This window comes from Sceloporus occidentalis, unplaced genomic scaffold (genome assembly GCF_023333645.1).
Source record: "Sceloporus occidentalis isolate IW3139 unplaced genomic scaffold, rSceOcc1.0.p SCAF_2, whole genome shotgun sequence".
NCBI classification, from domain to species: domain Eukaryota; kingdom Metazoa; phylum Chordata; class Lepidosauria; order Squamata; family Phrynosomatidae; genus Sceloporus; species Sceloporus occidentalis.
This window is the reverse complement of record NW_028316982.1, coordinates 198457370-198528241: the sequence shown is the minus strand read 5'-3', so window position 1 is coordinate 198528241 and position 70872 is coordinate 198457370. Positions and strand designations below refer to the sequence as shown.

General features: G+C 42.0%; 2 protein-coding genes across 4 annotated transcripts; one reads left to right on the top strand and one right to left on the bottom strand.

Annotated features, from left to right (window-relative positions):
• Positions 1-18176: 18176 nt before the first annotated feature.
• WDR4 (WDR4 tRNA N7-guanosine methyltransferase non-catalytic subunit) lies at positions 18177-39100 on the bottom strand. Of its 2 annotated transcripts, none has more exons than XM_089511961.1 (11): positions 38948-39100; positions 37917-37979; positions 37362-37508; positions 35424-35580; positions 32849-32961; positions 30210-30270; positions 28170-28268; positions 27320-27384; positions 25350-25533; positions 22730-22799; positions 18177-20165 (listed from the first exon to the last, which is right to left on the bottom strand). In XM_089511961.1, exons 1-11 carry the CDS (start codon positions 39055-39057, stop codon positions 19984-19986), a joined length of 1251 nt encoding a protein of 416 aa, XP_089368087.1. In that variant the 5' UTR covers positions 39058-39100; the 3' UTR covers positions 18177-19983. The 2 variants fall into 2 exon arrangements, with proteins under 2 accessions (XP_089368087.1, XP_089368086.1); XM_089511960.1 differs by having other exon boundaries at positions 18178-20165; positions 37917-37982.
• Positions 39101-44929: 5829 nt separating this feature from the next.
• On the top strand, positions 44930-60015 carry NDUFV3 (NADH:ubiquinone oxidoreductase subunit V3). 2 transcript variants are annotated; one of them, XM_089511957.1, is made up of 5 exons: positions 44930-45059; positions 47871-47964; positions 54605-55483; positions 58366-58568; positions 59143-60015. In XM_089511957.1, exons 1-4 carry the CDS (start codon positions 44988-44990, stop codon positions 58530-58532), a joined length of 1212 nt encoding a protein of 403 aa, XP_089368083.1. In that variant the 5' UTR covers positions 44930-44987; the 3' UTR covers positions 58533-58568; positions 59143-60015. The 2 variants fall into 2 exon arrangements, with proteins under 2 accessions (XP_089368083.1, XP_089368081.1); XM_089511955.1 differs by having other exon boundaries at positions 58366-60015.
• Positions 60016-70872: the final 10857 nt, after the last annotated feature.

The following is a 70872-nucleotide window of genomic DNA, read 5'->3' as shown; positions in this document are numbered from 1 at the left end:
TTTTGCCCCCAAAGCTTGCAGAAAGCCCCCCAAATATGTGCAAACATATGAAAATAACCTCACACCCCTCCAATAGTTACTCCAGAACCCCATACTACTCCCAAATACCTCAATTTTTCTCTGCAGCCCTTCTCAAAACCCTGTCCTCATTTTGAGAGGGATGCAGAGAAAATGGAGCTATTTGGGTTTCTGAAGGTGGTTGTGGCCCATGTGGCAGATGATTGGAATTTGGGGTCTCCTGGCACAACTGCTCTGCTGGCTGATGTTAGCTAGCAAGAGAGCCAAAAATATAGGGGAGAGAAGGGGTATCAAGAGTCATACCAAAGTAAGACCTTCCCAGGTATACAGCCACTGTGGCAGCAAAAATTTAGAACAGGGCCAGGGTAGTCTTACTTTCTAAGATGTCTGGCTCAGTGGAGTTTGGATTCAACGTACCACCAGCTGGCCTAGTGTTCGCTCACTAGGCTATTGGCCATTTTTGTGAGTTAGGATTGCATCATGCTTAGTATAACCATGGACCTAAAGACCTAGCCACATTTTGATACTTCCATGCTTCTTCTCCTCTTCCCACACTTTTTTTTTCTTTTGGTCACCTACCCTGGTGAAAAGTTCTGGAGAACTAGCTTGCACAATTTTCTTGCATTTTAGTTCATCTTCATGTCGATTTGGGATCTTGTTTTGTACTGATGGAACTACATAACAATCTCTATTTTTATTTTATTATTATTATTATTTTCAGAAAACAGTACGTCTTACATACCCCAGCCAGCACAGTCCATATAAATGAACTTGTTCATCTCCCCAAAGAGCAGGTTTCTGTAAAGCTACTGGATGTTAATAACCTGTTCAAGAACAAGCCATCCCCAAACGTTTTGTAATACCAACAGGGAGCACTCACAACAATAGCACTCACTCTCCTCTTCTGTGAGGATTGCAGTGAAGACTTGAGAAGATGGGCAGGTGGACAGATTATGTCCTTATACCTCCTAAATTAGAACGTATTGGAGCTTTGATCCTGTGAACCTTGGAATTTAATGTTCATGTGACCTTTAAATTTTGAAAGGCCAATTTGCAGCCATAGTAGCCACACAGGGCTGTTGTTGTTATTTGAGCAATACTTCCCAGATAGTTTTTTGTGGGTTTTTTGGGCTATGTGGCCATGTACTAGAAGAGTTTATTGCTGATGTTTTGCCAGCATCTGTGGCTGGCATCTTCAGAGATTCTTTGAAGATGCCAGTCACAGATGCTGGCAAAACGTCAGGAATAAACTCTTCTAGAACATGGCCACATAGCCCCAAAAACTCACAAAAAACTATGGATGCCAGCCATGAAAGCCTTCAACTTCACTTTCTAGATAATTTTTGCCATGAATCTCTTGTATGTTGTGCACCTTTGGAACACCGATAGCAGTTTTGCCATTTATGTATTTTATATGTGTGTGTTTATATATGTGTTTGATTTCTCTGCAGTAAATATTTTTGTTGGGTTTCTTTTAATTTTGGATATTGCCACCACAATAGCCTAAACTATGGCTGGGAATCATGAGACCCTCCAGATATTGGCTGACATCTTGTTAGTGACCTCCATAGGTATAAGTCTAACAGATGGATCAGAATTTTCTATCACTCTTATGCAAGGAACAAACTCTCTCTTAATACTCACATTTTAGCCATTGTATCTGCTTCCTCCACATGGCTATTTATTGACCAGTGCAAGTAGGTTTCTGTTGCTGAATCAACAACACTGATGTCATCCTCCAGGACCTCTAAAGGGGCCATGGAAGATGACAAAAGATGTCTTGTTGTGTGTCCAGCTATAGGAACATAGCTGAATGCTTCTCCACCACTGCTCCCACTACCCTGATTTCCACAGGCCTGCAAATTGATTTGTCATAGCATTGTGGCATGAACATTTGTGGATTAATTCTACTTCCTCAGATAAACAGAGTAGAGTTTTATAGGTTGAGATAAATATAGAATAACCTATGGTTGTGGGTGGAAAATTGACAGTGAGGTCAAAATGAATTTAAATGCAAAACGTACTGACAGTTTCAGACAGAAAATTATGTTATCAACACATAATACTGTCATTCTTATGCTAACTGGTTTTGCTGCCTGGGGATTCTGGGAGCTGCAGTTTAAAAAAAAGAAATAGCAGTTTAAAGTGAAACAACACTATAGAATCTCTCTATATAGCTTCCAATGTAGTTGCAACTAAAAATAGGACATAATTATTGTTAATGACCTGAATTCTGGTGCGGTTTTACCTAAAGTCAGTTTTATCAATTTTAACCTGTAATTGATATTGTTGTTATTTTAGTTGTAAGGTAGGAGATAAAGGGATTGTGTCATTTTTAGTTATGTTTGTGTTATGTATTTTATTTATGTATTTTTATTGTAACCTGCTTAGATCCTTCTGGAGAGGTGGGATATAAATAAAACTTATTATTCTTATTCTTATAAAGTAGACCCATTGATGCAATAGGATTTACCTGTGTGTTGACCTACCATTCAACAATTCATTGAATGGGTCTACTCTTGAGACAAACAGACAGGATTCTCGCCATTATTGTTGTTATTAGGTAGAGCACAGAAAGAAATAAAACCACACTGCATAGTAATGTACTGTTATTACAGAAGGCAATATACAGAAAGAAACATTTTCAAATTTATCTGTAACTAAAAGGCAACTGTGGAGATTTAGAGAATAATAGAAGCTTATTGCAACTGATCTCATTTGCTATGGGCTCCAATTTTCACCATGGCCTCTTGGGACTTGGTTGACCTTTTCCTTAATGGAATGTGCCAAGTGAAAAGGAGTGACACAACTGATGGCTGAATAAATGGCTTAATTGAGGTTTCCTCCATTAGCACTCTTAAACACAGCAGTGTCAACTAGCAATCATCATCTAGTGTATCTAAAATGCATTAAAATCACTCAGAGTGCCACAGCAGCACAAAGGGGCCATTAACATTTTCTCCTTTTTGACTCCCTATGCTGATTTTTAAAGGCATAATAATGTAGCTCTCATAGTATAAGGAGTCTGATTTGTTTTACAAATGAGTAAGCTGATTACTCTAAATTATATCATACAGTTGAGTGGCCTGAGCTGACAATCTGCCAGCTTTTTTGCCTGATTCCTAACCTTACTTGATGAAAAGGTCATAGCTGAGCATTTGTAATGAACAGAGCATCCATCAGGCTATTGACAAACAGAACACCAAATCTCCAAATCTGACCTGTGATTAAATTTTATTAGTTAAAGCCATCATCCTAAACAAACAGTATAGTTCACTAAAACAGTAGGAGTGGCATCCTATTAGTGGCATACACAGATGTAAAGTTGTACTATGCATGCAGAGTGGTTTTATTTTTGGACAACGCACAATGGTTGTATCCAGCTGACAACAGTGTAAAGAGAATTGCACATGTGGGACCACTGTGTATGCAGCAGCACATTAAAGTACATAGAATAACGTGTGACTGCACATTGCCTCTATGCATTGGCTTTGCACAATGCGCACTGTAATTGCACAATGTGTTGTCAACCATGCATATTGACTATAGATCCATATACATTGAACTATATTAGTATACACTATAAGGGATGCATAAGAACCATCATGGTACAGTGGTTTGAACATTGGGCCACGATTCTGGAAACCCAGGTTAGAATCTCCACTGGGTGACTTTGAGCAAGACACATTCTCTCAGCCTTAAAGGAAAGCAAAGGCAAACGTTCCATGAACAAATCTTGCTAAGAAAACCCTCTGATAGGTTTGCCTTAGGGTCTCCATAAGTTGGAAATGACTTGAAGGTGCATAGCAACAACAAAAGTAACTCCACTGGTGGATATTTACCCTATACTGAAGAGATGTAAGTTAAAACAAATGTTTAAAACACTATGGTACAAAAGTTTTAAAAACACTAAACAACCATTCTGATTAAACTTTTTATTCAAAACAATTAAAAGTACTGTATATTCAGTCTCCACTCTGATCCTAGGTGACTTCAATATCCACGTTGACGATTCCAATAACCCTACAACATCTCGCTTTAACTCTCTGCTAGCTTCTTTTGGCCTCCAACCACATTCCAACTCTTCAACTCATTCTCTTGGTCACTGTCTTGACCTAGTTCTTGCTGCAAACTGCGCCATTTCTGACTACCTGGCACTTGACTTTCCACTACCTGATCATCATTTAATCTCCTTTGCTCTTACTTATACTCCTCCTCCTTGCCATACTATTCAACGCCATTTTCGTGATCTTCAATCTGTCGAGTCTAACCATCTTGGTCTGACCCTGGATTCATCTCTCTCTTCCCTAAATCTTGGAGATTCTGCTGATTCAGCTATGTCTTTATTTAACTCCACTCTTTCCTCAACTCTTGACCATTTTGCCCCTGTCTCTGTACGCACTTCTTCCTCTAAGACAGGGGTAGGCAACCTTTTTGAGCCGGGGGCCGGGTTGGTGTCCCTCAGGCGACTGGGGGGCCGAAGCCGGGGGGTGGAGCTTCAACCCTCCGGGGCGGGGCCATGTGCGGGGGGTGGAGCTTCCACCCTCCGGGGCGGGGCCGTGTGCCGGGGGCGGAGCTTCCACCCTCCGGGGCGGGGCTGCGTACCGGGGGCGGAGCCTCCACCCTCCGGGGGCCAGGCCTCCCCACCTTTGCTGGCCCCTGACGGGGCCCCAGGCCCCGTCAGAGACCGGCAAAAAAGCTGGTGGGGGCCACCAGCGCTGGAGGGCCCCCTGGAGGGCCCCAGCGACAGCACCGGGCCTCCCAGAGGCCCCCTGCCGTCCCTCGGAGCCCTCCTGGAGGGCCCCAGGGATGGCAAAGGGCCCTCCAGAGGCCCCCTGCCGCCCTCGGAGCCCTCCTGGAGGGCCCCAGGGACGGCAGCAGGCCCCCCAGAGGCCCCCTGCCGCCCTCGGAGCCCTCCTGGAGGGCCCCAGGGACGGCAGCGGGCCCCCCAGACGCCCCCTGCCGCCCTCGGAGCCCTCCTGGAGGGCCCCAGGGACGGCAGCAGGCCCCCTGCCGCCCTTGGAGCCCTCCTGGAGGGCCCCAGGGACGGCAAAGGGCCCCCCAGAGGCCCCCTGCCGCCCTCGGAGCCCTCCTGGAGGGTCCCAGAGACGGCAAAGGGCCCCCCAGAGGCCCCCTGCCACCCTCGGAGCCCTCCTGGAGGGCCCCAGGGATGGCAGCAGGCCCCCTGCCGCCCTCGGAGCCCTCCTGGAGGGCCCCAGGGACTGCAAAGGGTCCCCCAGAGACCCCCTGCCGCCCTCGGAGCCCTCCTGGAGGGCCCCAGGGACGGCAGCAGGCCCCCTGCCGCCCTCGGAGCCCTCCTGGAGGGTCCCAGAGACGGCAAAGGGCCCCCCAGAGGCCCCCTGCCGCCCTCGGAGCCCTCCTGGAGAGCCCCAGGGACGGCAGCAGGCCCCCTGCCGCCCTCGGAGCCCTCCTGGAGGGCCCCAGGGACGGAAAAGGGTCCCCCAGAGGCCCCCTGCCGCCCTCGGAGCGCTCCTGGAGGGCCCCAGGGACGGCAGCAGGCCCCCTGCCGCCCTCGGAGCCCTCCTGGAGGGCCCCAGGGACGGCAGCGGGCCACCCAGAGGCCCCCTGCCGCCCTCGGAGCCCTCCTGGAGGGCCCCAGGGACGGCAGCAGGCCCCCCAGAGGCCCCCTGCCGCCCTCGGAGCCCTCCTGGAGAGCCCCAGGGACGGCAGCAGGCCCCCTGCCGCCCTCGGAGCCCTCCTGGAGGGCCCCAGGGACGGAAAAGGGTCCCCCAGAGGCCCCCTGCCGCCCTCGGAGCCCTCCTGGAGGGCCCCAGGGACGGCAGCAGGCCCCCTGCCGCCCTCGGAGCCCTCCTGGAGGGCCCCAGGGACGGCAGCGGGCCACCCAGAGGCCCCCTGCCGCCCTCGGAGCCCTCCTGGAGGGCCCCAGGGACGGCAGCGGGCCACCCAGAGGCCCCCTGCCGCCCTCGGAGCCCTCCTGGAGGGCCCCAGGGATGGCAGCGGGCCTCCCAGAGGCCCGCTGCCGCCTTCGGAGCCCTCCTGGAGGGCCCCAGGGACGGCAGCGGGCCTCTCAAAGGCCCGCCGCCGCTGCCGCCGCGGCTGCCCATCGCGGCTTTTCGCCGCTCTGGGCGCCGCCATTTTGGGCGGCAAAATGGCGGCGAAGTCTCGCGCGACCTCCCCCAAGGTCGCGCGAGATTTCGCCGCCATTTTGGGTGAAAAAATGGCGGCGCCCATAGCCCGAGAGGCCGCTCTGGGCGCCGCCATTTTTTCAGCTAAAATGGCCGCGAAGTCTCGCGCGACCTCGAGGGAGGTCGCGCGAGACTTCGCCGCCATTTTGCCGCCCAAAATGGCGGCGCCCAGAGCGGCGAAACGCCGCGACGGGCGGCCGCCGCGGCGGCGGCGGCGGCGGCAAGGGGAGGCAGGGGCCGGTCGCCAGGCCTCCGCGGGCCGCATCCGGCCCGCGGGCCGGAGGTTGCCGACCCCTGCTCTAAGACTAGGCCTCAGCCCTGGCTTACCCCCAACATTAAGTTTCTCTGGTCCTGCTCTAGAGCAGCTGAACGTCTTTGGAGAAAGTCCAAAGAGTGGGCTGATTTTATCCATTTCAAATTTGTTCTTTCTTCCTTCTCACGCGCCCTCTCTATGGCAAAACAGAATTATTACAAATCATTGATCTCCGCCAATGAGAGGTGCCCGCAGCGTTTGTTCTCCACCTTCAACACTTTGCTTAAACCTCCCTCTCCTCTTGTCTCTTCATCATTCTCTCCTAATGACTTTGCTAATTATTTCATCTCTAAGATTTCCACTATTCGCTCTGAGATAGTCCCCCCCCCCCCCGATTCTTCTTCTGCTCTTAATCTTTTATCGCCCTCGCCTAACAAATTTTCTGTGTTTCCTCCTGCCTCTTTGGATGAACTCTCTACACTTTTGAACTCTTCCAAACCTGCAACCTGTTCTCTTGATCCAATTCCTACTCCTCTTCTAATCTCTATAGCTCCCTCCTTTCTGCCCTTGCTTCTCCATATCTTCAATCTCGCTCTCTCTACAGGCTCCTTCCCTTCAGACTTCAAATATGCTCTCATTTCCCCAATTCTGAAAAAACCTTCTCTTGACCCCTCCTTTTTGTCTAGCTATCGTCCGATTTCTCTTCTTCCTTTTCTTTCTAAGGTTTTGGAACGGGTTGTTTATTCTCGCTGTCTTGAGTCTTGAAGCCAACTCCATCCTCGATCCCTTTCAGTCTGGTTTCCGCCAAAGACATTCTACAGAGACACCTCTCACTAAGATCTCGAATGACCGTTTACAGGTCAAGGCTAATGGCCTTTACTCTGTTCTCATCCTTCTTGATCTGTCTGCAGCCTTTGACACTGTTGATCACTGTCTTCTAGTTGATATACTTTCTGACCTTGGGTTCTCAGACTCTGTTCTCGACTGGTTTAGATCTTACTTGTCTGGTAGATCTTTTGCAGTAGTTGCAGGGGGCCAGACTTCTTCTCCTGTTCCCTTATCTGTTGGAGTTCCCCAGGTCTCTGTTCTGGATCCCCTTCTGTTTTCTCTCTACACACTTTCCTTAGGAAAACTCATTAGCTCTTTTGGTTTTTCCTACCATCTGTATGCCGATGACACCCAGCTGTATCTTTCTGCCCCTGACCTTTCTCCAAGGCTTGAACAGCAAGTTTCGTCTTGCCTCACAGCTGTCTCGCAGTGGATGCGCCATCGGCGTTTGAAGCTCAACATGTCCAAGACGGAGCTTCTTGTCTTTCCTCCTAAGCCCACCCTTCAACACTCCTTTTCTGTCTCTGTGGACAACATTTCTATTCAACCAGTCCAGCAAGCCCGCAGTCTTGGTTTTATCTTTGACTCTTCTCTGTCGTGTATCCCTCAGATCCAGACCACAGCCAAGGCTTGTAGATTCTTTTTGTACAATATTGCCAAAATCCGACCATATCTCTCCGCCTCTACTGCCAAGATCCTGGTCCATGCCCTAGTGATCTCACAACTTGATTACTGTAACGTCCTCCTGGCTGGGCTTCCTCTTTCTCACCTCCATCCTTTAATCTCTGTTCAGCATTCAGCTGCACGCATTATCACTTCCACCCACCGCTCTGACCACATCTCTCCTGTGTTGGCATCCCTTCACTGGCTCCTCCTCCCTTTCCGCATTCAGTATAAGCTCCTGCTGTCGACATTTAAAGCCCTCCATGGACTGGCCCCTCCTTACTTATCAGACCTTCTTTCTCCTCACCTTCCCACCAGGGCCCTCCGTTCTGGTAGTCAAGGTCTGCTGTCTCAGCCCAGGATTTCCTCTGCCCCATCCCAGATTTGCCCCTTTTCACTTGTTGCCCCTCACTCCTGGAACCTTCTTCCCCCACAAGCAAGAGCCATCACTTCTTTAACCAGCTTCAAAACGGAGTTGAAAACCATCCTGTTCAGAGAAGCCTTCCCAGGCATTGCATAATTGTCGCTTACTATTTAATATTCTTTTGGTGCCTGTTTATCAAACCATTTCCTGTATTGCTATGTACTGTATATGCATTATCCTACTTGAGAGTATGTATTTTCCCTGGAAGATTAACCATCCATTATGAAACCAAGCCCTCCCTCCAGTCCATCTGCCTTGGTCCAGGCCTCGGAGGTAGAGAGGAACTGCAGGACCTCTTACCCTTTCCCGCCACCACTCCCTTCTCCTTCTGTGCCATGTCTTTTTAGATTGTAAGCCTGAGGGCAGGGATCCGTCTAACTAAAAAGATTGCACATACAGCGCTGTGTAAATTTACAGCGCTTCATAAATAAAGGTTAATAATAATAATAACAATATATGCATAACAATAACAAAACAAAAAATATCATACACCCATTGAAGATTCTTCTATCCCAACCAGTTGTCCGTATATAGAACTTCATGGTAACCTCCATATAATTATTTTATCAGATGTAAAAATGTATGCAATCCCCTGTCAGTTATCAAATAATAAGTGCAGTGATGATGACTGTCAAATATAGTTGAATCTTAATATATATTTCAGGTGTCAAAAACAGTTTTTGTTCTATTGAGTCTGTTACAACTCTAAGCTACAGGCACAACTCTATGTTTGGAGCTCCCCCAGAGCAAAGTCTCCTCTGGAGGCTGTCTCTTTCAGTGGACACTGGCAGAGTTACTTGGTGCCAGTGCTGGGTAGCTGGATCCAGCTACGCTTTAAATATCCCACAATGCCTCACAGCAACACTAGGTCATGAAGGCTATGAAAAGTTAAAGGAATGGCTAGATCCATTTAGCTAGCAAGACAGGGGCAAGTAGAAAGGGCTTGCAATGCTGTAATGGGCAAGATAGCCAGGCACTGACTCCAGCCATGGCAAGGTTTAAAGAAGCTTTGAAGGCATAGTCTTTAGCACTACTCCTAGAATCTCACATCAAGGCTGTAACTCAGAAATGTTTTTGGGGGGGATCCCCTCATCATGATTGCATGTTAGATTAGTAGAATATTTGCCCCCTTTTTCTTTTCTGCATTAAGGATTTCTTGTAGTGTTCTTTGTTCTCTGCAGAGTCCCTTCCATTTCAGATTTTTTTTAAAATACCTCTCCTCCTCTTTTTGCTTCTTCTGTGCTATGGGATCCATTCACTGTCAAGAATAAGCTCATTATAATATCTCTCCCCATTGCCTTTTACACATTTTTATAGGAACATTTCATTTTCATATTTTGATTTTTATATGAAACATTCAGGAGTGCCATTTAATAGAGAACACATTGTGGAAAGCGTTTTGGTTTCATTTAGGCTGGTGAACACACACTTCTCTTAGAGACAGCCTGCCAAACTTAATGGTATTTACTTTTTGAATAGACATGTATAAAACTGCAGTGTGACTCTGTTGTATGACTACTTTAGGTTTTTTAAAAAGGACAACAATGTATCTCAGCCTCCACCTTGTTTCTGATTTGAAATGCATTAATCTCTCATGGTTTAGGGGGATAGATACATCCAATTCCCAGACCTGGAAGGAAGCTGAAATAATGGTATTAGAAGAGGATTATGCCAATGAATACTGATGTACTCATGAAGAATCAAGCATCACTAGAGTGCTAGAGAAAACAGAATGTGGGGGGATGAATAGCTAAATTGGATTGTGTATATTTTAAGGTGCGCTGACATTTGGCCTGTATACATCACAAACAATGATCTATTAAAGGTCAGTACATCCAAGGAAATACCTGCAACAGAATTTCAGTTGACTGTAAATCATGGTTGTTGATAAGTCTTTAGGGTCAGCAGTTTCAAAGCAGAGAGACAAGTTAAGCATTAGCAACAGATATGCAAGTTCAGTGTAAGGACAGTGAGAAGCAAATTGGCGTCCACAGTGTGTTAGTTGTATATTATGCTTCCTTGTATCTAAACTCATGCCTTCCAACATCTCACAGGTGAAAATTGGGGCATGTGCCACCAAACAGCATCAGGGTGTAATAAAAAAATTGTTACTGAAGAAGGACCCACAAATCAGTCTGGGCTGCAGCAATTAGATTTTGCCAGAGTCTACTAGAAAGAGGCTGATACCATTGCCTCCTCTCTTCTTCCACCTGCTGAGTTGAGTACAAACTACTTTTGCACTTTGATAAACACATCAAAGGAAATTCTATGCTTCGCAGGTTGCCTAAAAGCTATTATAATATAATTAATATATAATATATTTCAACTGTCTTTTCAGGTATTCTTTGCCACATAAACAATCAGCCACAAGATCAGAACTTCTCATTGTCAAAGCAGATATTTACTAAACATGTGCTCACCTGTCTGACTATAATGTTGGGGGCAGAGGAGTAATTTTTGATACTAAATGATATACTTCAATATGTTAGTTTAAGCCATTATTCCCTAGTTCAGCTCCAGTGCTACATGTGAGCCTGGCTGAGGATGAAAGGATTAAGCAGAGGAATGCCATGAGGGATGGGAGGGGAATGGTTTTCTTCCCCCTTGCACTTCATTCAGTTCAGAAAGTACAGCTGGATAGTCTCGTGGGCAAGTGCATGCTTATTAAACCTGTACATATGTGTGATTTGGCTCATATCTCTATATGAACAATAATAGGGTATCAAAAATTGGATTGGATACCAAAAAATTTGAATGGAAGATGGCTGGTTAGTGAAGTGATATGCAAAGCTTCACACGACAGATTGGGACTACCGCACAGCACGGAAGTCAGCACGATGTATGATTTGGCTGTGGGAAGCCGGGTTTTAAATTTCTGCTCAGTCATGGAAATTCTTGAGCATATCACACTCTCTCAGCCTCAGAAGAAGGCAATGCCAAACCCCTTCTGAACAAATTTTGCCAAGAAAGCCCTATGTTAGGGCTGAAGGATGTTAGAGTATTTGGCTAGTACTTATCGCATGATGTTGTGTCTATTACGTTGTTGTTGTTGTTGTTGTTGTGTGCCTTCAAGTTGTTTCTGATTTATGGCGACCCTAAGGTCAAACCTATCACAGGATTTTCTTGGCAAGTTTCATTCAGAGAAGGTTTGCCCTTGCCATCCGCTGAAGATGAGAGAGTGTGACTTTCCCAAGGTCAACCAATAGGTTTCCATGGCTGAGCAGGGATTTGAATTATGGTCTCCTAGCACAGAGCTCAAACCACTACACCACATTGCTTTGCAATTCATTTAATTTGCATTTCAGTTCATTTCATTGATTTATTGCTTTGCATTTCAGTCGCTCCTTCCAATTTCCATTTGTTCTTTAGCACATATTTTTTTACTCATAGGGAAACCTGTTCTGTTCCATTAGTCCCCCTGGTGGGATGGGTTCTCTTCCACAGCAGTAATGATTGATGGCAGTCATGTGGCATGAGAAGGCATGATTCTTCTCCTTTCCCCTCCCTGCTATTCCCAAGCAGGTTGGGGTTGCTTTTACTATGAGGCAGTGAGGTGGCTGCCTCAGGCAACTGACTGGGACATTATCCAATATATGATTGTTCTCCTAAATTGTAGCATGAGGAAGGGGGCAAAATCTTCCTAGGAATTTCTGCCTCACGTGTCCAAGTAACTTGACTGGCTTTGGGTGTTTTGGAATCTGATAGGACAAAAGTCACTATAGACATGTTTTACATCAGTGAAAATGGTTTGGAACGTGGTTGTTTTGTGGATGAAATATTTCAGGTGCAATTTGCTACTTGGCAAAGAGCTTAATACGTTGTGAAAAATTGTCTGTTCAAAGGGCAGTGTGGAACCCAGACTTCATACTGAAACATGGGCTGACCTTTCCAATGTTTTGCCTGGAGCTTTTTAAAAAAATGAATGAACAACAATGCTACTTTGGCTTTTTAAAAGTGGGAGTTTATACCTCCATAGTGGGAGTCAGTGTGACATAGTGGTTTGAGCAATAGATTTCAAATCTGGAGACCAGAGTTCAAATCCCCATTCAGCCATGAACAGGGCACCCACGGGTGACCTTAGACAAGTCATATACTCTCATCCTCAGAAAACCCTGTAATAGTTTCACCTTGGGGTCACCATAAGTCAGAAGCGACTTGGAGACAGAGAACAACATGTCCATAAGTTCAGTATCTATGATTTTATTATCACTGTGAATTCATTCAGGTCCACATAAAATGATAGCCTAATAGTGAGATGGAGATGATAAAGAAGAAAGAATAAAAGAACAGCAACTCTTTTATACTTGTTGAGACAGAATCAGTCTGTTTGTCACACATGATGTGGGAAGTGAAATTACAACCGTATAGAGGTAGCTCTAATAGAAATAGCAGCCACCAGAACTAGAAAAAGCGAGAGATCACTAGAGTGTGACACCAAAGTGAAGCCACAAACTGTCAATACACCTTATTAAATCGGAATTTGCAGGCCCATTATAATATGGTCTTCGATATAACTGTAATCTGGAATTGTTTGGAGAAAAAGCAAAATTGAAAATTAATCTACTTTTACTGAACATTCTGACATGGCACAAGAAGTACCATCTTTTGAGGAACTGTCCTGTTTGTTGGCACAGAATAATAGGTGAGTTTTATCTGGAACACCAACAGGTTTTTGAGCTAAAGCACTGAAGAAATTGCATAATAAAGAAGACAGGGTCATTCCAACATTTTCTTGTATTACTATATATCTTTTGTTTTGCCTGCACCATGGCAAATATAGGTGATGTGTAATAAATATTGGAACAAGAACAAAGGCTACTTGGCAACTTTTCCTATTGTTTTCAAAAAGAAAACACCCATTTGCTGTTGTTTTAATCAACATGTTAAAATCAAGGTTTTATTTACCACCACAGCACTTTGATCACACCCAAATCTCATCTGCTTTTATAAGCTAAAAAGGGTCAGGTACTTAGAAGGAATGTTATAAACTAAGGAGAATCAGGCCAGGTACTTGGAAAGGAGTCTACCAGGAAATAATAGGGATCTTCCAGTAGGGCAAACAAGAACCCTGCCTGAAGTCACTGCCAGCCAGAGCTGACCATACCAGCCCAGATAGACAAATGATCTTATTTAATATAAGGCAGTTTCCTACATTCCTGTATGGCTGGAGCAAATTTTAGGAGACAGCCAGCACGGTGTAGTGGTTTGAGCACTGGACTGACCCTGCAGACCAGGGTTTCAATCCCTGCCTGGCCACAGAAACCCATTGGGTGACCGTGGGTAAGTCACACTCTCTTAGTCTCTTGCATCACCTTTGAGACAAATGTTCAAAACACACTGCAGAAATAATCCAGTTTGGGACAGCTTTAACTGCCCTGGCTCGGTGCCAGGGAATCCTAGAAATTGTTCCTTTAAATTACAATACCATATGCGCAGCCTAAATGTATTTACATGTACATAGTTTCATGTGGTTAAAGTGAAAATTTGGTAACATGTGATGTTTTTTAAAAAAAAAATTAAAAGATTTTTTAATTAAAAAATTTTAAAAATTAAATTTTTAATCCCCCCCCCCCCCAAAAAAAAATCTCCTTTATCAGCCGGCTCACACCATCTTGTCAGCATTTTAAAGGGACTCAGACAAATGTCACAATCCATTTCTGCCCAAAGATAGATGCTTGAGGAACAGTGGTGTCACCCCCCTTAGAGTGTCACCTGGTCCGACCTGCACCCCCATAGTCACTCCCCTGGCTATATGATCCCTTTGCATATTGATCTAGACTAAGATGGCTATGTCTTTGGATTCTCAAGTCTCTTTGGAAGGTTGTGCCAAACCTCTGAACAAATCTTGATAAGAAAACCCAATGATAGGTTTACCTGAGGGTCACCATACGTCAGTAGCAACTTCAAAGCACACAACAGCTTTTTAAAACATGTTAGCTGATTTTCACTATCGACAGCAATAGCACACCCTTTGGCCCTCCAGATGCTTTGGACTACACTTCCATAAACCTTTAGTATTGGCCATGCTTAGTGGGGCTAATGGGGACTGTAGCCCATCAAAATGTGAAGGAAAAAACATTCTCCACCAATTCACTATACTATGGTGGACAAATGGTTAAAAGCTATCTTCGTCATGCTTTCTGAGGATGGCTCACCAATCGACTCAGAAAGATTTCACTTCCAATGTGATGTGTTACAATCAGACTGCTAATGTCTTATTATGATGTTATTGAAATGTTCCTTTTACCTCTGCAGAGAATTACTGATTTCAGTCATAGGAGTGTGACTGGCCTTTCCTGTCTCTTCCACTAATGCCCAAGCCCAGGGGTAGGCAACCTTTTTGAGCCGGGGGCCGGGTTGCTGTCTCTCAGACAACTGGGGGGCCGAAGCCGGGGAGGTAGAGCTTCCACCCCCGGGGGCGGGGCCGCGTGCTGGGGGCGGAGTTCCCACCCATGGGGGCGGAGCTTCCGCCACCGGGGGCGGAGCTTCCACCCCCAGGGGCCAGGCCACCTCCTCTTTGCCGGCCCCTGAGGGGGCCCCAGGCCCTGTCAGAGGCCGGGAAAGAGCCGGCAGGGACCGCCAGCGCTGGAGGCCTCCCCGTCTTTGCCGGCCCCTGATGCCAGAGGCCCGCCGCCGCCGCAGGAGCCCTCCTGAAGGGCCCCAGCGACGGCAACTGGCCTCCCAGGGGCCCGTTGCTGCCACCGGAGCCCTCCTGGAGGGCCCCAGCGAAGGCAACGGGCCTCCCAGGGGCACGCTGCCGTTGCAGGAGCCCTCCTGGAGGGCCCCAGCGATGGCAAATGGCCTCCCAGGGGCACGCTGCCGTCGCAGGAGCCCTCCTAGAGGGCCCCAGCAACGGCAACTGGCCTCCCAGGGGCCCGCTGCCGCTGTCGGAGCCCTCTTGGAGGCCCCAGCGAAGGCAATGGGCCTCCCAGGGGCCCGCTGCCGCCGACAGAGCCCTCCGGGAGGACCCCAGCGAAGGCAACGGGCCTCCCAGGGGCCCGTTGCCTCCGATGGAGTCCTCCTGGAGGGCCCCTGCGATGGCAAAGGGCCTCCCAGAGGCCCCCTGCCGCCGCCGGAGCCCTCCTGGAGGGCCCCAGCGACGGCAAAGGGCCACCCAGAGGCCCCCTGCTGCTGCCGGAGCCCTCCTGGAGGGCCCCAGCGATGGCAAAGGGCCTCCCACAGGCCCCCTGCTGCCACCAGACCCCTCCTGGAGGGCCCCAGCGACGGCAAAGGGCCACCCAGAGGCCCCCTGCCGCCGCCGGAGCCCTCCTGGAGGGCCCCAGCAACGGCAACGGGCCTCCTAGAGGCCCGCCGCCGCTGCCGCCGCAGCCACCCATCGTGGCTTTTCGCCGCTCTGGGCGCCGCCATTTTGGGCGGCAAAATGGAGGTGAGGTCGCGAGAGAGTTCGCCGCCATTTTGGGTGAAAAAATGGCGGCGCCCATAGCCCCAGAGGCTGCTATGGGCGCCGCCATTTTTTCACCCAAAATGGTGGTGCCCAGAGCGGCGGAAAGCCACGGCGGGTGGCCGCGGCGGTGGCAGCAGCAACAGCAGCCAGGGGCCGGTCGCCAGGCCTCCGCTGGCCGCATCCAGCCCGCGGGCCGGAGGTTGCCGACCCCTGCCCAAGCCTTTCCAAAAGCTGTTCCTGAGGATAGGATGATTACAGTGCGGTAGCGAAATCAGAATTTTCTGGGGTTGCTTTGTTCAAGTGGAAGTGCTTTTCTGTACATGCAAGCCATGGAATCCAAACTATTGTGGCTGGACTCTTACTGGTGTCATAGACATGGACTTTTTACTTTTTGACCATTGTACAATGGACTTACCCAGTTCACAGTTGCCTGAGTGGAGTTCCAGAAGTGTAAGCCTTTCACATGAAGCTTTGTATTCTTAGATGTTGTATCGCTATTTGTCAGTGCCTTCATTGTACCACTTAAATCACTGGGAAAGTAAAAGCAGCCACTCTAGATTCTCTGTTGCATAATGGGACAACAAGCACATTGCCAGAAGGGTGGTATAGCACAACCACCATTTAACTACACAAATGTATATTTACACTATACAAGCATAATGGAGTGTCACAGTTTTCTACACAGTTTTCTATATTACCAGATATGGCCCACTATAATATTCAGAGGCACAGATGGCAGTCTTCAGAGTAGGGCTGTATTTAAAAATATATTTATGATGGGACATGTACATTAAGAATGGAAATAATCACTACACATCCCCATTCAGAAAAAAAGGAGACACAAAAGACTGCAGTAACTATGGGATCATATCATTAACGTCCCCTGCAAGCAAGATTATGCTCAAAATTCTGCAGCACAGACTCCCAACAATATATAGAGTTAGAAATCTTAGAAGTCCAAGCAGGATTCAGAAAAGGAAGAAGTACTAGGGACCATATTGCAAACATATGATGGTTAATGGAGCAAACCAAGGAATTCCAGAGGAAAATCAGTGTGTGCTTCATAGACTACAGCAAAGCTGAATAGTTCATGAAAAGCTATGGAATGCTCTTAAAGGCATGGGAGTGTCACTACATTTGATAGCCCTTATGAGAAACCTGTACAAGACGCTACGGTTAGAACAGAATGTGGAGAGACAGAATAGTTCCTAATTTGAAAAGGGGTCAGGCAAGGCTGCATCCTATCATCCTAATAGTTCCTAATTTGAAAAGGGGTCAGACATGGCTGCATCCTATCATCCTACCAGTTTGTACACAGAAAATATCTTACGAAGAGCAGATCTGAACTCAGAAGTAGGAAGAAGGAACATCAACAATCTAAGATATGTAGATAACATCATACTACCAGTGGAAAACATCATAGACTTAGGACAATTATTAATAAGAAAGTGGCTAGTGATGAACATAAAGCAAACAAAAAATAATGACCATGGAGGATCTGCATAAATTTAACCCAGATAATGAGGAAATCAAAATAGTAAGAGATTCCCATACCTAGGATCAAACATTGATCAGAATGGAGACTGAAGCCAAGAAATCAGAAGAAGACTAGGAATGGGAAGGGCATCCATGAAAGAATTAGATAAAATTCTTAAGTCAAAAGATATACAAATGAGTGCAAAAGTTACAATCATTTTTCCGTTCCCCATGTACAGATGTGAGAGTTGGACAGCAAAGAAATGTGATAGAAAGACAGTCAACTCATTTGAGATGTGGCACTGGAGAAAAGTGCTGAGGACAGCCAAAAAGAGAAATAAATGTGTCCTTCAACAGAGTAAACTTGAGGTCTCCCTGGAAGCTAAGATAGCGAAGGAGGTAATGCTAGGGAAGGTGGAGGGCAGTAGAAAGAGAGGAAGACTGCATGCCAGATGGATGGATTCAATCAGGGAAGCCATAGGCTTGAACCTACAAGACCTAAGCAGAGCAGTGGAGGATAGGGTTGGAGATGTCTCATCCACAGGGTCGCCATGAGTTGGGGCTGACTCAGCAGTAGTTAATAACAACAGGTCCATTAAAGTCAGGCTTTCATACATTTACAATCTTATTTCAACACTAGGGATAGGGATCCAGCTAGGATGCCTTATTTTGGATAACAAAACACCATTTGATCTCCTCTTTTAGATAAGCAGCAACATGCACACCTTTAAAAGAGTCATTATGGAAAGGAAGGATATATTAATGATGCGTTAAATTAGGCACATAAACTAGATGAGGGGAAATGTTGGGAGAGGTATTGACAAAAAGCCCAAATTTATTTAATAGTATCAATTTTAATAGTATCCATTACTTTATAACATCTGTTATTATTATTAGCAGAAGGACATTATCTGAAAAATGATCATTTTATTTATTTATTTAGATGCAAAACCCCTGCTGACTGCAGAGTGGGAAAGTACATATTAAATTGGACAAGTTAATTTCTACTCATATTTGAATAGCATCAAAACAGAGGAAAATAACCTCTCTTCTGTAGGAGATCATTCCACTCATAATGCTGATGTGCTTGATCTAAATACACAAGCGATGGAAAATATATGACCCTATAAATATTGTTGAAGTGTAAATCCAATCCCCATTGTCCATGCTGTTTAGGGCTAATAGGAGTTCAAGGCCATCTTTATATTTTATAATTCCCAAGTGAAATGTATTCGGCTTTGGGATAGAAAAGATATGGCTAAAAGGCCACATTTGGGACCTTCTAGCCATTTCTACAGCCCTTACCCCACCTCATGGTATTCTGGGATTATGTGACCAAAATATATAAAGGAACCAGATTAATGACCTAGTTTAAAAGATAAATGGGGTGGGATGTTCCCTTGTTCTTTCCCTTGATTAAACTGAATATAGTTTTTCAAATTCAATTTGAACAGACTCCCTGACGAAAAGCAGCTGCTATAATTGTTACCTGCAAACATCCAAGCCTTATTGAACAATTTTGAAAATAGCTTGAAGTGTAAATGATCAGCAGTACAGGCTTCACAAGATAAGATCTTCATCAGGAACATTCCATCTGAATAAGTGAAGTCTTTTCCCTGACAAAGGTTTGTTGACAGATTTTACTGCAGATTCACAGTATGTTAGAAGCCTTCACTGCTTCTCATGGGAGTGCTGGTTCAAGCTAAATAAATCTTTAGCTTTGTATTTAAAAAATAAAAATAAAAAGGAAAGTTGTCCACATTGGCTGCTTGCAATTTAAAGTATGATTTTAAAAATTAGGAGCATCACAAACATCACTGCCAACCAAACAGACTACTCTGACAAAAGTTGCCACATGGCCTTCCAATAATGTAATTCTATGACTGAGCCACTCCTTCATTTATCTTAAACAAGTATTTTTGCATGGAGAATCTATGATGTAGCAGCTTAAATAGACTACAGAACAGAGATCATGCAGTCTTTTTTTAAAAAAACAACACTCTATTTTATTTTATTTATTGCTGTTTTAGACCAGCTGATAACTAGGATTCTCTGGAGGATGTACAATAAAGATATATTTCTGATTTGTTCTGCAGATACATAACCACATGGGATGGAGAACACCAAGAAGGCTTCATAGACAATTATCTGAGAGTATTTTGGGTTTGATAAAATGTCAGTAGTTTCACCTAAAGGATCATTATGAAATAGCAGTAGAAGCTGATTGGCCAAGTACTTTAGAGTTTGAGAAAGTTATTTTTGGACTACAGCTCCCAGAATCCTAGCCAGCATTTGCCATGCTGCCTGGAGGATTCTGACAGCTGTTGTTCAAAAAAGTAACACTCCCAAGCCCCATACCTAACTCCAGTCACTGATGCCATTGCTTCTTTTCATTCCACAATGTTCTCAATTTCCTTTGTGGACTGGGAAGGACAGACAACAGTTGTCTATCATTGGGTAAGCTTTATCATCAGAGCCAGACTTGATCCAGGAGTATGACATAACACCAGACAAACAAACTAGGAAATCTAGCTGGATTTGGAGGAGAAAGCTCAGCTCATAAGACATAATTATCTTTGCCAAAGTAGGCAAGAGACATATTAATCAGTCTATTTCTTTTTATATTTGCCACATGCCAGGGGGCAAACTCATTTTGGGAAGAGTATTGAGTCAACTCATTCTCAGTGGGTCCCCCCAAAAATTCTGTTCTTAGACTGGCTTCTTCCAAATCATTTTGCATACTTGAGTGTCACAACAATGGTGCTTCTGTTTTGATCTTTTTTGTCTGTCCATTTGATTCATGCTGTGAATCCTGCCTTTTATTCTTTTTCTGCTGCTGAAGTCTCTCTTCTTTCTTTTGTAGGTAAATAGCCATGTTATCAAAAGAAGCCTTGTAGAGATTTTGGTAGCAGCTCTCTTTGCCAACAGAGCCTATGTAAATGGAAAGAGTAAAGATGAGAGAGTTGCTCTGTAGTTCCTGACACAAACTTTAATTTCTAATCAAGGTGATTTTCACCCTCCCTTTAAAACAAAAAAAAAAAGACTTAACTTTTTAAATTCTGCACGTATCCACTTTCAATAAGCCAGTTTGAGTATTAAGAAGGTGCAGAATGATTTGGAAAGAAGGAATCAGGGAACTAAGGGGCTAAACAGACCGGTGTTAAACACTGGCATCCGGACAGAGTGGGGGCATGGTGTCATGGCAGGGGGCATCATAGCGCTCTGTTGGTGCAGTGTTTAGACACACTGCGCCAAAGGAGCAAGGGCGCCTTTTAGCCAGTGCTAAAAGGAGCGGCATTTTAGCCTTTTTAGAGCCGGCAAAGTGCCAGATCAGGGCTGCAATGTGCGGTGGTCTGTTGAGCCCCTCAGATTCTTTTTTTTAAAATAATAATTAAATTGCCTTATTAAACTAGACCAAGAGTCCAGCATTCTGCCTTGAACAGGGACTGGCCACATATTTTTTAGAAGAGCACAGGAAAGGCATGAGATAATTATTATTAAATGTAATAAATAAATAATTCAATGTGTTACTTTAACATCTGTACACTATCTGAGAGCTTTGTTTCAGACAAGCTGTCTCTGATGATAACACTGAATTTTGAGGAGTAATAGCCATTGAGGACAAAAGTTGCATAAATCTTCATATACATCTTGAGGGCATTTAAACAATTCCCTTGGTTCGTGTCATAGAGGTGGGGATTAGGGAAAGCCCTCACACTTGGTAACTGCAGTGAACTGTCTCACAATTGGTGGAACTAGACAGACTGCCTAAGTATAAACCCCACAGTTGTGGGATAATGGTTGGATTTGGTGACTACAGCAGTGAAATAAAGGGTAGAACACTCATATAAAAAGGGGAGGAACCACAGTGATTAGAAGTTCATTGGGAATCAATAAATCACTGTTTATATTAAAGAAGGATGAATTATTTGACAAAGTATTACTGGGGCTTTCTTTTCAGTGAGAGAAGTTGAGACAAATGTGAATATTCAGAAGATGAACACAGAAATACTTTATACCTGTTTGTTAATCCAGAACCTATCTTTAATGTCTGTAAGACTGTACAATTAATTTGTGAGTTTGCTTGGGCTCCCCCACCTTGTAACTTTGTCACAAACAATGTACCTGTCATTCTAGCAGATTCCCTGAACCATGAAGATACATTAATTGTGAGGTATGGTATGCATCACATGATTTAAACTTATCTGGCAAGATTAATTTTCTTTTAAAGTGTCTTTAATTGGTACTTTGCTCAGCCCCTCAGCTGCTCTGTCACTTGAAAAGAGAAACAGATCTGCCTCTGCAGAGAAGACAATCAGCAAACCCACATATCTATTAGCCCTTCCACTTGGCTGGACAACAGTAAGGCTACACTAGACTTTCTGCTCAGTGACAATTTGTTCAAAATAAAGTTTAAATATCCATTGCCATTGTCAGCATGTCATGATAGAAGAGATACTCTGATCCTTAGAAGAAGCACTACTAAAGCTTGAGCAAGGGGAGTGAGCAAATGAGGAAAAAAGACTGTTAACATTTGGCAATAAAATAATGTAGATAACTACCTTTTCTATAGGGGTAATGATACTAATTAAGCATCTGGAACAGGATTCATCATCCAAGCTCCCTTGTGTTAATTAGCTATAGTAATCACTGTAATCTTAATGGCCCCCTTTCCTCAGCTGCTGATACACTTAGAATCTGTGCATAGCATTTTAATTTGTTATCTAAAAAAAACAAAACGATTCCACTGTTTTCTCACATTATTCAGCTCTTCTTTTGTGGTTCAGTTGGATTTTTATCTCACCAGAGCCCAAAGGCTCAGGGCAATATGTAACAAATGGTATCAGAAAAAGTGCTCCTCTTGTACAAAATTATCTAAAATGACAGATTGCAAGCTTTCTACTCTGAGGGAATCATTACCACACTTACATCTGCTTAGCTGCTTTAGCATTTTTTGCAGGAAATTCTGGGACATGATCAAGAATGTACACTTTACCTGTGCAGAGCAATGGTTAGGTTTGTTGGGCTTAGGAGCAAAACCAATAAACTCCAGTGGCGGCAAATTGCAAAATCTGATAGTGGAAGACAAATTGGAAACTTATACACCATTACAGATTTTCCTCAACTCAGAAACCCTTGAAAAGCTTTGTGAAAATTAATAATCCCAACTGTTGAGATATAAATCCCCACCTAAAATCTTGTCTGCTTCCATTCCCCATCAGCCATTTATATATCTCACATGATTGTTCTGAAAGCTTGATGAACTGTGTTTTTGCTCAGCAATTCCAACCTAAGCAGATCTCAGAAATGGGTTAAATGGAATTCTATCCAATTTCTCAATCACATTCTGCCCCCCCCCCAACAAAAAAACAACAACCCTTAATTCTCTTAAAGCAGAACTCTTAAAGATCACCCTTGATGTAAGCTGTGATGTGCACGCTCTCCAAACCCTTGTCACAAAATGTTCCCTTGACTCTCGAACTGAAGACTCTTACCTTTAAAGACTATCCAGTTGTCTTGTATGTACTTCGACATTTTCATCAATCCTTTCTTATTGGTAGCCGGCTGAAAGAGAATATTTACATACATGTATATTGGAGAAAACACCTTATAAAGCAGAACCCTTTTTATAAAGAAAGCCTTTACCAGAAATCATCACTCCATGCATTTTTTGTGTTCGTCTTGTATATTTCCATCTTATCACAAACAAAAGTAATAGCAAAGAAAAGAATAGACATTTTTCTTATGCTTCCAGTGTCTTTTGTTGACTATTGGGTCATGACCTGACCTTGGGCTGATGCATGTTGACCAACGTGCCAAAATAAAATTAAAAAATGTTTCTAAAGTTTTGAATTGGCAGCTTTTGTTTCATGTTATGAGATATATCAGTACAACACTCCCACTAAGAAGTATATGTGTATATTCTAAAATGCAAGTTTTTGGGCTGACTGGCTCAGGATTCCAAGGGTTAGCTGAAAGGGCCTCTGATCAAATTGTATAGCTAGTGCCCATACAGAACTTCAGTTTCTACCATCAACAGGTTTGCTAAGATTACTGATCAAACTATTGGGATCTAACTGAACACCCACCAAGCAAGGTTCTATCTCTGTCCTAGAATCTGGCCCTGCAATTGGTAAACAATGCATTATAGGAAATGTCACTGAAAGAAATGTCATCTTTGGGGCAACATTGATCGGCTCAGTGCCTCTGTGATGGAATACTAAGACATAGCTGTGTTGGTCTGGAAAATAAGTATGTAAAGGGATCTTGTAGCACCTAAGACACTAACTGAAAGAAAGATGCTGTAAGCATGAGCATTTGTAGACTTGAGTTTACCTCCTCAGATGCATGCACGTAAATTCAAGTCTATGAAAGCTCATGCTACCAGCGTCTTTCTTCTGTGATGACTTTCTTAAGTGAGTGCTTACCTGAAACATTACTACCTTTTGTTAAATAAAGTATTTGGTAATGTCTTCCAGGAAATCCATACAGGCACTTTACTTTAAGACTTTTTTTGTTTTAGAGCTTGTCTACACTGGTGAAAAAACACAAAACTGACCCCTAAGCCAGTGTATTGTCACAATGTATGGCTACTTTCAGGGAGATACCATAGTTTTTGGCCCTTAACCCAACTTTGATGGCAAAAAGGGGGATGTGCCAGCCAGGTCGATGTGAACAATGATGTGGCATCATACCAGTTTCAGCCAGTTGCCTATGGTTGCCATCATGGATGGTCTGGGGCATAATGCTCCAGACTGGCCTTGGATTAAGTGACCAATGTAAATGCACCTTGGGGAATTTCCTGAAATCATACTTATTTTCCTATGTAAGATACTAAAAAGGTACAAGTTGTCCCTTGACAAAAATGTCTAGTCATAACCCACTGTAGGGGGTGGTGCTCATCTCAGTGACTAAACCAAAGAGCCAATGTTGTCCAAAGATGACTCTGGTGGTTATGTGGCCAGCAGGACTGCACCGAATACTGTTACCTTCCAACGAAGTGGTACCTATTTATCTACTTGCTAAGATGCTGAAAGGGAACCTAAATTCAAAGGTACTTTGTTCTTTGGGTGTGGTCTACTTAAAGTATCAAGCACTAACACTGTGTCTACCACCTCTTTCTAATCTGGAGGCATCTTGCTGAAATCATTGGCTAGTTTAGGCCTTGCTCCATTTAAGTTGAAATCAACCCATCTGATATTTTGGCCAGAGAATTTCATTCATTCATTTGCATTCTCAAAATCCTGACCTGACATAGAGGATCTTAGTTAGCATGTCTTTCTTTTCTGTGCACTGTTCCAGCCAGGAGTGCCAACATTCTCTAATTTCTCATGTCCAACAGGACCAAGAGGACGTAACTTCCGTCATCTCTGCAATCTATCCTTCAGGCAATACTTTCTCTGCACAGTGAAGCTCCAAAACTGCCTCCTCTCTGGGGGTGTGCATGCACACATGTGGATTAGAAAAAGTATTATAGGGTCTTTACTTTTGAACTTCTTTCTTTCTCTTATCTCTGCTTTCTCTTAGCAACAAGCTTCACAGCACTTCACTCCAGAACCCCCCTGCCTTGCAAGTTTGCTCATCTGAGTATTATTCTAAATAATTCCCCATTCTAAAGCAACAGCATTATGTTAGATACTTGTTTGTATCATTTTTACAAATTATGAAGCTCCTCAATAGTACTTTCCACACCCCAATGCAATTATCATGTGTGTGTGCGTGCACATATACATATATATGAATGTGTATGTGTACATATTGCTGTGTGCTCAGTAAAGTTCTCCTTTTAGAACATTCAGGGCAAATTTGGGTTAATGAGTCCAATTTACCCAACTGGTGCTATTGGCAAGTCCCTTCTAGATAGAACATGTATGAGTTACAAAGTAACAAATATGACACCTCTCTTTTTCCTAGCTTAAGAGTGTTACTAAATACTGATAACCATGTCAGAAAGCAGTGTTAAGCTGGTACTACTTGACACTGATGGGGAATAACAGAACAGCCCTATCAGAAATTCAACACCTTACGCTGAGTTGAATTACTCAGAAATTCAACACTTTTTCAAAACCAACATGATCCAGCCACAGCCAGCTGTAACAAGAAATCTCCTCTCACCTGCCACTGCCCATCCACAAGTTGGTAGAAGAGAAGAGGTGTGTCCATGTCCTCCTGCAGAACCCAGAGTCCACCTGTGTCCTCAAAGGCAATGCTCCAGCCTTTGTGGTTCAAAGGGATGTGCTGTTTGTCAATGAGGTTCTGAGCACCAGCATCAAGCTGGAAGATGGATACTATTGGAATGCTTTACAGAAAGAACCATGACAATTAGGGCTCTTATTTTTATGGATCAACTTGTATATACTATAATTTCATAGATTCCATTTATTATTCATTTTTTGCACTTTTAAAATGGCTCAGTAACCAATATGTGCTATGTTGTGTATGGACCATTAGAAATAGAAAGTGTTAACAGCAGCACAAACAATAACTGAAGAGGCAAACAACAAAACTGGCAGGAGAGAATAAAACATTTCAGCATGAAAAACCAAATGAAGTGCAAACCTATACATACCCACTCAAAATAAGTCCCAACAAGTTCTGTGAGCTTTCTCCCAATTAAGTGGGATACATCTGCAACCTTAGGAACCTTGTATAAGATAAAACCTGAATTTTACGCAGACTGTCTCCAGTACTGGCCAACACACACACACTCTATGGGCATTCTGCCGTATCTATTGCAGGCTCTGGCAATTTTGTGCGGCTTGAGGACAACATTACCTCTGAGCAATGCATCCCTAAAAAAATATTATTGGCCCGTTACAGACCGCCCAAAAGGGGCAGTCTTGGGCCGCTGCCAGTTGCAGCGTGGAGGAGCTGCAGCAGCCAAACCGCGTGACTCCTCCGCGCTGCAAAAAAGGAGTGCAGAAATCGCACTCCTTCCGGCAACCTGGAAGAGCCGCCGCAAGTGCCAAAGCGCACACTCGCGACAGCTCTTCCGGGTTTAGACGTCCGGACACTGCGCGTCCGTTACGTCAAGATGGCCGCGCCTGTCTGTATAGGGCGCCGCCATCTTGCCGTACGGAATACGCACGAGGGGCAAAGTGCGTCCGGAAGCGCCGCCCCTCGCGCGTATTCCTGGCGCAACGATGGCGCCGCTTAGGCCCGTCTGTAAGGCGCCATTGTTTCCTCCAAATGCCCTCTATGGGGAATGGAGACATTTTCACTATATTCTGAACTCCTCTCCTGGTTGGGGGCGGGGGTCTTTTAGACCCAGAAGAACCCTATTTTTAAAACGGTAGAAAGTGACTCAGAAGTGATTTCCTTTTTTAAAAAAGGCTGTTCCTGGACCTACAGAGGCCAGAGAGAGAAAAAATCCATAGCACAAATGTCCCCCACATATCCTAGTTGAGGGTATTTAGGGGCTATAAGAAATTAAAAAAACATTTTTAACCTATTTAATTTTTTTAATTGTTTGGTAAGGTCCTATTTTGACTAAGCAAAATAGCTATTTCATGACTTAAACATAGGCAGAACTGTTCCTGTTCCAAGTAACAGGTTCTATATCTGTCATTGACACTACAGGCAACCTAACGATGTGAGCATTAATCAGAATCAACAGTAAGCCTTTGCTTCTTGTTGTGTGCCTTTTAAGTCATTTTTGACTGATGGCAACCCTAAGGTGAACCTATCACGGAGAATTCTTAGCAAAATTTATTCAGAGGGGGTTTGCCTTTGCTGTCCTCTGAGGCTCAGTACAATTTGTCCAAGGTCACCCAGTTGGTTTCTATGGCTGAACAAGAATTCAAGCTCTGGTCTCTGGAGTTGTAGACCATCACTCAAACTCCAAATAAACTATACTGGCTCTTCTTTGGTACTCTGTAAATTCAGAGGAGCTTCGTTTTATTCATGCAAAATATCATTATTATGTATAAAGAGAAACGGATGCCCTAGGAGGTCATGATAGCAGAGTTTTCACATCAATTAAGAACTGGCAGAAAATTCAGCAGCCACTAACAGAAATATATTAACCCCTTGCTGCCCCCTTTTAGTAACCTTAATTTTTTTAAAAAAAAAAATAATCCTCTTACCAATCATATAAAACAGCAATGCAACTCTCTTCACAACAGTAAGCTATCCTTAAGACTGTGTATTTCTGAGGAGAAAAATGAGATGCAGTCAGGATATGCAAGGACTTGGAGACATATGGGGAAGCAGATGATGGAATGAGAAAGAACCAGGGGTAGCAAAGAGGAGGTTTTTATATGGAGCTTGAAGGGCGAATTTGGACGTCTTAGCATAGCACTGTAGAGAGTAAGCATGCTGTTTCCCACTGGCTGATCACTCCCACTTGAAGCAAGATCAGGTATGCAAATCACAAACCATCTACAGTTCATTCTACTAAGCATTCACATCATTATCTCACCTTTGCAGGAAGAGCAGATAACAAACCATATCCCATGGTGTCTCTGGGATGTTCTCTAAACCAGCTAGGAACTCATATTCTTGTCTTATTTCACCCGCAATAAAACAGAGAAGAACCTATGGTTTGTTCTTGGATTATACATCTGGCTCACTGGAGGATGAACACTACCATCTGTACTGGACATCACACTAAACTATGGACCAGAAGTCCAGGCTTTGTATAGCCATTTCCAAAGCAAGTGGAAATGATCAGGCAGCATGCTTTACAAAAGCCTCAAACTCCCAACTTCTTATATGATGAGAACTGGGTTAATGTCTAAACGGCAGGAATGTAATCTACTCTCTGTCCATTTTATATATCATTTCAATATTAATATATCAATAGATTTCAATAATCTCAAACCTAATCCTTACTTTAGATTGACTGGAATTTCACTCCAGTAAGCAAGCAGTATGAAAAATACAGACCTTCCACAACAAAGAAAAGCTTTCATATGTCAATATAAATCACATTACCTTCTCATTTCTGGTGGCCTCACATTTATCCAAACTATTCAAGTGACAGCAATAAACTTCCTTCCCACTTTTATACTCCCAGAGCCTCAATGTACAATCCTAAGGGAGTTAAGAAGAAACAGATTATTGTAACTTCTGTGACGGAAAAAGCAACCATAATTTTCATCTATTTTCTCTCTTATGCATATGGTCAATACGTATAACTGACAATCTATTGTGAGACTGCAATGTGTAAAGACAGTGCAGAAATGCAATACATTGTCATATGCTACCTTGTGTACTGTAATGTGTTATTGTATACACAGGGTTCCCACATGTACAACTCTGCTTCGCTACCATCAGCTGAATACAGCCATTGTGGATCCAAAATATCTCTTTGAATGTGTAGTGCAAATTATGTCTGCCTATGTCATTAACAGATGCTAGCCACAGATACATACATGCATATGCTCACTTTGCAGTCAATTTTAAATAGAAAACACTTAGCTGAACACACTTGCAACAATGTGTTTTAAGAACATTTGTTGTGTTTACATTTTGTACTATACTGTAACTACCTGTGGTCAGATACATATCAGAGAGGCAACTGATTCTCCCTGCTCTCCCAGTGGCGTACTCAGCATATTTGATACCTGGAGGGGATTATTTTTTTTAACACCCTTCCTCCTCTTATCTGACAAAATTATTTTCAGTAATAATCATTAACACAAAATAATCCTCAAACACAATTAAAAACTCCAAACGGCCACGCAGAATGATAGAACTAAAATAACTCAAGTCTTTTTTCTTTGTCTTTACAATCATTGTGGTAACATTATTTTGAACCTACTTTTTAGATGCATCTGTTGTTAATATTTTCAAGTAACTGACTTTGCTGTTCTGTAAATGCTGCCACACTTTCACTTTGCAGCTAAGCTTTGAGTGCTCAGCACTATAAAGTGGTATAGAAATGTAAGTGCTATTGCTATTGATTATGCAGGATTAAAAAAGACTGAATGAGTCAGAGAGTAAAGAAACTAAATGTGCACACACCCCACACACATAAATAAAACACTGTTAGCCCTCAAATCTCCCACCACAGGCCCTCTTCCTTTCTTCACCATTTCTCCTTCTAATCTCTTTCAGCTTCCTGTTCAATGGGTCCATGCCTCAGTTTCCTCCCAGCAAGGGACAATGCCATTGCTGCTGTTTGGGTGCATTGCAATATTGCCATAGATGTTGCTTCTGTTTTCTCACACAACAGCAGAAGTTTCACTCATGAATGTATGCTCTCAGGACATCCCATTCCTTTACCAAAGACTTGTTTAATCTGCCTTGAGAGTGTGTGTAGCAGTGTGCTTTTTGTCCCATGTAAAGGTCCTATTGAGCTCAGTCTCTCAGAGGTGTGGGGGGAGAGGGTTGCCTGAGTGGAGCAGATGTAAGAATAGAAGAGGGACAGGGATTGTTTTCCATTAGATGATAATAGAAACAAGAAGGTGTAGTAGAAAGAGACGGGAACATGGTTGGAAATGCTGAATGTTACCATTATGCCCCTATTTGATTTCCACTCATCTTTGCTCCACCATCCTGTATCCCAAAACTGTGGCCTCATCAGGCACATTATTTAAAACGCATAAATAAATAAGCACGCGAGGGAAAGTGTAGAACAGAGAAGGAGAACTCAGGCCAATTTGTTACTGATACCACATGGTCAGGTTAAGGAAAGGTAAGTTTAAGTCAAGTGGCGGAGAGACTTTACTTAAACTGGAGCCGGAAGGGCCTGGGTAGCATCTTTTCTAACCTAAGTTGTGTCATGACATGGTGTTGCTCTAGGTGTCCATGGGAACAATGTACCTCTTCAATTTCTGCACCTGAATTAGACGGCACCCACAGCACCCTCCATTAGTATACTATTGCCCTAAACAATCCCAGACTTCTCAGAAAAGTGGTGAGACAGGATGCACAAAAAATCATATTGTACTCCCTAGAAGGAGAAAAATGCATTTTCATAAAAAGCTTGCTAAAATTTCAGATGTATATAGTCTTAGACTTCATACATACCCCAGAAGCTGATAAGAGAAGATCTGGATAGTTGGGAATTACAAATATTCTGCTGACAAATCTAAGGAAAAAAAAATGGAAAAATACAAGATTTTCAGAGGCAGAGGTATCAAAATGTAACATCCTTGACACATCACCATAGCAACACAGATGGCGTCACACTGGATTGGTTAAGCATCTTATCTTTTGTACAGAAAGGGAAAAGCCCTGTAGATGAATGCAATTCCTGTGGTAACAAGGGTTACACTGGCTTCTGACTTGCTCCAAGGCACAGATAGATTCATTTAAGCATGTCTGTAATTAAATTCAGCTAGAAAAGATTGACTTAATTTTTTTGTTTTCTTTCACAGATTTTCTCTCCTGGCAAAGTTAGCTCAAATAATGGGAAATAGAGCTACATGTGCAGCCTGGTTAACAAAGAGCACAAGTATGAAAGCTTTACATGGATTCCTTCCTCTTCCTAGTCCCTTCTAAACCCTTATACCCTCATTTGTTTAAGTGAGGAGACCTCTGAAACTTAAACAACAAGAACATATGGGGAACATATGTCTCCCACGAGACATTCTTAAAATAAAACTCTCATCAGACCTCACCACTGGTCTGATAAGAGTTGCAGTCCAACAATATCTAGAGGGCCATATGATGGAGGCTTTCATCAAACAATGACCCAGTCTCCTGCAGTAGCTCTCTGCACAGAGTGGGGATGGAGAAGGGTACCCAACTGCACACAAACACAAGAGGAGGAATTCAAGCAAACTCTGTGTGATGGCTGCCTGTGTGCGCAAGCCATAATACAAAGGGACACTGAAAACCCAATAGACAGAGAAACACAAAGGTGGTGTGGTTGGTTTTTTTTAAATGAAATTGTAATTAAGGAGTTTTACAATACAGACAGCATATTGATGTAGGCAGAGAGAGAGAGAGATACAGATTCAATTTGTGTAAAACAATAATTTGAGAATCAAGTTTTGTATCATTCTACAATTCTTCACACATTGTTCAACAAAGCCAGAGAGAGCTAAGCACCATAGGACAGCAAACTGAATAGTAGACCCCCATTTTATTCCATAATCTGATTTGAGTGTGGAGTTCAAGCATCATCTCATTGTAGATCTGTGATTAATCAGAATGGCTGGCTACCATAACTGGCCAGCTCTTACCAAAGTGTTTTCTTTTGACTGTCAAAAGTGCCTATTAACTGACAATATTGCTGTTTACAAACCAGATTAGAGGGACCAGAATCTAAACAATAAAGAAGCAAATGGAAATATTATTTCAGTGGGAGACACGTAGTGCTTAACAAAATTTATCCAGTGAGAATAGATCAGGACACCAATTGTTAGGAATATTGATCTCATCAATGTCTATATGGCCTCTGACATCTCATGATGTATTCAAGTGGAGAACACAACAGATTCAACAAAATACTTTAAAGCATTTAAAATAATAAAATTCAAATCTCAGTGATGTGTGTATCCCTAGAAATGGGGAAAATAAATTCCTATGCTTTGAGGGCTGGGAACAAATGGCCACAAAGCTGAAAAGATGGGGAACAGATTAGTGTGTGTACACAGAGACATATGACAAAGGACTAGTAGCTGTCTTTCAGAGCAGAACACAGAGCCCTGGATTGTTGAGTTTTTGGCCCTTCATTTATTTTAACTACAACTCCCCAAATTCCTTATCATTTGGCACATTGGCTAGTGCTGATGGGTCTGAGAGGACAACCATTTGATGGGTTAAAAGGTTTCCCTTCCTCGACATAGTCAGGAGATGGGATCCTTATTCACAAGACTCTTTTCTAAAACCACAGTTTCAAGTGATTGTTGTTTGACCAGGCTCTGGAAAAAGCAGGCAGTAACAGGCAGATGTGGGAGAGCAGGAACAACTCAAGAAACAGCATTTTATTTCTAGTCTTCTGCATGCTACTCTGTGCCTCTATATGCAGATGCTTTTGAAGTTAGGAACCACTCCAACATGGGACCTCCCAAGTGGGTGAGTTGCTGTTCTCTAACATTGTCTCCCAATTACCCACTTGTTCTCCCCCCCCAAAAAAATGTGAACTGTCTTAGCAACTCAATCCACTGGGGATGAGGGTGAGGAGAGGAACAGTTGCTGTGTTGCTCCCAGACTTTAGAATACCTTCCCCTCAGCACTGTCATTCCTGCTGCCTTCAGAAGGGCATAAAGATACTTCCCCCCAAAAAAAAATCTGGCCTTTTAATTATTGTGTTGACTTTAGTGGTTTTAATGTTTAAATTGATTTTAGTGATCTCTGTTAGCTGCCCTGAGTGTTTTTTTAAAGAAAGAAAATAGTAAAATATAATTAATTAATTAGACAAAATCAAAGGTACAACGGATATAATGGCACATCAGGGCCTAACGCTTTGGTCCCAGAAGAAGAAATAATCTGAAAAGCCTGCATAAATAAATCTGTCCAATCTCATTGTGAAATATCACAGTAAGAGAAAATGTATAGTCCCCTTAAATAGCTTATTTTGAGGAAATTGTTAGGAACCTTAACATGCAACACTGGTATTAAATATGCTTTTGCACTTCCACCTCCAATCACTCCTCTCTTGCAAAATAAAAAGCTCTTTCCTTTCATCCACATTAGAGGGTTTCTATAGCTACACTTACTCTCTGTGTCCCAGGCAGAAGGACACAATGTTATGTGGCGCTTTAGTCAAACTAACTCGTATCTTCTCATCACGGTCAGCAGTTATGATATACTGGTCATTGGGACTCAGCGCCTAATGAGGCAACACAAAAGTCACCATGAAACAGTCAGTGAGACTTTGAAACATACAAATATCTAAAATAATCATACTTAACTATACGTTTTTTGTTGTTGCAAGTTTCACACTGACAGTCTTGGAAACACATTCACCTTTCAACAATTTTACAACCCCTCTGTTCACATCTGCCTATGAAAATTTGTAACACACAAAGGGTCTGCAAACATTTTACTACAGGTATACCTCAGTTAACAATTTATTCCTGGACACTACTTCTTTAACAGGAAATTTGGCACCAGAGGCAGAAATAACTGGGAAAGAATAGGGATAGATTCCTATACCATAAAAAAGGAAAAGCAGTTCAATATGTTTCACTGAAATTTTTATCTGAAATTAACAGTATGTATATGTGAAATGAAACAACCAGACCAGGTCAGCCTTGCATAAGTAAAAAAACATTTTGGACCTTCTACAGACCACTTGAAAATTTCTTCAAAAATCCATTCAGGGATGACATTTTCTTTCACCAGTCTCCACTGTTGTTATGATTTCATTTTGATGTCCAGACTCATAAGTGTATGCTTTTTTTAAAAAAAACAACATACCTTCTCCCTTTCTTTCTATTTAGCTGTTAACTCTTGCAAAGTAAGGGATTCTAGAGATCTCTTCTGTTGCTTTGCCTGCTGTAGGCAAGCGTACATGACTAGAGTAGGGTTGGATGAGAAATATCCCATTCTTTCCCCCCTCATGGTTTATTGCAGACATACTGCTGCAACCTTACAACTGAATGACTGTGTTTCTCCAGTTCTTAACCACCTTCCCAAAGCTAAAACTTCAAACTATATAGGAGCATAGAAAAGGAAAAAGGAGAGGGTGGGGGCTCAGAAAAAAGATTTAGGCTGGAACAGACCATAACAAAAAGCCATCTTCCAGTCAGATTGGGGGTGTGGCGAACTGATGACGCACCCCCCCAAGATGCTTCAATCCTCCCAACTGCCCATACATGGGCGGCTTCCAGGTGCTCTGGTGGCAAAGTTTACACGCCGCTGGAGCACCTGTTTGCTACTCCTTTTTTAGGCAGCTTCATGGTGGATTGGGGCCACGGCGTGTGCTTACCACAGCACCAATCTGGCTTTGGCGGGGGCGGCTTGAAGCTGCCTCTTTGGGGCAGTCTGTTTTGCCCCTTTGAAAAAAGAAGCTCTTTTGTCAGAGGGTTTTTTAACTGAAGCATGCCTGTAATTTACAAGCCCACATCACTAGAGGTTATACTTGCTCTGAGCAGTTGTTTAAGCTGCTTTGAGTCCCATCTGGTGGAAAGATAGGATAAAAATCAAATAAATAAATTTAACAAGTCTTCCCCACAAACATTTTAAAAAAAGAAAGGAGAACGTGTGGCCTTTCAGATATTGCTGTGTGCCTTCAAGTCATTTCTGACTTATGGCAATCCTAAAATGAACTTATCACGGGGTTTTCTTGGCAAGGTTTGTTCAGAGGGGGTTTTGCCTTTGCCTTCTTCTGAGGCTGAGAGAGATGGCTTAGCCAAGGTCACCCAGTGGGTTTACATGGTCAAGTGGGAATTCAAACACCAGTCTTCAAAGTCAAAGTCTAATAAACCACTACACCACACTGGCAATCCCTTACGATATAACTTGATTTCAATCTCCATAAACCTTCAGTCTTAATTATGCTGCAGGGAATTGTAATCCAACTGCATCAAGAGGGCCACATATTCCTCACCCCAGCATTAAAACATGGCTGAATGTATGCTTCAAGCTGCAGTAAGAGACCTGGATCAGTATTTTTAAAAAAATGGTGCACAAGCCTAATAATAGTGTTGATGAACTGCATCAAAAACAAGGAACTGAAATCTCTGGAACAGGTTTACAAACCAAGCACTTGTTTACTTTGAAATAAATTCCAGTGAGTGCAATGGGATTTCCTACATGAATGCTTGGAAATGGGCTGTATCTTTATTTTAAAATATATACAGAGGCAGAGTTAAGTTACCATGATAAGCACATTTATCCTGAATTCAGGCTATTAATGCAATAGGACTTTAAGTAAAATACTCTCAAGCAGCAATCTTGAATGGCTCAGCATAGTGTAGTAGTTCTGTATGCCATTTACCACCACCCCCAGAACAACCAGATTGCTGCTAAAACCACATACCTTAAGGCCACTTATGTCTGGAGGAGAGTAGGAGTTTGCAGAAGTGCCAGACATGAAACTGTTGCATCTTCCACTGCGGTCTGCTGTGGTCTCAGTAGCTGATGCAATCATTTTGTGTCTGGGTATGGGTATGTAGCCAGATGTTTCTGTGATCCCTGATCCACTAATCCAGGAATGGAACGGTCATGTGGGCGGGCTTCAGTGTCCCTACACTAGGTCTAGGGAGGAAGGACTTTGGGGCCTGCTCGGGGAGAAAGGCAATATCAACTTCCAAAGCAACAAAAAATAGACACAACTTGCATACATACCACATCCAACAGAAGAGACAAGTGCCCAAGTTCAACTGTTCCTGGGTTTTCTGGTTCTGTGATAGAGTAAGAATAGACATCCCCAGATTTGTCAGCAACCAGAATTTTATCTTCTGCTGCTGTTATAATCAGGGACGTACATCTTCTAATGACAGATCTAAGAAGAAGAATTGGCACAATTAGACTGCCCTTTGAAAGGGCAGACTTTAATATTAGGTCATCTTTGCACATCAATATCTAACTGATCACTTAATTTGTGTTTGCGAAAACATTGTCCTATACGTTATGTGTGTGAAGATATTCAGCAATTGAAAAAAAATTGACAATTTTATTTATTTGATTTATATCCCTTTGTTCTCCCAGAACTGGGACCCAAGATGCCTCATAAGATTAAACTACAACAGTTAAAGACAGATAGCAAGTGAAGACTAAACAGAGAAGTTAATTATTAGAAGACATTAAACAAAATATAATGTATGGATTTTAATTCAACTGTCCATAAAGTCTTGAAAAAACAATTTGAAAGCACGTCTATTAAAAAGCGTGACAGTAAACTATTAAAACTTTCTTCCTCAGGAACTAGTCAATTTCCAATAGCCCACTTTCACAAAAAGGTTATTGCCTTCTGGCAGAAGGACAATGTACAGATATAGTTTAAAAGATGCTTCCCCAATCAGGCACCCTCCAAATGTGTTGAGACTACAATTCTCATCAAGCTGGTTTGGACGACAGAAGCTGTAGTCCAACAGACCTGGAAAATGTCAAATCAGGGAAGGCTGGAGTAGAACAAACCTACTGCCATCATCAAAAAATACTTTATACTGGCATGGGTGTGGGGAGGGAGGAGGTATCAAGTGACTATCACAACTCAGATTGCTACTTCAGGTATAGTTCTGAAGCCATCCACATTTAGAAAGCAGCTTGCAATGCAGCTCCAAGAACTTACTTCTTACACTTCTACTCTGGGCTTCAGCCACAGCTCTCAGAGCAACTTATGATGAAGACATAAAATAGGTATCAGGTCAACAAACAACCCAGAGCAAGCAGCTAAAACAAATGTAAACTTTTTTTTTCTTGAATTTATTTAGCTTTCATAAATTCACACCTAAAATCCTGTTCAATTTAAAGCATTTGGTGAACTGAGAAAGAAATTAACTGTGAGGCACTGTTAGACGTGGGTCAGGGAGAACTCAATGACCTGGACATTCACAGTCTCATGCTAACCTGTTTCATAGGATGGTTCTGAAAATAAAAAAGATGGGAGTCAACATTGTGGAGTCCTTCAGACAGAAGAAAGCTGCCCCACATAGGTCCAATCCAGCAGGCAGGCACCTATGCACAATAAATGCCACGTGATAAAAAGCAAAAGCCTTGGAGATTTATTTATTTATTTTGTATCCCATCTTTCTCATGAGATGGGATTCAAGGCAGCTTACGATAATTTTTAAAACGATCAAGTTGAAATATTGGAGGAGGGAGTTTGGGTAGAGATCTTCCTTTGGTTACAAATATGAAAATAAGCAAACAAAGAAAGTACAACATAGTTACGCTATGGTGTAAAACACAGTGCAGAAATAATCCAGTTTGAGACTGTTTTAATTGCCCCGGCTCAGTGTTAGGGAATCCTGGGAATTGTAGTTTATTGTGACAGAGAAGGCTAAATGTCTCACAAAACTACAGTTTCCAGAATTCCATGGCACTGAGCCATGGCAATTAAAGCAGTCTCAGACTGGATTGTTTCTACAGTGTGTTTTGGACCTCTATAAATCCTTGACACAGGAGAGCAAGAGGCCAGGTGATATTATTTTCACATGCACAGTGAATACAACTATCTCTGGTCAGTTGCAAGAAATTATTTTTAAAAATCAGAAGTCTTAAAACCTGTTCTTACTGTTCTCATAGGATACAAATATTTCTCACATGCTTTTCTGTCCATACCTTATACTAAGACATTCCCAAGCAGGCTTTGCACGGAAAAGAATCAGTTGTTTGTTGTCATCAGTCAAAACAAAATATGTTCCTGATGTAGAAAATGCACAGGCAAGGATATCATGACTTGTTTTACCTGCTGATTTTCCATCTTCTCTAAAAAATAAAAAGGGGGAGAGAAGAAATTGCTTCAAAACCTAATCATTTAAAGTGAAATTAGCACCAAATGCCAAGAGCAGGAACTGCTGTAAATAGATTTATCAAGACTACATACTGTTTAGTACAGTACCAGTACCATCAAATAGCCAATATACTACTGAATTACGTTTTCTATAATTTCCATTAGTGTGCCATAAACTGAGAAAAAAACAATTCAGAAAAACAATACAAGTGATTCTTCGTACTTTACCTAACATACCTTAGAAAGCTAGTAAAGTTTCCCTCTCACTTACATCCAAAAACACTAGCAGAGGTAAGTGTCAGTTTCCTCACAACGGGCGCGTCTGGATTAATGATAGCAATGAAGATTATATTCCAAGTAAAGCAGATTTTTGACATTCTCACCCTTGATTTTCCTGAGGATTCTTGCTGGCAGTAGCAGCACAGTCATAAACAAAAAGATCATCACTGCTGGAAATTAAAAAAAAAGATGTAACGGATCAATATTTTCCTAAGGGACAACATCATTTATGCTGCACTGCATCTCATCACTTCTCATACTTCTGTAACTTTTTAAACCAAAAGCTCCCAAATTAATCATCTACTCTTATCTTTTAATGTAACATCAATAATGCAACTTGGAAAACAGCAGGGCACCTGTGAACACACTTGCCATTTCCTAAACCATACTGTTAGTTTTGACTAGGGGAGAACTACAGGTTGAGTCTCCCTTATCTGGAATCCCAAAATCCAAAATGTTCATACAATCAACACTTTTTTTCCATAGGTGGCTGACACAGTGACACTTCTGCTTTCTGATGGTTCAGTGTACACAAACTTGTATAAAATCAGCTTCAGGCTATGTGTACAGTGTACCCAAAACATAAATGAATTCTGACACACAGCCTCAGCCATCTTGGCCAACAGTCTGGGATTCTGGGAGCTGAAGTCCAAAATCCCTTAAAGAGCAGTTGGGGGACCACTGAGTTAGTATAAGGGCACACTGATTCTGATTGATTACTCCAGGCCTGGAGGGTCATGTTAGAGCAGTGGTTCCCCAAACTGTGCCCTTTAAGGGATTTTGGACTTCAGCTCCCAGAATCCCAGGATATTGACCAACATGGCTGAGGCTTCTGGGAAATGAAGTCCAAAATCTCTTAAAGGGTACAGTTTGGGGAAATTAAGGTCCAAAACTCACTGCAGGAATAATCCTGTTTGAGAATGATTTCACTGCCCTGGGTCAATGCTAGGGAATTCTGGGAACTGTAGTTTTGTGAGACAGCTCTGGGCCCCACAATAAACTCCAACTCCCAGAATTCTATAGCCTTGAGCCAGAAGAGAGTTAAAGCTGGGCCAACCCGGGTTATTTGTCCAGTGTGGATGCAGCCCGTGATGATGATGATACCAGTGTAGCCTTATGCCTCTTCCCTCCTCACCTGGGCTCTTTATAGCCGGCAGCCAAGAGCCGAGTCCCGCCGGTGAGGATCATCAGGTCTCCGCAGATCTCCAGCCCTGGAAGAGGACTCACTGCCCCTGGAGCCTCCATGGCCCCAGCCTAGGTCCCACGTGGGAGACACAGAAGAACCCTCTCCACTGTCGCCGGAAGAGTGACGTCACGAGGCAGGCTGCGGCGGGAGATGACGTCAGAAAGGCCCTGCCCTGCTCTGACTGCCATAGACATAAACATAGATCCAGTAACACTCAAACCGTGATACCTTTATGGGGCCAACCAAAATGCACCAATTACATGTGGCAAGCTTTCAAAGTCACACTGGCTAAATCTTCACCAGGCAAATAGGAGAAAGGCATTGAAGGATGTTAGTCACAGGCCTGCCTTTTGCTGTTTCTGGCCTTAGTTCAGATAGTAGGGAGGGCTATCTGCAAGCTGGCACTTCCCCCTTTTTTGGCCATGGGGTCACTGGTAATAATAATATTATTATTATAATAATAATACACTCATCCCTCCATATTTGTGGCTTTGATATTTGTGGATTTGATTATTCATGGATTTAATTAATATGTTCTCTCTAGGAATATCTAGGTCCTCCACTGCAACTCTGTGATCAAGTTTAACTACAAGTTGCACTGAAAGACTTGGAGATTCCTAGAGAGAATACTCTGCTAGGCATTTGTAGCTCCTCCAGTGCCATTCTATGGCCAGTGTATGTTGGACATTGACTACAGAGTTGCCCTGGAGGACCTAGAGATTCCTAGAGAGGTGTCCTCTCAGGTAAAAACAGTGTTTTGGTTATTTGCAGTTTTTCCATATTCACAGGGGTCTTGTGCCCCTAACCCTAGCGAATACGGAGGGACAAGTGTAATAATAATAAAATTGATTTCTATCCCGCTTCTCTGTTTACAAACAATCAGAGCAGCTTACATAAAAATTCCAGTAACAACTTCTTGCAATTCCCTCCCCCGCCCTTAAAATAACAATTACACAAACAATAATTTAAATAATCTGTAAACAGACCATAATTTAAAACATCCTAAAATAAACTCCTAAAAATATTTTTTTAAAACAACAAACTTTCCATCTGGGCAAGGGTGAGAGTGGGAATAACTCCATTTCTATGGCCAGGGTTTTCCTATTTGGGAAAGGCCTGCCGGAAGAGATCCGTCTTCTTGACAGCCTTTTAAAAGCTATCTAAGCTGGTAATATGACAGTGGGTTTTCAAAGTCAAGGAAATTTAATGTCCATTTGCAATTCCAAGAAGAATCCTGTCTCCTTTCTTTGTGAAGCCACAGGCTCCTATGTAGGTAGAGAACACTGAATTTCTCAAAAAGTCTTCAGGTTTTGCATCAGGAAAACTTTAGGTGGTGTAGAGGCAAAGCATGCCAATCAGTCCCAATATTAGGGGGGGAAATTGCTTTACCTGTTTACCTGCAAATAGCCCTCTCTACCATCAGATCGGAGATCAGAAACAGCAAAATGCAGGCCTGTTTGCCTGATGAAGGTTTAGCCAGTGTGACTTTGAAAGCTTGCAACATGCTACTGTGCATTTTGGTTATGCAAATAAAGGTATCGTTGTGAAGTCGAAGGCTTTCATGGCCAGCATCCATAGATTTTTGTGGGTGTTTCGGGCTATATGGCCATGTTCTAGAAGAACTTATTCCTGACGTTTCACCAACATCTGTGGCTGGCATCTTCTGCAGTATCTTTTGGACCTAAGGCTGCTTCTACACCGCTTCTACACTGCCCTGGTTCAATGCTATGGGATTCTGGGGATTTGTAGTTTTGTATTGCATTTAGCCTTTTTTCTTGAGAGAGCTCTGGTGCCACAACAAACTACAGTTCCTGGGATTCCATAGCACTGAGCCAGGGCAGTTAAAGTGGTCTCAAACTGGATTGTTTCTGCAGTGCGGATGCAGCCTGAGGCAAACCTATCACAGAGGTTTTCTTGGCAAATTTCTACAGGGGAGGGTTGCCATTGCTATCCTCAGAGGCTGAGAGAGTGTGATTTGCCCATGGTCACCCAGTGTTTTTTTCATGGCTGAGTGGGGATTTGAAGACTGGTCTCCAGAGTCATAATCCAACACTCAAGCCATTACAACAAACTGGCTCTCCCTGCCCCAACCTGCAATTGTTCCTGGTTGCACCATAGTCCAGACGACACTGATACTCTGGGAAAAGATATAGTAATAGGTAAAGATAAAAGAAGGGACAGACTGTATTTTCCCACCAATGGCACTACCTGTCTGCAGTGGTGGAACTACATGCGCCTGTGAGTCGCAAAGCTATGCTGACAGCAGCAGTGCTGCTGGTAGGGTCTCCCATGTCAGACAGGCTTTTTGCTGACTAAACATGCCAAACAGTTACTGGGCAGCAGCAGAAGGGGTATGTGTGACACTGGAAGAGGATGTTTCAGAGACAACGGCAATAGCACCATAGCTAACACCTGCTAGTACTGTGAAGAAAGAGGCACAGCAAACCACCTTTGAATGTCTTCTACCACAAAAGCCCTATAATAATAATACAGTCCAAAATGAAACAAGAGGTTGTGCCAGAAGATGAAACTCCCAGATTGTGTGGCTCTCAACAAGCTACTGGAGCAGAGGACAACTACAAACATTGCTGTGAGTAATCATCCAACTGGACTTAAGCCAAAAAGACATTCAGCTTTTGATGTGTTCAGATGCCAGAGGAAAGTCTGAAGCTGTACAACACATTATAGGAATGTGAAATGTGAGAAGCATGAATCAGGGGAAGCCAGACATAGGCTGCATCCACACTGTAGAAATAATCCAATATGACACCGCTTTGACTGCCATGGCTCAATGTGATTGAATTTTGGAAATTGTACTTTTGTGAGACATCTTTAGCTCTCTGTCAGAGAGGTCTGATGTCACAACGAACTACAAATTCCAGCATTCCATAGCACTGAGCCATGGCAATTAAAGTGGTGTCAAACTGGATTATTTCTACAGTGCTAATGCATCCATGGTAGCAAAAGCAGTCAAAGAATGTAATGAAAATTCTGAAAGAATAATATCAATAAGACCTCAGGGAAAATCCATCAATATAAGCATAATCCAATTGGAACAGTTGTTGAAGAAAATCAAGGAAGAAAGTGCAAAGGCAGGTTTACAGCTGAACATTAAGAAAAGAAAATTAATGAACACAGGTGATTTACATAACATTAAAATAGCTGATGAAGACATTGAATATAGTTAAAGATTTTCCATACTTTGGCTCAGTCATTAATCAGAATGGAGAATGCAGTCAAGAAATCAAAAGAAGACTACCACTTGGAAAAACCTAAGTGTCAAGATATATAAGCGAATAAGTTAGGATTGTCCATGCCATCGTATTTACCGTTTCTATGTATGGTTGTGAAAGCTGGACAGTGAAGAATCAACTTATTTGAAATGTGCTGGAAAAGAGTTCTATGGATTTTGTGGACTGCTAAAAAGACAAGTCCTCAAACAGATCACGCCTGAATTCTCTCTAGAAGGCAAGATAAGTAAATTGAGACCATTGTACTCTGGCCACATCATGAGAAAGCATGACTCACCAGAAAGGCCAATAATACTTGATAAAGTAGTGTTGCCAATCTGGTGACTTTCACACCAAAATGGGTACTTTTCAGAGCCTTTGGTGTGATTGGTTTTAATGGTAATTTTGAGAGTTGAAATAAGTATTTGGTGAGATGTGTGTGTGTGGGGGGGATTTGGTGAGTTTTGGTCAAACATTTGGGGAATTATCTTCGAGGCTTGTTGGCAACACTGTAGAAGACAAAAGAAAGACAGAAGGAAAAGAGGAAGACCACATTTCAGATGGATGGACTCAGTCAAGGACACCAGGGTCCTGAATCTGCAGAATCTTGAGCAGGGCTGTTGATGATAGGGTGACATGGAAGTCCCTCATTCACATGGGTCACCATAATTCAATGTCAACTTGACAGCACTTACCAACCACAAGGCAACCACTTAATAATGTTTGATTTTGTGTTCTACAAATTATTGCTCCATTTTTGTGAGGATTTCAGCATTTATATTTTGAAAAAATAATTAACTGTTCTCTTGAAGGCAGAGGATTGCACTCACAGTCCTGTGTTTACTCAGCTGGTAGCTTTACTCTACTTGTTAACCCAGAAGACACTACTACTCAATGTAAGGAGACTTGCTTTCAAAGTAGTCACGCAGAAAAAATAAGAACTGCACAAAAGTGCATTCAGTTCACCCTGCCCCAGTCTTCTTTGTCAGTATGCTCAAGTATGTTTTTGTCTTGATATCTTCTGTGACATTTTGCTTTTAGGGAAGAATTTCAGCAATGTTCAAGTGCCTCAGGCTTCTCGCTGAACTGCATATTACAGACTCTCTTCTGTTTGCAAATACAGAAAGACTAGATTCTTTGGCTTTAATCCAGTTGCATGTCCTAATTAGAACAGAACCAATGAATCAACTATTGAATGGTATAAGTGGATCTTCTCCAGTTGAGATTAGCCATTAGATTTGGGCTGGGGGGGGAGATCCAGATTTTGTTGGATTGCAAATCTCAGCAGCCCCAGTCAGCATAGCCAATGCGGAAGAAAGCAAAGTGCTGCAGTTCAGCGACAAATGTTAGCTACGCAGTACAATGGGCCCTTGGTATCCGCTGGGGTTTGGTTCCAGGACCAAAATCCATGGATGCTCAAGTCCCATTAAATAGATTGGCATAATAAAATGGAGTCCTGTATATAAAATGGCAAAATCAAGGTGTGCCTTGGAGAATTTGCATATTTTAAAAATATTTTCAAGCTGTGGATGCTTGAATCCGTGGATAAGAAATCCGTGAATATCGAGGGCTGACTGTATCTTGATTTAAGCCTCTGCCATTAGCCATTTGCAAAAAGCTTTACTCAATGAAAATACAGAGTTTAGAAACACATACACAAACTTACATCTAATTCTAAAAACGTGTTCAACCAATATAGATACAACCTAATGGAGTTACATATTTCATTGAGAGTTGCTGTGTAGTCCCTCATACTTCATAATAACTACATAAAGCTCTGTTACAATCTCATCCAAAAATATAGACTGAGGTGCCAGAAGTTGTGGAAAAATCAACTAGTTTTGCTTTCTTTGTCTTTGGGTCACACACAGATTAACATGTAAATTACTCCTCCCAACCTAGAGTCACGCAGTGTGTGTGTGTGTGTGTGTGTGTGTATGAGGGATATATATATCCCACTCTCTTCCATGCCAGCATTCTCTGAAGATGCCAGCCATAGATGCTGTGAAACATCAGAATAAACTCTTCTAGAACATGGCCACACAGCCCAAAAAACCCACAAAAAACTATAGATGCTAGCTGTGAAAGCCTTTGGCTTCACAATGAAAAGGTTGCATCCACACTGCAGAAATAATCTGTCTTGACCCCACTTTAACTGCCATGGCTGAATACTATGGAATTCTGGGAATTGTGCTTTGTTGTGGGAACAGAGCTCTCTGACAGAGAAGGCTAAATGTCTCAGTAAACTACAAATCTCACAATTCCATAGCATTGAGCCATGGCAGCTAACCGGATCATAAATCGGATAATTTCTGCAGTGTGGATGCATGCAGCCCGCCCACAGAGAAAAGGAAGCCTCATTTATTAATTTTATTAATCTCAAGTTTAAGAAGAGGAGGAGGAGAGGCACCAACAAGCCTTGAAGCAAGAAAATATGGCTTGTGACATGAGGGGAACTCTGGAAAATCTACACAGCTCTGGCTCTGCAGAGGACTGAAGAATTTAAAGATATAGCCGTGTTAGTCTGTAGAATCAGCATGGAGAGAGATCTCGTAGTAGCACCTTTGGGACTCACTGAGAGAAAGAAATTGGCTACGAAAGCACAGGCTGCCCCTTTCTTTCTTTCTTTCTTTCTTTCTTTCTTTCTTTCTTTCTTTCTTTCTTTCTTCCTGTGAGTCCCAAAGGTGCTGCAGCTCCAAAAGGGCTGCAGAGGGCGCCAGAGGGAACCATTCTTGTTTAGGCGGCTGTTGCTGAGGGAGATGTTTTGCTGGGGCGCCAAGATGGCGGCTTCTCTGCTCCTGGGCTGTGGCAGCAGGGTCGCCCCTTTCAAGGTAAACGAGGAGGTGGCTGAGGATGGAAAGGGAGCTGTTTGGGGTCTCTTTCCACTTCGGAGGGGGGCCTTTCCGCCCCAGAACTCCGCTAGAGACTAGACTTCCTGGGTTCTGCACTTTAATGTATTGCTCTGCAGTGTGTTTTGTGCCTTTTTGAGGCCAACCTTGCCAAGATTTGTTCAGTGTCTTCATCAGCTATTTTAATGTTATATAAATAGCCTGTGGTTATTACTTTTGTCTCCCTAATGTTCAGCCTTTGCACTTTGTTCGACCATTGTTCCAGGCCTTGCTATTTTCTGCTAATAGTATGGCGTCATCTGCAGATCCTAAATTGCTGATGTTCCTTCCTCCAGTTTTCACACCTTCCTCCAGATCTAACCCTGGATTACATATGATATGTTCAGCATACAAGTTAGACAGATAGGATGATGAAACACAGCCTTTCCTGATCCCCTTGCCAACGAGAAGGGTTTTTTGCCACTCTGAGGCTGAGAGAGTGTGACTTGCTGAAGGTCACCCAGTGGGTTTCGTGGACGAGCTGGGATTCGAACCCTGCCCTCCAGAGTCGCAGTCCAACGCTCAAACCACTACTCCAGCTACTCAAAAGTGGCGGTCCACGGCACTTGAAGTGCTCTAGCTCCATGCAATGGCTTCTGGGGATTTGTAGTTTTACAAGGTCTTTAGCCTTCGCTGCCAAAGAGCACTGGTGCCTCGCAAAACTGGAAATCCCAGGATTCTGCAAGATGAAGCCATAGCAGTCAAAGTGGTGCTAAACTGCATTATCTCCACAGTTTTGATGGACCCTTGGTTTCCTTGATGGTGGTGGTGGGGTTTCCCCACAAGGATATACTGTATGAATGGAATTATTGGCAGAGGAGATCAGAATCCATGGGACAGGCTATGTTCTGTTTTGTTTTAAGTAATTTTAAAAGGACCTTAGTGTTTGTGTGTGTGTGTGTGTGTGTAATTAATTTATTTCATTGTATCTTCAGTATAAATCTAAAATCTGAAGTAATACAGCAAGCAAGCAGTAAGAAACAAACAAAAACGCAATGCATGCTAATATAAGGACAACCTAATACAGCAAAAACCCATTCAACTTAAAAACACTGACATTGCCTTTTGTGAAAAACCTTGGAAAACAGATGCTTTTGCCAGGCTCTTTAAATTAGAACAATGGAGATGCCAGGCAAGCTTTCTTCATGGAGGGCGTTCTGAAAGCAATATGCCACCACCAAAAAGGAGTCCTGTCTCGCAATATTGATATTGCAAGGAAGTTACAAGGACATCTTGATTGAAATACTCATGTATGCATTTAGGAGTTGGATGGTGAACATTTGGTACCTTGTTGGGAGGAATAGTTAATGGATTACCACTTTAATTTGTTTGCTTTGCCACAGCCCTGCACTGGCTCCAGACTGTTTATATGCAGGAGTGAAGCTGTGCATTTTTGCTGCTAAGCCGGAGTGTCCCAGCTTCTTTTTGCTTCAGTTTTTAGCCCAGGAGCACAGCTTCATTTCAATTTCCATCCACTGTGGAAGCATGCATCATATAAACACCCTGCCTTCAAAGCAGGTAGAAACCAATTTATTTTGCCCTTCTGTTTCACCCCACACATAATAACTGAAGAAAGAAGACATTTGCACCCAGTGTTTAAAAAAAGATTAAAAATATGTTCATACGTCTTATTAATAAAATGCAGATGACCCATTGTCTTTGATTATCTGTAACAGGAATTGTGGGATAGATTTGTAGCATGATCAGTGACTTAACAAAGATGTGAAATAGACAGGCAAAATAAGAATGTTTCTGGCTAGCTTTGTGTTGGGGCATTTAAATGATGCATACCTTGAAGCTAGCTGGACAGTTCACCCAAGCCACACTATAGGGAGAAAAGCTGGACTAAAAGGGAGCTGGGTTTCGCCCCTTCTTCGCAGAAAGTGCACACTTTCACATGTACGTATAAATTCACTGATACCAGGGCGGCTCCAAAGGGGTGCTCTTTCCAAACCCTAACCCTAATTGTGCATGTAAATGCCCCATCGCAGGAGTGCATTTAAAAGGGACGAAGCTGCCGCACCCAAGTGGTGAAGGTGGCAATGCCCAAAAGAGACAGCGTGTCACCTCTCATGGAGATGAGTACAACATACACAAAACAAACAGTCAAAGAGGAGGATATGGGTTGAATGTAGGCATGGACATACCTCTGTTCTGATGCCCTGTCCCGGTGAAGTTCTGCACATGCAAATATGTACAGGTTCACAAGAATGGCCATCCAATGAGATGGCAGTCGCCAGTGGTTTGCTCCTGTGAAGGTGTGCAGGGCTAGTGGTGGTGGTGGGGGCAGTAAAAAAAAAGTACCCAGCAGTGCGGCTTGAAGGCACACCTTGTGGTCATGGCATGCGCACTCCAGCAGCCTTGGGAGTGAGCATTATAGGTGATGGGGTTACAATGCGGCTTCGAAAAAGGCAGCTTCAAGTTGTTTTTTTCCTGCTTGTCTGTTTCGTCCTAAAGTAGCGATTCTTTTATTGGTCAGCCAAAATGCACAAAATGCATTTTTGGTTGGCCAAGAAATTGCTGTTTTGTGGATTTGGGATTTTGTTGTATTTTGCTTCATGGCTAACATGGCTACCTCTGAATATAATGGAAGCAATCCCATGAATTGTACCTGTTTTATCTGCGTGGTGCACTGCTTGAAACACACTTAAAAGTAAGAGCAATTCATTTATACCAAATATAGCCTCATTTAATTAGGGGTGTAGAAGTTACAGGTACCTAGTTTATTAATCAAGTACCTTTCCTATTTCCAAGACTTTACCACTGCAAGCATGGGGACTTCGAAGTCTACCTTCTGCTGTTTCTCTCTGCACCAAACCAGAAGACTCAAAAAAAGTGACTAAAAAAAGTGAGATACCTCTTATTATTAATTATAATTGCTAATTATAACTTATTAGAGGCTCCTGATGAATGTTACTTTATTTTTGTAACAGTTATTATAAAATGATCAGTATATTGAATGTCAGCATTCCTAGGATTCCTAAAAAGGATTTTAAAAAGCATTTATAAAGCTTAGTGTGCCACAGGCTGTTCATCTAAAGCTGGAACAGGGAGACTCTGCGCCATCACCGCCACAGAGAGCAACATTTGGGAAGACGTGTTAGTGGAGGGATGCAGCAATGGGTAGGGCCAGAGTTACCCTGTGCTTTTCTCACAGCCCCTCTTATGCTTTCATGTTTCTTTCTCTTCGCTCCTCAGATGTGTCTCCTCTACAGGTCTATTCTCCATGTAGTCATTAGATTTTTCAAAACTGGAGCACACTGGGAAGGAAGAGTTGATCCCACATTTCCACAGCTGCTTCACATAAACACATACACACATAAAGTGAGTAGAGTAACAGAGAGAGAACCACCCTTAGAATTTTTAAGGCATGGTTGGGTACCTTTGGTAGTTCTGGGGTATCATTTCTGCTCAGGGCACTGTGTGGCCTCCAGCCCCACCAAAATGTGTTTTCCCTATTATTTTTTTCCTCCCTAAACTATAGGTTTACTTCTGAAATGTTTGCATTCTCTTTTTTCCTTAACATTAAAGCAAGGGTGCTTCCCTTGCTTTAGAGAGGAATAATGCTTTCTGAAAGCTTCCAGGAGTGCAGTTCTTAATTTGGACCAACATATACTTCCAGCAGGGTTCTGGGGGCTGCTAAAGTGGATGAGGAGCCACAGGAGGCCCATATGTGGCTCACTCCTGTTTTAATGGGTTTCACTGATTCAAACAAAGGGATTGAAATGCCTAGTTGTTTGGCAGGACAAGGAGAGAATGCTGCAGGTATGATGACAGGCCGCATGGACCATGCCTGACTAGCAAGGTGAAGGTTTTCCACTCTTCATCTACAATGTCAAAGTTTCTATTTTAAACCATATTATTCTATATGGGTGTGAAATCAAACCATTGAGCATAACAGCACACCCATTTCAGGGAGTTTGAGTGTCATAGAAGCAAGCACGGGTATTTAACAGAAGTGTTCTCAGTTTCATAAGCCTTTGGGAGTGGCAGCAAATTACACCCCTCCAGATGGTGTTGGACTACAGCTCCGATAAATCTGGACCAGCATAGCTAATAGTGAAGAATGCTGGAAGCTGTAGTCCAGAATCATCTGGAATGCCACACTTCGCCAGTCTCACTTTAAATTTTGTTTAAACTGAGTGTGGGAAATGAAACTTGACTGGGGAGCTGAGCACAAAGAAATTGATCAGTCTATTGTAGTTTAACTTATTTCCTACCTCATTGTTTTTCACAAATATTTGAAATGCTTTCCCCAATAAATGTTTACATATAATTTTTGTATGTAAACTCTTGAGTAAATGGATAAATAATGATGCTATCCTTCTAGCATGATGATGTTAGAATCTAACAGTCCACTGGAGTGCCTCAGTGGTGTTTTTGGTTTTTCTCATGAAGTTGGATTCATAATGTGAAACAAACAATGGATAGTTATTCATATATGAATGGATCAGTAAGATTACATATATCATCTGTCACTCACACATTTGTTTATGGAAGTTGAAATCCCTTAAGACAGTTGGTAGTTTGTTTAGTATGATATGCAGTTTTGTTTCCCTTGGAACAACACAGAGAAACAACTCTTGCTGCTTCAGGATTTGCATATCACACAAAGCAAACATGTAGGGTTTTCTTGTCAGCTGGTATATTTTTAAGTAGCTGTGCTTATCCAAATGTTCTCTTTGTTTTGAAAAGAAAAAAATTTGGCTTGCTGTTCATATAACAACAGCTTAAGGGTGTTTCCAAGCATTCAAAGTTTTGAACTGCTTGCACTCAAGCAGTTTTGTAACTGTATTTATAACTTTTCACATGACCCTCTCTACCAATATGAATGTAGGTTTAAGGGGAAGGAAATGTCTCTAAAGATGTATAGGATAGATCTCTCATGCAGAATTTAGTCTGTGAAATTGTCATAATTATTAGCACTAATGTCTAGTGGGTTATCCTATCATACTTAATATTCAGAGTTTTCAGAGTACAACAATAGTCTCAAAATGTATTTTCAAGGTTTGAAATTCGTCGTCTTGGACAATTTGCTATACTTTTTACAACCTTTGCACAATAATGTCTACATGTCACAGTGTTGTAAACTCCTGGTCTTACCCTGTATTCTCCAAAGCAGGGATGGGCAACTGTGGCAGAGCCAAGGGCCACTTTTCAGGTTGGCCACATGCTTAAGGCTGCTTATTTTTATTTGTTCTCACATTTTTAGTTTGAGGTTCTCTAATGTTAGAAATAAAATTCCCATTAAATTTTAATTTAATTTAATTGCAAAATTAAAAATTATATTAAAATAAGTTTAGTAATTATTATAAATATAATGATAAGAAATTAAATTTATCTTGCTGTGCCAGAGGATGTCATAATTGTTGGCGGTGGCAGTGAAAGCATCTAGAATAGGAGTTCACAGGAAAGATTATTATTTAAGGAAGAGCAAGACTGGGGCAGGAGAAGTGCCTGGGAAAGTAGCAAAGTGGCCTTTTAAAAACAGCAAAAGGGGAAATAAGCTTGCTTGTAGCAGGAGAAAAAAAATTCAGTGTGACTACCACCTCTCACTCTCAGTAAAGCCAAAGAGGACAGTTGGCAAGGGGGATTCCTTCCCCCCTTGGCAGTCTGACAGAAGCAGCATACCTTTCTTCTTGGCTTCCTCCTCTAAAATTGTTGTTGCCTCCAGAGAGGGACTTGGGTTTAAAAAAGAACACCTGTTGCTTTTTCCCTTTCTGGTTGACTGCTGCTGGAAGAGCTGTTCCTGTTCGCCCTTAGGCACACTATACTTCCTCCCGGATGGTCCTGTAGAGATCTCAGCAGGAGGAAACCATACCATAGGAATTGAGAGACATAGGGCCCGACCAGACAGGCCAAAATAAAGCTGCTTCCAGTCACTTTGGAGGTATGCTATTTAAATGACACACACATCTTAAGAAGCCAGAAGCTGCGCCAAAGCTGCACTTCAGTTCTTAGGACTGGGGCATGGCTTTGCATGGCTTCTGGCCTCTTAGGATGCATGCATCATTTAAACAGCATACCTCCAAAGTGACCCGAAGCAGCTTTATTTTGGCCTGTCTGTTCGGGCCCATAGCCATATTAGTCTGGAATATCAGTATGCAAAGGGAAACATACATCTGAGGAAGTAAACCAAGTCTACAAAAGCTTATGCTACAACTTCTTTCACTCAGTTAGTCTCAAACGTGTTACAAGTACGTTCCCTTTGTGTACCGTAGCAGTGATCAGCAGCCTTGGTCAGGTTACAGTGTCACTTCCTGGCACCATATTGCCACTGGACTAAGATGCTGCATTTAGCAACGCTGTATGCTACACTGCTGACTTTTTGTTTGGAAAGCTGCAGAGAAGTTGGGAGCCTCATGCAGCACACAGGCTGCATTTGTCCCACCTACCCTTCAGACTAGGCCTTTCTCATCCCTGTCTTAAGCAGGGATAAGGAACACATTGCCCGTTAGAAGGGGTTGGACTGCAACTCCTATCATCCCAGCCCATGTTAATTGTGAAGGATGGTGGAAGTAGTAGTTCCAGGATACCTGAATGGCTATTCATTCATCATCCTTCTCTAAAAGAATGATTGTACTGTATATTCTATCTTGGTTTTTACATAGGTTGATTTGCCAAATCTGTTTCAGTAGAATATCTTTCACTTTTATTGGACCTATATTTTTCTGCTTATATCCTTAAAATGTTTGTGAACATGATTGTATATACTGTACATACTAGCCCACATTCCATTAGCACTGCCAAGTCAGGGGCATCTTGGGCTGTGAAATTTCAGGGCCAAAACCTGAGATTTGAGTCATCCCCTGATGGTGTAACAAGGCGCAGGTCTTGGTTATTAAGTATGATACAAGACGCACCAACCACATTTGCTAAGAGCATGACATTCAAATAATAAATACTAAATCTAACAAAAATTAGAAGATTTCTCTGGTCAGAAATTCAGTTTTCCATACTCTGCAATGAATAGAGCATGCACACAATACTTTCCCTGCTGTATAACACTTTTGCAAGTACTGTTATTAAGGACACGTGGGAGTTTTCAAGCTATGCTTTGAACAGAAAACAGATTACTATAGCGAGGGGTGTGGGATGGATAGTAGATGTAATAAACTGGTTCCTATTGGCTAGTCCTAGCTGGAATTAAACCCGTTGAATCAATTGTTGAATGATGAATCAGTAAACAGAAAAATCCCATTGATTTGGTGAATCTATTCTAGTTGAAGTTACAACAGGATTCAGGCCAAAATGTGTGTACCCCCTCCCTCTCTCTTGGCAGTGCTCTCACCCTGAGTATCCTAACCCTAAACACCAGAGAAGAGGGTCTAAGCCCCAAGATCCAGGAACTCTAGTACTATCTATTATAATTATAATTCTTCAAACACAGCCAATCCAGTAGTAGGAGTACATGAGAGGATTAAGTGAGGAATATCGTGATGTCCTCTTGCTAAAATTTAGCCAATAGATTTGAAGATATAATTTTTGTTTACTTCCTGATTTCTCAAGAGTTATTCAATAATTATTAAAATGAAAATGTGTAATTCTGCTCCTGTGTATTTTAAATACACCTTTATCTTTCCCCATACTTTAATGATGACCAGCACTAATGCTTGATGTTAAGAATTTCACTTTTTTAACTCCCTGAATTTCACAGCATGCACCCAGCCCCAGCTTAGTTCCATGCTGACATGTTTGTTTGATGTCTTCGAGTACTTTTGCCTGAGGCGCCTGCTAAGTGCATTCGGTACAAGTACTTCTCAGAAATGAATTAATGGTCCTAAATCTAAACACAAATCTTATTAAAGTTTTTCTGAGCTTAAGTGACACTAAAATGCAGACTGGCTTGAGTTGATGGATTTAAGGAAAGAAATACACCAAGCACATGTTACAGAGGACGCATCAAAGGCTAGATAGGACAGAGTTTGGAACAAAGAAAGGGTGATTTAGATAGTGAAGGGCTAAGGTAAAATATGTTCAGAAGTAAGATAGTTGTAAGGCATGAACTTTAAATAGGTACACGGCAGACTGTACTGGGATAAAACCAGTTTTCAAATAGATAGTGTGTCTGTTTGGAATTAAAAGAAGGATATCTTATGGCACCTTTAAAACTGATCTATTTTAGCATGGGCGTTCATGGATTTTAGTCCATTACTTCAGATGCATTGATGCTCACCCTAAAATAAATTAGTGAAGAGACAGAACCAATAAGAGTGATCAGGTTGTTCTCCAGTTGAAGCAGTGGATCCATCTGCAACTTTCTTTCCAATTCTCATTTTTCCCCTGATATGAACTAGGGCTCTTCATAGGAGATCAATGGAAAGGACTAGATTACTTTATACTGCAGGCAAGGGACTGTCTCATGATAAAATTTCTGACTTATGGCCTATCACGTGGTTTTCTGGGGTTGGCCAAGGTCACTCAGTGGGTTTCCATGGCCAAGTAGGGAATCAAACCCTGGTCTCCAGAGTCATAGTTCAACGCTCAAACCACTACACCACACTGGCTCTCCTGGCTTTCATAGTGAAGCAATATGTGCTGCTCCCCTAATGTCCAAGGAGTCTTGGATGCAGTTGCTAGATTACCTGGTGTGCAAAATGTCTAGAAGGAGTCTTTGCCCTTTTGCTGGTGGTCTTTTTTGCCTGATTCTGTAATACTAGCCTTATTATACAGTACAGCGTAGTACAATAACATTTTCCTAGGAGATATTCCTTCTTAATTAATTGATGGAATTCACTGCTGCAAGATATGTTCATGGCCACTGTGATTTAGATGGCTTTCTAAAAGAGTTCTAAATTCATGGAGAGGCATGTCTTATTAATGGTTTTTGAAACCTTAGGTACTATGCTTCTCACCAGCTGATGTGACAAACAAACAGAAGGCTGCTGTTTTCACGTTATGCCTCTGTAAGCCTGGACAACATACACTTGGTTGCTGTTGCTCTAATTTCTAGATTAGATGGTCTCATCAAGTAAGATACTTTTTCGTTCACAGAAAGGATAAGTATTAGGATGAAGATCCTTAGTTTTTGGCAGTTTTGAGTAAAGTTAATGTTATTTATGTAGGTAAAAGAAACTCAAGAACATTTTCTTTTTGGCCTGAACTAGAAAACTAATGACCAGATTAAAAACAATAAAAAGAGAGTGGAAGCTACCACTGAGAGACAAAATAAATGTATATGTCATTTAACATATACATGTCCACAGCTACAATTTAAAAAACATCAAGAAGTGATTTCATTTCCTTATAACAATATATGAAGATTGCTCTCACTGAAGATTATATTGCAGTTGTTGAAAACTGTGACGGAACTAAAGTTCTTTGTTTGAATTAGTTTGTGGCAAAAATATGCATTCAGATACGATATCTTCCATCTGTCATTTCATAGAAATAATTGACATAGAGGATTACATCAAATTGTTACCCACCAGAACAACAGTTGAATTTTCATTACATGCATTCTCCTAACTCTTTCCCACAATTTACAGATGAAGGTGAAACCATAACTAACACTAAAGCAGATGCAGCTCTAAAGTTAGCAGATGAAGATCTGAGGAAATTCTTGGTGAGAAAAACTTTGGTAGCATTTCCTCAGAGATCAAACCTTCCTCCTCTTGAAGGAGGGCCTGTTTTCTCCTCAGCAAGAGACTTTAGGAAGAAGTCAGAAGATGAAGGGTCATCCTCTTCCTCAAGCTCTGACTCAGATTCCAGTTCTGAAGATAATGATAGTGATGATGATGGTGATGATGATGGTGACGAGGGCTTCAAAGAAATCATAAAAACAAAAGTATCATTTCCAAGACGAGATCCCATCCTTTCTGGTGATAGTACAATGAAAGTAAATATAAGAAGCGAAAAGAACTTTGCTCAAGAAAGAGTCAAGAGCAAACAACCCAAGAAGCTCCTTTATAGTCTGAAGATCACAGAGACCCCAATCAAACAAGAGCAGTTTTATCAGGAAGCTGCTGATAACAAACTGTTAAAATCTGATTTGGAGAAACATGCCATAAAACAAAGTCCTAAAGAGAGATCCTTAAAGAACACAGACATGGGAACAAAAATAGCGGAGAATCAAAGATCTGCAGAAATTACATCTAAGCAACTGAAAGCATCTATCCCTGAAGCAGCTTCTAGTACATTGTCTCAGACAAAACCCATGCTTCAGCAAGGTGTGCAAAATTTGACTTTATTAAATCAGAAAACAAGCACTACAAATGAAGTACAAAATACTGAAATACAAAGAACAGCTGCTGTGCTACAAGAAGTAGTTTTGGATGACAGAACACCAGTGGCTGAAACTACAGAGAAGGAAGATATGGTCTTGGAAGCAGGAGTTCAGACTGAACAGCAGCAAAGCACTCTACAGGGTATTTCTTTATCTTGTTTGATCTGCTTTGGTCCTTTAGGAGCTGACAGCTTTATCTGTGCATCTGACTTGTACTCTTGACTACTCTGGTTGAAAACATCCTGGAATCTCTTTCATTCTGTGCTTATTTGAGAAGCCTTTTTCACTTTGCTGATAGGTTCTTTATAGTTATGGGTATTTGTGCATGCATACCTTTCTTTGGTTTTCCTGTTGAGCTTTTAAGCTGTTTGAGGGTGGCTTTCCTATCCATAACATTCTACTTAATTTTGCCTCTACCATTGTTCCTCCTCCTTAAATGCTGAAAAATTAAATAAAAATAAATCATTAGAAAAATCTTCAGTGCTGGAATAAGCCAAGTGAAAATGGATTGGCCTAATGAAATCAGAATTGTGTCCCATGGGGTCTTGCCTGATGTACAATGAGGCTGTTGAGCAACCCATTTAGCAGTCTCTTGCTCCTTCCTGCCCAGCACTTGCCTTTGGGCTTAACAGCTGCTTTTCTGCTAGAACTGACTGTCCAATATTCTCCACTCTGCTCCCCCACCTTCCATTTTGCAATGCTCTAATTGTTGTAGAAACTGGTTCAATTGTCCTGATTGAAATGTAAGGAACTGGACATCAAAGCTGTATATTATGACAAAATAGCCACACTACATGCCTTCAACTGTGTTCTTCTCTAGCTGCATATGCCAGTTAACTATGGTAAATGTCACTTCTGTAATGTTTCTAGAATATCTTGCAACATTCCAAGAACATTGAGACTCACTTTTGGTTTCAAAATACACCAAATGCTCAACCCAAAATTAATTCTCGTCCCCTGATATTTTTAAGACTACAGAATTGCCTCCAGTCAAACTATGGTCTTTATTATGTCCTTACTCTTTTTTATTCTGTAAAATAGTGATTATTTATGTTAAAATATTTCTATACTGTCCTATATCATATGATCTCAGAGTAGCGTACAATAAAATCCGTTTAGCCAATAAGGTCAAATACTGGGACATAATTTAAATACCGTAAATGCATATTAAACAATTTTAAAGTTCAGACAATTAAAATAAGTTTTAAAGGATGCTCAAATGCTTCAAGCATTAGTATATTTCCTATTTAAAACAATTTTTCTTCCCCCTGACTGAAATAATTTGGCAGTTTACAAGAAGAAAATAATACAAGTCTGGTGGTTGCAAAAGGAAGCCTGGACTTGAGCATAAACCTCAGTCTTTTGAGGCTTATATGCATCCAGCAGAGGGCACCAATGACTGTGAAAAACCATGGTTGTAATGATATCTCTACACTGAAAACATGCTTGACAGTTTCCATTTCAGCTAGACTGTGATACAGAAAAACATGTAAGAAGACTAAAAGCATTTGTGGTGGCAGGGAGGCAGGTAAAACAAAGAAATTTCTAAAGAGGACAGTATTTTAATAACTTGTTAAGATGTGATTCAGGTGGGGCGGAGGGAGTAGAGGAGCTGCTTGATACATATGCGAATGTAGCAGAAAGCCAAAACTAGTTTTGTATAAAGCATAATCCAAAAATGAACGAGACTCAAAAATCCTGCCTTGTGTCCTGAAGCTCTTCCCTTCCCTTCTAACATTAAGTTTAAGCTTTTTGGCTATCTAGACTGCTCTCTCCCATTTTTGTCTGTTTTCTATGTGCTCTGCAACTAGGCTGCTGGTCAATAGAGTACAGAGATGATAGGATTTTTACATATTCTTCACACTACCACCCAACACACACATTTTAAACTTTAAAAGTTTCATAATTTGGCAGTGACTGTGAATTGGCAGAGATGAACAGGAATAAAATGCTGGGTGAGATGCTGAGTCCTAGAAAAGAGAGTGATTAATGTTTGAGTTTTTCAAGTTAAAGATAGTACAGACAAAGTGGTACCACTCAGAGCCCTGGTAGGTTCTCAGTACATGAGGTTTTTTTAAAAAAAAACTGCCTATGAAGAATGGACAGCTTTTGGCTTTTGTGAATAGGGGCAAGGTGGCAATAGGGATCTAATCACTTCTTTAGGGAAAATCATCTATCTTGTTTGAATACTCTCCATTGATAGAGATGGAGCAGCTGTAGAATCTGTCAAAACACATAGATGGGTCAGAAATCAAAAGGCTGTACATGACTGTGCAGGGGGAAAATTGTGTTGAGTCAGACTTGTGCTTTCTTGTGCATCCTCCTGCCAGTTGGGGGGGAAAAACCCACTACATTTGAAAATTATATTTCCTGTTTGGCCTTAGGAGCAGTGAAAAGCAAAATTCAAATTGCATGCTAGGAGGAGTATGTCTCAGAAGTTGGAAATGTTATTCAAAGTAACATATTACTTGTGGATTTTTTTTTAAAAAAATGTGACTACCATGATGTTAATTTCTTGTGAGTAATGTAGCACATAATATAAATTAATAAAAAAGTGCCCTACCTCCCAAAATTATGCAGGAATGACAAAATATTATTTTTGTGCAAAAATTATAATGGTTAAATTATTCTCATTTGTGTGTGTTCCTCAGTATTAAAAAAAAATGCATTCTATTTTTTATGTGTGATTTCTAAATTCTGGGATGGCTCATGTCCACATGCTCCTTTTTGCCCTGGCATTCATGTGCCTGAGTGAGAATGTTCAAAGAAACAAAGATTATTTTATTTGTAGTCAATTACAGCTTAATTTATACTCTTAATTGTGTACAGCTTGGTTCAATTTAACATGTTCAGATTGAGGTTCAGTTCTTTAATATTTTGATATATATTCTTAATTAGTAGTAAGCAGCCATTTCTAGTGACACTGTGTATGATAATCTCTACCCATATGAAATCTAACTCAGCTAGAAAAGAGTGAGTCTATTCTCTCATCTCTGGATTCACAAATATATTTTTCTCTCATAGAGCCGAAGCCACCAGTTGAACCTGCTCAAGAAACATTTGACATTTCTTCCTACAAGAACCTGCAGCATCATGAGTATACCCCATACACATTTGTGGATTTTGATGTTTTGCTTTCAAAACTGAGGCTGCCTCAGCCATCATCTGGGAGATTATCTCCCAGGCACTGAATCAGATGAGGAAACTCAGTATATTCTGACAATAAAGTAATACTTGTTTTAATTAAAATACTTTAAATGAAGCTCTTGGCTTTTATTTAATCTATGAATCCTGTTGGTGATCATTATAAACTCTAAGAAATCACAATAATAGTAGCTCTTTGGTTGTTCATCAAATGAGTTCTGATACTAAATTTTAACATGATAATCTCCTACTGTATGCTGCTCTATGTAGGGTTAGCTAGAACTGCTTTGAAAATACTTGCAGATTACCTATCACTTGGAATTCACAATGTGAAGGTGGAAGAGAAAAAGAAAAAATGGGGGAAATATTTTGGTTTTTTCTTCATAACTTTTCCCCCTAAAAGTGCAAAAAATTTAGACTGATGTATAAAATGTTTAAAAGAATGCATACATGCATTGCTAGCTGACCTATACTCACCTGAATTGAATACTAAACACATTTAGGGCTTGATTTTGGTAAAGAATTTGCAGGTCCTGTACAAATATTTAGGTTCAGGGACTGTAGTCAGGGATTTTGCCAAGTATAACCCTCCCCGAACATAGTGGCAAAGCTGTTGCATGACATAATCTCTAACTCCTTGTTTCTTTCTCGATTCAGATTTCTCCATCTTGTGCAGCAGCATGTGAAAACATATGTTTGGAAATATATCAAATCAAGAAATAGAAATATTCAAAAGTACAAAGGGTTTTTTCTCCCCCCATTTCAGGAAAATTTTAAATGCCTGAATGTCCATAAAGATGGTGCAAATGAAGGATCAGAATGGAGTAGAAAAAGTAGACAATGTTAGCTCATAAAATGAGATTGGCTAAGTGTGAGCAAGTGCCAGAGACTGGAGCGCTCCATTGCTCCCCTCCCTGGAGACCATGGAAAGCTGCACTCCTCCTCTAAATTTTTTCTGTCTTCTGGCTGAAAACATTCTCCCATATCCTCTAAGTAATTTTGACACCTCTCCAGCTGTCATAGAGCTAGGAGATGCCAGGAAATAAACTAGAAGTTGACTTATAATTCCTTCCTGGTTAGAAGAAAAGGCTGCTAAAATGGCCTTAATGTGGTAAAATTGCCCCCAAGGAGAGTGAGAAACTTTTTTTTTAAATGTTTTTTTCAATGGACATGATGGGGAGGCATGAAACCTCTAAAGTAGCCAGAGGGGGGCTGCAATTGTCTCATCTCAGGAGTGTACAGTTTCATGAAGCAGAGTTAGAATTCTGTGTTGTCTCTGTGATTTCCTGTTCTTTATTTTAAAATGGGTGGTTTCTGTGTCTGTTTAACCCTGTGGGGAAAAAAATTCAGAGTATGTAACATGTGCTGAACTTGATTTCTCTTTTGTATGCTTTTCATAATCTGTCAACATATGTCAGTTTTCTTTGAATTTATTAGCTTGCAGTTGTCTTGTAACAAATTGAAATATTTAAAAATAAATTCAGTTATAAGCTAAATAAACTATACTGAATAAAATGTACCCAAACATAATGGTGAGCAAATCAAGTTGTTCATAATACGTATATTTTACATTCCTAAAGTTGACAAGATTATTTTGGATCTCTATAAGATTGTTGTTCTTTGTTGTTACCTGCTTTCAAGTCAATTTCTAAACTCATGGAGACCCTGAAAATGAGACTTCTCCATGTCCTGTTCTCAACCTCTCTGTTCAAATCCTGCAGGTTTAGGCTTATAACCTCCCTCATTGTGTCTAGCCATCTGGCATGCGGTCTTCCTCTCTTTCTATTGCCCTCTACCTTTCCTAGCATCATTGTCTTTTCTAATGAATCGTACCTTCTCATGATGTGGCTGAAGTACGACACCCTCTGTTTAGTCAACTTGGCTTCCCGTGAGAGTTCAGGCTTGATTTGTTCTAGGACCCAATTGTTTTTCGTTTTGGTTGTCCATGATATCCTCAGCATTCTTCTCAGCACCACATCTCAAATCAATTGATTTTCTTCCTATCCACTTTCTTCACTGTCCAGCTCTCACATCCATATGTGGTAATGGGGAATACAATGGCTTGGACAATTCTGACTTCAATATTCAGTTGTATATCTTTATGTTAAAAGGTACTGTAAAGTAAGTATTGCATTTCATTTCCTCTGCTATGGAAAAATCCATTTTCTGGGGCACTTGGGTGATAGAAAACTTTTTACCCAGGCTTCAGAATTTCCAGACTGAACCTTGATAGCATATGTATTATGGCATACTATTTTTCATACAATCTTAGGTGAAGGTGCGTTTCAGGGCTGCCTGCTGAATTTAGTGGCTTGTCTAGCTGAATGTACTGTGTATTTTATTGTGATAGGCATTAGAGCACTATGAGAGTAATAATGCTCATGAAGGCCTGCTTTCCATTAAGGATTGCTAGCTTTCTCTAGGCATAGTTGGTGGTGGAGCCATATCTTTGTAAAAATGGATTTAATTGTGTTCCAAGGGATGCTCCATTTCTAGTTTATAAAACAAAAATGTGTGGGAAACTCAAAGTGGGGTGAATATTACTGCAATCAACCTGAGTCTCAGCCCTCCAGAGACAAAGATGGATTTAAGAGTACTTCCAAATACATGCCTGCCCTTTCAGAGGGACTACAACACACATACATTGTTTATCCAGTTTCTGGACCTGGGAGTTACCAATCCACAAAACCTCCAGCTATCAAGATTCAGCTTCACTTCACTCAGATTCAGCTCCTTACAGCATCCAGGTACAGTGCAACTTCTGCCCTGCCCAGACAAGGACAAGTAGGGCTGAGTGTCATCAGCATACTGAAGGCACCCATACCAAACTGTCTAATAACCTTACACAGCAGCATTATACAGACTGTAAAAATAAATAAAATAATGAAAAAGGTGATATGTTAGAAACTTGTGGTACATCTCATTTTAATACCTATGAAGCAAAACAGGTATCTTTCAATTTTGCCCTCAGAAGTGGAAACATCATAATATAGTGCCTCCTACATCTGCAGAATTGGCCTGGTAGAATCCCATGGTCAATGGTATCCAAAGCAACTGAGAGATCCAGGAGGATCAACAGGGCTGTACTGCCAATGTCTTTCACCCACAGAACATTTTTTGTCAGGCCAATCAAGGCTATTTCAATATCACACCTTGGTGTGTAAAAAAATGAAATGTTGCGCAGCCACCATAATGAGCAACATTTTGGGAATATTTGGTTGCATGCAATATTAATTTTTCAAGAAACTATTCGCAGAGCAGAATATATAGCCAGATATTTGTCTTTACTAGTCTAGATGAAATGTGCCAACAAATGTGCCATTGCTCTTCTATTCTGGCTACATATTTTATTCTTTTGGCTGGTACCTAATTTGTCTTCTACAGTTTATTTTTCTTTCAAATAATGTTACTATAGTAAAACTTGGATATGAAGTTACTTGGTATTCTGTTAGTCACATATTACTTAGGTTAGTTTTAACTATGGCCTATTGAGACTAATTCTGAAAGTGTTTCATAACTAGTCAAGTCGGTTTTCTGTGCCAGCAAGTGAACATAAGATGCACTATTCTTTGAGGTGAACATGATCTTGAGGTGAGTTCCTTCCCATTAAAATCTTGGTGTTTTCTTCATTCTGGACAGCTTCGTCTTTCTTGGTGTAATTTTAAACAGTGCTGATGTAATAAAGACAAACCTTGATTTTCATCTTGAATCTTATTAAGCCTTTGAGAATCTGGGAAGCTAGATCAAAAAATAGTTCTCTACAACACCTCATCTTCAAAGACCTTTGTATAAGACCTCTGACAATAGATAACATGGCTTGTAGGATGTTAGCTCTCAATTGTCGTCTAGAGTTCTTTAAAGCAGAGCAATATAGAGCGCTGACATTTTTTAAACAGAAAAGTAATACCAAGCGCAAAGGGACTAATGTTTTATTTCACTTCCTAGTGATTATGATGGGAAGACTGAATATTCCTGCATTAATATTTTCTCCCATTTAAGTAAGATATGCTACTCTTGACTGGGTGTATCCTGCACAAAGCTTCCCCCCTACAGAGTGCTCAAATGTTTTCTCATGGAGCAAAGAGTAAAATATAAGCATCTCTGCAGACTTTTCCTCCCTCTCACACTCCTGAGTTTTACTGTATACACCGGATGCTTTTATTCAGTCTCTGTTTTAAGTAAATGTATTTGATTCACATTTCCTTATTCAGCTTTTGTATTCTCTGTTTTATGGCACAATTCTCGTCTAAAAATACAAAAATGCATAGTTTAGAATAATGTGTGATAGAAATGTGACTTTTAATAAGATTAGACTGATGTTAAAATGGGACAAAATGGATTCATGAATGGCAACATGTGGAACTGACAAGGACTAAAAATAAACTGATTCAATGGCCTATTACAGACAGCCAAAATAAAGCTGCTTCGAGTCACAGTGGAGGTATGGTGTTTCAATGATGCATGAGTCCAGAAGCCACACCAAAGCCACGCTCCAGTCCTTAGGGCTGGAGTGTGGCTTTGGTGCGATTTCTGGACTCTTAGGACGCATGCATCATTGAAACACCATACCTCCACTGTGACTCGAAGCAGCTTTATTTTGGCTGTCTGTAACAGGCCTTTGTCTGCAAATTCTTCTTGAAATATTCACAAAAAATTCTTAAGATAGCGGCATCAGCACAGGGAAAACAGGCCCTTTATCAGCTGTCCAAAAATAAACAAAGCTCCTCACTATAGCCAGACTGTGCAGCTCTAATAATACTGAATATTTTTTCAGAACCATGAGCATGCTTGCCAAAGTCTGGAAAATGTTCACTCTTCTTCCTAAGTTACATTTTAGGCAGTGGGCTGTGTATTCAACTGTTTAATAACAATAGAGCAATGTAGGGTAGTGGGGGGTGTATTCTTTATCTGTCACAAAACAAATGACATGGGAAGAAATTAGTTCAGCATGGTTATCTGTGTAGTCATATTTTGTTTACCTTACCAGTAGGCAAGTGAGATTGAGGGCATGGGGAAGATGAGATTGGGGGCAAACACATTTTAGTTTTGACTATTTTCATTCCAGCTCCTGGACTTTGACTTGATACTTGTATTCATACTAACATCCAAGTCTCTGAAAAAAGCTGAAGAAGTCAACAATAGATAAGGAACAAAGTGAGCTTGCCAGGATCTATAGTAGATCTGTTTCAGGCTAGGTTGGGATGTCTGCCAAAAAATTAGCTAGATAAACTTTGGGGCTGTATCTTTTCCAGGACTGGAGAGTGCTACTGGGCTTGTCTCTTCGTCCCTTTTTACTATGTTGTGTGACCACCTGTTGATGTCGAGGAATCAACTAAATATAGATGACATTTTAGATAGCAGTTAAACTGATGCCCCCATGCCTTTTAAAATTGCTTATAAAACATATACTTCTTCCCCTGTCAAAATCTGGTAGGTCTGATCACTTGGAGGTAACAGAACATTTTAAAAAATGCAATTTGGATGGAAAATGAATGTGGGTCTGCCACTGAAATCAATGGGAAGTTAAAATTAATGAGAATTACCAAGTGGATGGAATTCATGAAAGTATTGCCTTGTTAATGCGATGAAAGCAAAAAAACAAAAGGTTTAAGAATTAAAATGGCACTGCCATTTATTTTCATCTACCTTACTAACACATCCACACCTTTCTGTAAAATAATCTCTGGCAATTTTTATTACTTTCAGGTCAAGCATCAACCCTGATGTATCTCTGCAGTAAACCTTCATCAATTCAATATGGCAATGTTGTCTTTGCTAATTATACACCTAACTCAAAATAGTAAAAGTCCTAATTTTTAACTATGCCTACAATACACACACGTTTTCATACTGTTCCTCATCACTGAAAGGCAATGCTATCAGAACAAATTCAAGCTCCAAACTAACATACTGGGCAATAGGTCTAAAGAAAGACGGTGTGATGTTTCAAATATAAACAATTTAAAGTGATTGCACATCCTTTTACAAAATATTCTGGACAGCTGTATATACTTGATAATACCAGCTTTACTGTACAAATTGCAGGGATCTGACCTTAAAAAAAACCTGCTATAGTACAGTCCCTGTGATATCATTGCAGTCTCTGCAACAACATTTAACCTTCAGTTCTACAGAGCTCAATGGACTAGATTCTAATTTCACCCAGAGAATACTTCTTTTTCTCGCTATGTAACAATTTATCCAACATACATTGGTCACAAATCATAGTGAAGATCTTTCTTCCTGCTATAACCAACCATTCATAATGTTAATGTGCCATTCTCTTTCACGGCATGCACACACATTTTGCCATTAGGTTTGGGATTACAGAAGTAGATGTATGCTTTGGTTTTATACCACACCAAGGAAAATGAATTGCCTGTGAAAGCAAGGCTCTAAATGCACACAGGAAGCTTAGTGAGGAGGAAAACAATTTCCCAGATTTAACTTTTCCAATTGCAAGCAGCCTTTAATTGCTTTCTGTGGAACTAGACCTGAAAATGTTTTGTAATGTTGCAGTGGCAGCTGATGAACAAAGCCGATTAATGTTGTTCTGAATGACTGAAAGGAAAGCAGTATTAAAGTGGAGACATCAAAGATAACACCTACAATCTTCCCTGTTTTCAAAGTGATAAAGTGTAGCTTAGGTACAACAGTTAAAAATTCATCATTTTGTCAAATGTGGCAAAAGATGTTAGGAATAATGTTACAGTTGTTAAAATGACAATCTGGCTTTCTACCCCATTTTCTCACCCTCTGTTTCCTTTTACCCTAACACACTAAATGGAAGCTCTTTGAGGTAGGAAAGTTTCTCACATTTAATACTATTGTGATAAATTGTAATATTTGAGACTTAGAAATGAGTATACACTGGTACCTCGGGTTACGAAATTAATTCGTTCCGCTATTCCTTTCGTAACCCGAAAATTTCGTAACCCGAAACACATTTTCCATTGAAAATAACTAATGCATTCTATGACCTCAGACTGAACCTGCAAGTGAAAACAAAGGTACAATAGAGGCCTATTAAGCTAAGTACCCTACAATACAATGTAATACAAAGTTGCCTGAGGCACTAAAGAGCTTAAGAATGACATGCAGGTCCATTCTAAAGTTTCTAAAGGATAAAGAAAAAAAGGTTTTGACTTATCTTTGCTGGTCCTGGCATCTCAGAGTGAGGCAGGAGGAGGAGGAGGAGGAGAGGGGCAGCCAAAAAACCAAATTTAAACCAATTTAAACCAATTTAACCAATTCAACCAATTTAACCAATTTAACCAATTCAACCAATTTAACCAATTCAACCAATTTAACCAATTCAACCAATTTAACCAATTTAACAAAGTTAACCATTTTAACAACATTTTTTTTTTAAATTTGGTGTTTTTTTTAAGGGTCCTGAGCACCTTTGCCCTTCTTGGATGACGGTTCTCCCTCTCTTGTGAAGAACTGGTCCAAGGATGTCTGCTTTTGCCGGGCCTTAAGCAGGTTCCTAAAATGGCTAAGGCAGACATTATCAAAATGGGCAATGGCATGGCTGGTGAGCACCTTCTCAGGGTGATGCTTCTCAACATAAGAAGACACATTGTGGAATTGCCGCAAAATGTCTTTAATTTCTGCCGTTGGCAAAAATGCCCCCGCAGCCTCCTCCTCCTGGCCCCTGTCAAAATGGAGCACGTCCTCATCCACGGCCGAGTGTTGCATGGCCGCCAAGGCCTTCAGGTCCTCTGTTGTCAGGTCCTCGCTGTGCTCCTCGATGAGTTCCTCCACGTCCTCCTCGTCCACGTCAAGTCCCAGGGACCTTGCGATGGAGACAATCTCAGTCACCTCTTCTTCTTCACCTGGCTCAGCACCCTCGGTCTGTGACCCTTCCAAGGAAGAAGCATCAGGCCACAGCTTCCTCCACGCAGCAATCAGGTTGCGCCTGGTGATCTCCTGCCAGGCCAAGTCCACCATCTTCAAGCACACGACGATATCAAAGTGCTGCTTCCAGAACTCTCGCAGGGTCAGCTGTGTGCTCTCCGTTACATCAAAACACCGCTTGAACAGGTGCTTGGTGTAGATCTTCTTGAAGTTGGCAATGACCTGCTGGTCCATGGGTTGCAAGAGGGAGGTTGTGTTGGGCGGCAGAAACTGGAACTTGATGAAGGAGAACTCTGCAAGGATGTCCTTTTCCAGGCCATGCGGGTGCGCAGGAGCATTGTCCAAGAGGAGGAGGCACTTCAAGGGCAAATCCTCTTCCTCCAGGTACCGCTTCACAGTCGGGGCGAAGACACTGTTGATCCACTCCACGAAAAGGAGGCGTGTGACCCATGCGCGGCCATTGGAACGCCACATCACTGGCAACCTGTCCTTCTGAATGTTGTGTGTCTTGAAGGCCCTTGGATTTTCCGAGTGGTACACCAACAGGGGCTTGATCTTACAGTCCCCGCTGGCATTCGCACACAACGCAAGTGTGAAGCGGTCCTTCATAGGCTTGTGGCCTGGCAATCTCCTCTCCTCCTGGGTGATGTAGGTGCGGCGAGGCATCTTCTTCCAGAAGAGTCCCGTCTCGTTGCAATTGAACACTTGCTGCGGGACGTAGCCTTCCTCCTCCACCATGGCCTTGAACTCGATGACAAATGCTTCGGCGGCCTGGTGGTCTGCGCTGGACGCCTCGCCGTGACGGACGACAGAGTGGATCCCGGTCCTCCTTTTGAACCTTTCAAACCAGCCACGTGATGCTTTGAATTCCGGGGTGGCTGGCTCCTCCTGGGAAGAAGTTCCTTCGCCTGCCTCCTTGCTGGCCAGGTCTTCAAAAATGGTGGTGGCCTTCTCACAGATGACCGAGGTGGTCACAGTGTCCCCCACTCGCTCCTTTTCTTTAATCCAGAGGAGCAGCAGGCGCTCCATCTCCTCGTGCTTTGGTGTCCTCTGCTTGGCAATCGTAGTCACGCCTTTCGCAGGAGCCACAACGGCTCTGATGGCCTCCTTCTGCTTGAGGACAGTGCCAATTGTTGAAGGGTTTCTTCCATACTCCTTGGCAATGTCCACCAAGCGCACGCCCCTCTCATGCTTGGCGATGATTTCCTTCTTGTCCTCCAAGGACAAGGGAGCCCTCTTCTTTTTGTCACCGCCGCTTTTATCTGTGGCTTTCTTGGGAGCCATAGCTCAAGCCTAAAAAGGACAAAAGGCACAGGCACTGAGCAAAAGCCACAATTGGAAACCACCCCCACCCCCAAGGTCACACTCTCTGGCCCACATCAAATCAAGGCCAAACATGCAAAACTCACATCCCACACTCTCAAATCATCACAGCCATGACCAAACCACCCCAGAACCCAAACTCAAAGGCCAAAACCCCCAAATCTAAAAATGCCACCCCAAGGTCACACTGTCTGGCCCACATCAAATCAAGGCCAAACTTGCAAAAATGGATGCCCACACTTTCAAATCATCACAGCCATGACCAAAGCACCCAAGAACATTAACCCAAAGGCCAGAAACCCAAAATCTGAAAATGCCACCCTATGGTGACACTCTGAGGCCCACATGAGACCAAGGCCAAACTTTTAAAACTCACACCCCACACTTTGAAATCATCACAGCCAAGGCCAAAGCACCCAAGAACACTAACCCAAAGGCCAAAACCCCCAAATCTAAAAATGCAACCCCAAGGTCACACTGTCTGGCCCACATCAAATCAAGGCCAAACTTGCAAAAATGGATGCCCACACTTTCAAATCATCACAGCCATGACCAAAGCACCCAAGAACACTAACCCAAAGGCCAGAAACCCAAAATCTGAAAATGCCACCCTATGGTGACACTCTGAGGCCCACATGAGACCAAGGCCAAACTTTTAAAACTCACACCCCACACTTTGAAATCATCACAGCCAAGGCCAAAGCACCCAAGAACACTAACCCAAAGGCCAAAACCCCCAAATCTAAAAATGCAACCCCAAGGTCACACTGTCTGGCCCACATCAAATCAAGGCCAAACTTGCAAAAATGGATGCCCACACTTTCAAATCATCACAGCCATGACCAAACCACCCCAGAACCCAAACTCAAAGGCCAAAACCCCCAAATCTAAAAATGCAACCCCAAGGTCACACTGTCTGGCCCACATCAAATCAAGGCCAAACTTGCAAAAATGGATGCCCACACTTTCAAATCATCACAGCCATGACCAAAGCACCCAAGAACACTAACCCAAAGGCCAGAAACCCAAAATCTGAAAATGCCACCCCAAGGTCACACTGTCTGGCCCACATCAAATCAAGGCCAAACTTGCAAAAATGGATGCCCACACTTTCAAATCATCACAGCCAAGGCCAAAGCACCCAAGAACACTAACCCAAAGGCCAGAAACCCAAAATCTGAAAATGCCACCCTATGGTGACACTCTGAGGCCCACATGAGACCAAGGCCAAACTTTTAAAACTCACACCCCACACTTTGAAAACATCACAGCCAAGGCCAAAGCACCCAAGAACACTAACCCAAAGGCCAGAAACCCAAAATCTGAAAATGCCACCCTATGGTGACACTCTGAGGCCCACATGAGACCAAGGCCAAACTTTTAAAACTCACACCCCACACTTGAAAACATCACAGCCAAGGCCAAAGCACCCAAGAACACTAACCCAAAGGCCAGAAACCCAAAATCTGAAAATGCCACCCTATGGTGACACTCTGAGGCCCACATGAGACCAAGGCCAAACTTTTAAAACTCACACCCCACACTTTGAAAACATGAGCAAAGCACCCCACCACCCCACAGCAAAAGCATGGTCACACTGTCTCACCCCACAAGAAGAAGGTAAAAATCCATCCACCTACCTGTAGAGAAATTCCTGATGGCAGGTCTTGATCTGAAGTGTACTGTACAGTCCAAAGGCAGAAAGCCAGAACAAGTCCAAAGGCAGAAAGCCAGAACAAGTCCAAAGGCAGAAAGCCAGAACAAGTCCAAAGGCAGAAAGCCAGAACAAGTCCAAAGGCAGAAAGCCAGAACAAGTCCAAAGGCAGAAAGCCAGAACAAGTCCAAAGGCAGAAAGCCAGAAAAAGTCCAAGCCTCCACTGGAACAAAGAGTTAGAGTTCAGAAGCAACTCTTCCTCTCCAGTCCACAAGGCCAGACAAAGAAGGCAGATCAATGGAGGCCGGCTTTTGTTTCTCAAGCCAGGCCACCCCCCCAATTTCGTTAGCCAATCCAGATGATCAGCTTGATTTCTCAAGCCAATCACTGCTGCTAACGAAATTCAAAATTCGCGCCAAAGCTAACCCCTAACCCAGCCCCCTTAGCTTTCCGTTAGCCCTGGAAAGCCTATCGCTGCACTTTGCGGCATTTGAATTTCGCGCCGAAATGAATTTCGTAACCCGAAAAATCTTTCGTAACCCGAAACAGTTTTTTCCAATCCAACTTTTTCGTATCCCGGAAATTTCGTAACCCGATCATTTCGTATCCCGAGGCACCAGTGTATATTCCAAATAGCAAATGTTCATTTTGCCATTTTATATAAGGGACACCATTTCAGCATGCCATTGTATTTAATGGGACTTGAGGATCCACAGATTTTGCTATCCATAGGGGATCCTGGAACTAAACCCCAGCAGGTAACAAGGACCCACAGTAATAATAATAATAATAATAATAATAATAACCAACCCCATTGTATTTAATTGGACTTGAGCATCCATGGATTTTGCTATCCACGGGGGATCCTTGAAACAATCACAGCAGATTAGAAGGACCCAGAGTAATAATAATAATAATAACAACAACAATAAAGACAAACCCCATTGTATTTAACTGGACTTCAGCGTCCATGGATTTTGCTATCCATGGGGGATCCTGGAACCAAACCCCAGCAGATAACAAGGACCCACAGTAATAATAATAGTAATAATAAGAATAAGAATAAGAATAAGAAAAATGACAAAGGGTGAGTAAGAGTAGTTAAAGTGCAGGGGAAATAATAATATGAAGCATTTTCTGTGTAGAGCCTCTGGATCAGCAAGTTCTGCCAGAAATTGAAAAGTTGCATCATGATGCCGCCTGCACCAGTGCTATACTCCCTTTGGGAAAAGCTGGACTTTTGGACTCCCTGGTACAGGGATATCTCTGTAGAAAAGAATTTAGTAATTTCCAAATGTGATTTGGATATCATATAAGATAGTATCAAAAAATTGGCCACCTGATCATCCAGTGTCAATCTCCCATCACTACGACAAGCTCTATCTCTATATTTTAGAACTGGAGTGCTTCAGTCCCTTTCAGAACTGAAAAGTAGTCTTGTTCTAGTTCTCTAGTGTAACTCAGCAATAGCTAAGCTTCCCCATACTATTTTTCTATTCCCCCACTCTAAACTCCTTATCATAATTGTTATCTCATATTAACTAAGTAGA

Bases quoted from the DNA above. Each gene is read 5' to 3' on its own strand.
- NDUFV3 (XM_089511957.1), top strand. From the start codon at position 44,988: ATGTTTTGCTGGGGCGCCAAGATGGCGGCTTCTCTGCTCCTGGGCTGT. The intron at 47,965-54,604 runs GTGAGATACCTC...CACAATTTACAG, and splicing joins AAAAAAAGTGACTAAAAAAA to ATGAAGGTGAAACCATAACT. The intron at 55,484-58,365 runs GTATTTCTTTAT...TTTCTCTCATAG, and splicing joins GCAGCAAAGCACTCTACAGG to AGCCGAAGCCACCAGTTGAA.
- WDR4 (XM_089511960.1), bottom strand. From the start codon at position 39,057: ATGGAGGCTCCAGGGGCAGTGAGTCCTCTTCCAGGGCTGGAGATCTGC. The intron at 37,509-37,916 runs GTGAGAATGTCA...TTTATTTTTTAG, and splicing joins AATCCTCAGGAAAATCAAGG to AGAAGATGGAAAATCAGCAG. The intron at 20,166-22,729 runs GTAAGAGTCTTC...CCATTTACATAG, and splicing joins CAACTGGATAGTCTTTAAAG to GCTCTGTTGGCAAAGAGAGC.